The sequence below is a fragment of the Stigmatopora argus genome, chromosome 22 (genome assembly GCF_051989625.1).
Source record: "Stigmatopora argus isolate UIUO_Sarg chromosome 22, RoL_Sarg_1.0, whole genome shotgun sequence".
Classification (NCBI taxonomy): domain Eukaryota; kingdom Metazoa; phylum Chordata; class Actinopteri; order Syngnathiformes; family Syngnathidae; genus Stigmatopora; species Stigmatopora argus.
In genome coordinates this window covers 1,416,436-1,477,021 of record NC_135408.1, presented here as the reverse complement: position 1 = coordinate 1,477,021, position 60,586 = coordinate 1,416,436, and the positions used below count along the sequence as shown (strand labels likewise).

The 60,586-nt window shown below is 44.2% G+C and overlaps 2 protein-coding genes and 1 non-coding gene across 4 annotated transcripts; 2 read left to right on the top strand and 1 right to left on the bottom strand.

Moving 5' to 3' along the window:
* Positions 1 to 32,479: 32,479 nt before the first annotated feature.
* trnae-uuc (transfer RNA glutamic acid (anticodon UUC)) lies at positions 32,480 to 32,551 on the top strand. Its single transcript has one exon. It is a non-coding gene; the product is annotated as a tRNA-Glu (tRNA).
* A 9,376-nt stretch (positions 32,552 to 41,927) lies between these two features.
* LOC144067891 (microfibrillar-associated protein 3-like) lies at positions 41,928 to 44,326 on the bottom strand. 2 transcript variants are annotated; one of them, XM_077591952.1, is made up of 3 exons: positions 44,245 to 44,326; positions 43,462 to 43,686; positions 41,928 to 42,834 (listed from the first exon to the last, which is right to left on the bottom strand). In XM_077591952.1, exons 2-3 carry the CDS (start codon positions 43,667 to 43,669, stop codon positions 42,278 to 42,280), a joined length of 765 nt encoding a protein of 254 aa, XP_077448078.1. In that variant the 5' UTR covers positions 43,670 to 43,686; positions 44,245 to 44,326; the 3' UTR covers positions 41,928 to 42,277. The 2 variants fall into 2 exon arrangements, with proteins under 2 accessions (XP_077448078.1, XP_077448077.1); XM_077591951.1 differs by lacking the exon at positions 44,245 to 44,326 and adding an exon at positions 44,083 to 44,238.
* On the top strand, positions 44,295 to 60,074 carry fam114a2 (family with sequence similarity 114 member A2). The gene is made up of 13 exons (XM_077591947.1): positions 44,295 to 44,755; positions 45,218 to 45,434; positions 52,015 to 52,117; positions 52,200 to 52,369; positions 56,333 to 56,467; positions 56,541 to 56,702; positions 56,783 to 56,906; positions 56,993 to 57,078; positions 58,257 to 58,352; positions 58,907 to 59,031; positions 59,302 to 59,374; positions 59,433 to 59,486; positions 59,729 to 60,074. Exons 2-13 carry the CDS (start codon positions 45,258 to 45,260, stop codon positions 59,831 to 59,833), a joined length of 1,410 nt encoding a protein of 469 aa, XP_077448073.1. The 5' UTR covers positions 44,295 to 44,755; positions 45,218 to 45,257; the 3' UTR covers positions 59,834 to 60,074.
* Positions 60,075 to 60,586: the final 512 nt, after the last annotated feature.

Genomic DNA, 60,586 nt, shown 5'->3' with positions numbered 1-60,586 from the left:
ACACCCAGTGTTACCTGCTGTTTTTCACACATTGTTGTGAAGCCTCTGCCCAGACACAATGATCAAATTAGTGGCTATCACTTTGGTACGAAAACCTTTAAGTTAATTCTTATAGCACATAATTCATAACAAAACCTACATAGATGCACACAGGCAGACAGACAGACAAATCTTACATTATACATAACACCTTTGTCTCGTGTCCCTTTGGAGCGTGCTTAGTCACGGCTGTTTTATTGTGAAGGATAGTGCACTGCTCTTTCAACACTTTCCGCCTCCCAGTTAGGCTTGCCGCCTTCAGATAAAGTAGCGTGAGTAAGACAAGAATATATTTATGCTAGCCAAAGACAGTCACTCAATCAATCAGTAATTCCCTCCATCAAGTCAATAATGGACAGGCTTTCCTCATCCCGAACCCATGATTTCCTTTCAAAGCCTGCTTCCATAAATCCCAGAGCCCCCATGCCAGATTCATCCATAATTTATGCCAGTGGAGACGCAGAACCGATTGAATTATCACAAACAAAGAGGCCAGCAATAAAGCTTCTTTCTCGTCTGGTTGTCCAGAGGTCTGGATAAGCCAAAGTAACACATGTTGCACTTGTGCGGTCAATTGCAGTAGATTTGGCGACACAATGTGGAAAGGGCACAACCACAATTATTTGACGTCAAATGACGTGGGTTTTCTGTGGGTACTTTGATTTCCTAAATTTCCCCTAGGTACGAGTGAGAGAGTGAATGGTTGTCTGTCTCCTCGTGCCCTGCGATCGGCTGGCCACCGGTTCAGGGTGTCCCCCGCCTCTGGCCCGAAGTCAGCACCCCCCGCGACCCTCGTGAGGATAAAGCGGTACAGAAAATTAATAAATGAATGAATTCATAAATCCATGAGAGTATTTACATTCCACAAGTTTTCTGTAAAATCCCAAAAATTGGTAGAAGATTAAAAATTTTCACATTTTGAACCATTAATGGTTCCTCAGAACAAACAAACAAATCAAATGTAAGTGTCAATATTTTATTTCCATTTTATACATCAGGTCCTCATGCTCAAAGATGTTTTTGTTAGATTTAATATGCAACACATACGTGTATCTGATTGTATTTATACATCAAGTTTTTGAAGGGAGAAAGTCTCTTATTGCTCATGTGGATTGCTGTATCAAATATACATATGATATAGTTGGCTTCATAGGGTGAAGATGGAGAGAACATTTGAGGATTGTTTTACGGTATACAATGTCCAAAGTCCAACATTTTCCAGAAGTTTAATAGTGTTATGAATGAAATTTGCTCTAAATGAGGCAAACAGTTAAAACGTTTAAATTCTTCAAGGCATTCATCTATTCATTTACAGACTGTATAAGCATCTGACACCCACTCTTACAGTATAGTATGTTGAGTTGAAGCCTTCCATAATGGAAAAAAAGATGGCATTTTTTTTGGACGAGGCATTCAAGCGGGTGTGGGCAGTTTACGAGATTGGAAAACCCAATTTAAGCAGTGCCTGATTAGTTCCGCAACGACAGCTAGAATGGCACATGGTGAAAGTATTTATTTGGGGCAGGCTTCTGTTTTATTCCAGTGGAAATAGCTGGCAAATCCATTAATTGTGTCATGTTTTGTTGTGGTTTTGATGGTTAAGTGTGTTTCCTTGTGTGCCCTGTTCGCGTGATCGTGTGTGAATTTCATTTGCTGTGACTCAGGTGTTGTTATTGTGATCAACCTCTGACTGTCTATTTAAACCCCGTGTTTTGTGTGCATCGGCGTGTGAGTATCTTTCTGTCTTCAGTTATGTCGCCTTTTCATTCTGTGTGCTTGTCCGGTCTACTATGAACATTCACAAGGTCGAACACAAATAAAGCACACCGAGACAGATGAGTGAGATTTTGAAGCTTCTGCAGAAGGAGAGTACGGAGGTGGTGGGTCCGATGATTTTACTTCCACAGCCGATATTTTACTTAGGGCAAGATTTCATGACATACAAATTCTCTATGACAAGGGACATACAAATTCCCTATTACAAAGATGCATCGGGACAGTGACACCCTATTACAAAGATGCATGGTTTTGAAACCGATGGTTGTGATGTGGATGGAAGGTATCTATGACATGGGCATGACACGGATTGAAGGTGATGTCATAGATGTGAAACATTATTTGATTACTTTTCAAGATTACTTCACAGTGCTTCCCATTCAGTTTTGTACTTTGTTATTTTTTTTCCCAGTTTTATATTGGTAAGGGATTTTCTGTTGTTGATTTTTCCTTAAAACCTTAAGTTTGTGCACTAGCATTTCCCCTTTCGTTGCCTGCTCTCTGCTCTGGTCCGCAGCCAAGGCAAACATAACTCACACCAATGATGGATCCAGCGGGAAGCTCACGGATTACTTTTTTTCATTTTGTAAGGAGTAAACCCTGTTTGTGTCAGCCCATTTTGGACTCATTTCCCACAGACGCTTCCCCGGACAGTTGGTCGACAAACCCCTACTGGATTTCCCGTTTGGCCATTTACCGTGGTCCTCCACGTTGTGGTCTACAGGGAAATACAGATTGGGGTTGTTTCCAGCGCATCATGACGCTGAGGAGTATGGCGTTCAGGCCGTTGGCCAGGCCACGCTTTTCACCTGGAGGCGGCGGTGGGCGCTCCAGCGGTGGAGGAGGAGCGGGGAGATTGTCGACGTCCGAGTTCCCGAGCCGGCTCCCCGTTTTCCGTGCCGGATCCTGGCGGCCGCTCTCAAATGGCGGAACCTGCTAGCCGCTCTCAGGTGCCAGATCCCGCTAGCCGCTCCCAAGTGCCGAATCCTGCTAGCCGCTCTCAAGTGCCGGATCCCGCTAGCCGCTCTAAAGTGCTGGATCCCGCTAGCCGCTCTCAAGTGCTGGATCCCACTAGCCCGGAGGTGGGAAAACCGATCCTCGAGGGCCGCTGTGGCTGCAAGTTTTTGTTCCAACCGATTCAACACAAACAGTTTAACCAATGAGGTTTCTGCTGGAACAAGAAGCACCTGACTGTAATCCACTGATTGCACTTCTAAGATACCAGATTGGTGGTTTCCTCTTATAGTTTGGAACAAAAACCCACACCCACTGCGGCCTTTTCTGGAATTGTTTTCCCACCTCTGCACTAGCCGCTCTCAAGTGGCGGATCCCGCTAGTCGCTCTCAAGTGGTGGATCCCGCTAGCCACTCTCAAGTGGTGGATCCCTCTAGCCGCTGTCAAGTGCCAGTTCCTTCGTGCCGCTCTCAAATGCCGTCTCCTGATACTGGGTGCCACTCCTCTGCGCCTGTCCTGGCACCCCGCTCTTCTGTGCCCGTCCGGTCACTAGATGGCGACCCTGATGATGGAGACTTTGAACGACGGCCTGATGGACCAGCCCGTCATTTCCTCGTGGACCGGCTGGGATGACTGCCTGATTAAGGTTTTTTTTGTTGTTGTTTTTGGACATTCAGGGATTTTTTTGCTGTGGACAGTGCACTAGCCCCCCTTCGGGCTTCCTGCCGCCCTCCTTTTTCTTGGTGAAGACTAGTAGTTTTGTTTGGGATGTCTGGGATCCGTGCCTTACAGGGGTTACTGTGTTTCCTTGTGTGTCCTATTATCGACCTGATTGTCTAGGTGTTTCACCTGCTATGTCTTTTCTGGCTCTTTCCCTTGTGTAACCCACACTCCTGTGGTACTCCGGTACTCCCACATTCCAAAACATGCATGGTAGGCTGATTGGACACTCTAAATTGCCCCTAGGTGTTACGTACGGGGATGGAGGACCCCAAAGCAGGCGAGGGTGTGAGTCTGGTTAGTTCAAATATTTATTTCGATCGTCCACGAGGCGGGCGAGGACAAGAGGGGACGGTGCAGGCGGGTCGACGGCCGTAGCGGGAAGGTCGGTTGCCGTGGAGTCCGTGGCCCGCGAGCACAAGAGAGGACGGTGCAGGCGGGTCGATGGCCGTAGCGGGAAGGTCGGTTGCTTCCCGGTGGGAGTCCCTGATGAGGTCCCTGCAGAGGATGTGGCGGGCAGGAACCCAGCTGTGCTCCTCAGGACCGTACCCCTCCCAGTCCACAAGGCAGTGCAGGCCGCAACCCCGGCAGAGGACGTCCAAAAGCCGTTCCACCAGAAATGCCGGGCCCCCCTCGATCATCAGCGGAGGGGGTGGGGGAGGGTTGTGGGGTTAAAGAGTGCTCGTCGTGACCGGCTTGATCTGGGAAACGTGGAAGGTGGGGTGGATGCGGAGGGGCGGTGGGAGCTTGAGGGTGGACAGCCAAACCTCTTGATCCACGACGTAGGCTGGTGCGGGGGCATGACGGCGGTTGGCTTGCCCTTGGGCACGGTTGGAAGCAAGCTGAAGCGCAGCCCGGGCCTTCTCCCAGATACGGCCACATCTGGTCAGGTGTGCCTGGATGGAGGGCACGGCAATCTCCGCTTACAGGGAAGGGAATAAGGGGGTTGGTAGCCTAGGGAGCACTTGAAAGGGGACAGGTTGGAGGAGGCATTAGGGTGGGAGTTGTGGGCATATTCGATCCAGGGCAGATGTTCGCTCCGGGTGGTTGGGTCGGCATGGGTGGCGCAGCGAAACGCTGCCTCCAACTGCTGATTTTTGCGCTCACACTGACCATTTGACTGCGGATGATATCCCGAGGAGAGGCTTGCAGTGATCTTCAGGGCTGAACAGAAGGCAAACCAGACGTGCGAAGTGAACTGTGGACCCCAGTCGGAGACGATGTCGGCCAGAATTCCATGCAGGCGGAAAACATGCTGCGTGAGGAGGACGGCTGTCTCCAGGGCTGAGGGTAGGGTTAGGGTTGTTTGTCCCTCCTGACGTGCCGTCAGAGAGCAGCTGCAGTCAATCTGCTGATTGCTTCCTGTTTTGGTATTTAAATATCAATGAGTCATAGTACCATAATCGGATCGTTACTTCTGTTCATGCATGCGCGCAGCATGCTGCCGTTTTGCCGATGTTGTTTGAAGCTAACTGCCTCGATTCCCCTCCGGCTTCCCGCGGCTGGGTCCTAATAGATTCCCAATCGCGCCACGACGACACGGCAAGATTGTAACAGAACGATCCGACCATAATGGACCCAGCGGGAGGCCACCCACGCTCGCGCGGACGCTCTCGTCGACGCCAGCCACCCTTCTCGAAGCCCCGCGACCACATGGATTCAGCGAGAAGCCCCCCAAAGTCTTTTGGGGAGTTTATAATGGACATGCCTTTGTGTGGGCACCTCAGAGACGTTCTGGCAGCGGAGGAATCCCGACTAGGAGGTAGTTCTGAGCCTCCATCCACCTCTAAACCCACCCTCCACTCAACACGTCGCACTGGGCTGCCAGCACAGCTAAATAATACCAAGGTTCCGACACCCCCAGTTCATTGCCCCAGTTATTTGACTCCAGCGAGCGTTTTCCTCAATGGAGGGAGAATCCGCAGCCTCCATCGGCCCCGTTGGAACGCCAAATCTTTGTCGGTTGGGACTCTGACTTATCTGAAGGTGAGGACGACCGGGAGCTAATAGATTTGTATGCTGGAGATTCGGACTCGGACAGTGATTTTCTTAGCCGATTCGGACTCCGATACGCTCCACCGGAGGACGTTGACCAATACTCCTCCGATTACTCCGACCTGAATTACCCCGACCAGCATCTGCCATGTCGGCTGGCCATCTACAAGGGACCACCGCGTGGCGGCCGGCGAGGAGGCTCAGGTAGGAGTTTCGAACACCGCCCGTCTTGTTTTTTTGGGGAGGCGCAGCAGTGAGGTCTTTCACCTTGTCGGCTGGCCATCTCGGATGGGCCACCACGTGGCGGCCGGTGTGCTGAGTGCCCGGTTTCAGCCTGCCCAGTTCCTTGGTGCCCAGCTCTTGCCCGCCCAGGACGAGGGGGCCGGCGACGGCGGCGAGAGCGACTCTCCGGCGCCCCTGGACGAGGGGGCCGGCGACGGCGGCGAGAGCGACTCTCCGGCGCCCCTGGACGAGGGGGCCGGCAACGGCGGCAAGAGCGACTCTCTGGCGCCCCTGGACGAGGGGCCGGCGACGACGGCGAGAGCGACTCTCCGGCGCCCCTGGACGAGGGGGCCGGCAACGACGGCGAGAGCAACTCTCCGGTGCCCCTGGACGAGGGGGCCGGCCACGGCGAGAGCGACTCTCCGGCCCTCCCGGCCAAGGGGGCAGGCGGCCCCCGAGCAGCCAGGGTAAGGTGCCTGACGACCGTTCTAAGATTCTGGTGTCTGTTAAGGGCAGGGGGCTTGGCCAGCACTTAAAGGACCAGCAGGGAGGCCCGCCGGACCGGCTACTCCCATTCCTTTCCAAGGGCCGACGTGGACGCCCACCGGATAGGCCCCTCCTAAGCCTCGTCTCAGGCCGGCGCGGACGCCCGCCTGACCGCCCAACTCGACACCTCGTCACCGACCGGCGCGGACGCCCACCAGACCGACCACTCCCACGCCTCGTCACTGGCCGGCGCGGACGCCCGCCGGACCGGCCACTCCTACGACTCATCACTGGCCGGCGCGGACGCCCGCCGGAGCAGCCCCTCCCTCGTCTCTTCACGGGCTGGCGGGGACGCCCCCGGACGATGAGAATGGAGGTAACCCGCCCTCCCTCCCTGATTTTTGTTTTTCGCTTTTCATGGACATTCGGCATTAGGATGTCTAGAATCCGTCCGTTAGAGGAGAGGTACTGTCAGGAGTGGCCTGTTTGTCCCTCCTGACGTGCCGTCAGAGAGCAGCTACAGTCAATCTGCTGATTGCTTCCTGTTTTGGTATTTAAAGATCAATGAGTCATAGTACCATTGTTGGATCGTTACTTCTGTTCATGCATGCGCGCAGCATGCTGCCGTTTTGTTTCCAAGCCATAGTTGATTTGCAGATCCCTGTTGATTTATTAAAAGATGTGTTTTGAAACTAACTGCCTCGATTCCCCTCCGGCTTCCTGCGGCTGGGTCCTAATAGATTCCCAATCGCGCCACGATGACACGGCGCGATCGTAACAGGAATCTGGAGTGGAAGGAGGAGACCGGAGCTTGGCTTGGTGGAGGATTTGTTGCGTGCGCACACATGGCAGGCAGATACGAAAGATTGCGTATCTGCCCTTAATGTTGGCCACCAAAAGCGTTGGCGCAATACCGCCTGCGTGCGGGCAACCCCCGGGTGGCAGGTCAGGCGGGAGGTGTGGGCCCATTCTAGTACCCTGGACTGCATTGGGGTTGGAACATACAGGTAATTCTGCGTACCTCTTCTTGAGTCCGGCTCCAGCTCTTGGGCCCTCAATACCTCGGCCTCCAGCCGCGTCCTCATACTAGCCACCATGCAGGAGGGAGGTAGGATCGTTGGCGGCTTCTCCTCCAAGTCCGGGGACTGAAAAACGGGGGATAGCGCATCCGACTTCCCGTTCCTGGAACCCGGGATATAGTTCAGCGTGAAATGAAATCTACTGAAAAACATGGTCCACCGCCTGGCGAGGGTTTAGCCTCCCGGCCGACCTGAGGTATTCCAGGTTCTTGTGGTCCGTCAGAACTGTGAACGGCTGGCTAGCCCCTTCTAGGTGGTGTTGCCATTCCTCCAGGGCCATCTTCACCGCGAGCAGTTCCCTGTCTCCAATGCCGTAGTTGCGTTCAGCTGGGGACAGCCTACGGGAAAAGAAGGCGCAGGGGTGCAACTTCCCATCCGCCTGCTTGCGCTGGGAGAGGACAGCGCCGACCCCGACCCCCGAGGCGTCGACCTCCACCTGGAACTGCAATTCAGGGTCTGGGTGGGGCTGTATTGTGCTGTTACGTAAGCGGATGGAGGACCCCAAAGCAGGCGAGGGTGCGAGTCTGGTTAGTTCAAATATTTATTTCGATCGTCCGCGAGGCGGGAGAGCACAAGAGGGGACGGCGCAGGCGGGTTGATGGCCGTAGCGGGAAGGTCGGTTGCCGTGGAGTCCGTGTGGCGTGTACAGGTTCGAAGGCGCAGTCGTTGTCCGTGGTCCGTGATCTGTGGTCGTTGTCCGTGATCCGTGGTCGTTGTCCTTGGTCCGTGATCCGTGGTCGTTGTCCTTGGTCCGTGATCCGTGGTCATTGTCCATGGTCCGTGATCCGTGGTCATGGGGGAAGAGCGTGGTCGGAATCCTGGGTGTAAACAAGAGGTCGAGTATCAGTAAGACAGGCAAGGAAAAACGCAAGAGGGTACCTCACAGTATTCTGTTTAGACAATCCAGCAGCATGGTCATGTTACTGGTGGCCTGAAATACTCCTTGTAGGGTAATGACTCACACCTGGCAGCACTCGTGTCATTAGGGGATGGACCTGTGATTGGGTGACAGGCACAACCAGCCACCAGTCTAGTCTGGGGCCTGACACTAGGTTTGGGTGTGAGTGTGTATGGTTGTCCGTCTGTGCACTGCGATTGTTCTGGCCACCAATTCAGGGTGTCCCCCGCCTCTGGCCCAGAGTCAGCTGGGATAGGCTCCAGCACCAGCCGTGACACTAATGAGAATAAAGGGGTTCAGAAAACGAGATGAGATAAGATGTTTTGTGTGCGTCAGTGTGGGAGTATTTTTCTGTCTTTGGTTATTTCGCCTTTTCATCGTTGTGCGTCCCCCTGTCTGTGTGCTTCCCCTTCAGTTTGATACTTCGTAATTTTTTCCCAGTTTTATGTTTTTAAGGGTTTTTCTGTTGTTGTTCTTTCATTAAAACCCTAAGTTTGTGCACCAGCACTCCCCTTTTGTCGTCTGCTTCCTGCGCCTTCGGTCCCACTCTGTTCCGCAGCCGTGGTGATTTGTAACAAATTGATCTAGATGTGGTGCCAAAAATGTATTTAGGGTGAAATTTACTTTTGGTGACGCATCTACAGTATACACTCCTGCAATCATTATTTGGCAAACAAGATATAGTACAGTAGAGGTAACTATTTATCATAGCTTCTTCTGTTTGTGTTCATTATTAGAACAATTTGTTGAACCTATTAAACATTGGTGTCATAATTTTTGTGAACACGATCAGCTAACTATTGTACAGCTAGTGTCAAAGTGATAATAAGCTATCCATTTCACCTTCTCTGAAATATTGCCACATATAACTTCCAATCAATTCAGCTGTTGAATTCACCTAGTCTGAAATATTGCCACATATAACATCCAATCAATTCAGCTGTTGAAAGAGAACTACTTAACATCTTTATCGCTAACTTTTCACATATTCCAAAAGACAGTAGAAGGCAGGCCAACATCATTATTTAAGCCATTTACTAATGTCAAAGCTGGGTTGCCTCGACAATAATCTTCATACAGAGGAAGCAGCAAAACACGTGGTAGTTTTAACTCCCGGCCGAAGGAGGTTATCTGGAAGGGAGGCCTCATCTCGACCGCTCTCAAAATGGTCGCCGCTCGGTCCGCTTCCTTTGTTCTTGGCTAGCCCCCTTGGCTAGCCCCCACCCTTCCTAAGAAGGGGGCGAGCGGACGGACAGAGCCAGCGTCCACGTCGAGGTTCCCCAACCAGATACGCCGTCCGCTCGGTCGGTGATGGTATTTAATAGAAGTTAGGCGGAGACAAACTTTAGGCGGGAACACGAAAAGGGGTGTGTTATATACAAAGTGATGACAGGCCTTGACCTGTAGGTGTCAGTAAAAATTCTATTCTAGTGACTAAATTCATAAGAGTGCAGAAGGGTGCAAGATTAAATATAAGAATACAGTTCATATTTCACACCTAATTTATCTCAATCGTTGTGTTGACCAAATGGCATGGAAGCGTATGTTCTGTTGTAGTACATTTGAAGAACGCTAACGTTTTTGTGAAAAGCATGGAAAAGTAGTGTCAGGGTGAACATTTTGCATTAAACCGTCCTAAAATACAAACATGGCTGAAAAGAGTTTGGGATGAAAGTGTGTGTTTTAGAATTGAGCTGGGTGGCAATTCTCGTGTAATTCTGCTGGCTCTGTTCACAGTAGATAATGCAGACAAATGTGGCCAATTAATTGTTACCCCCACAACGAGGAAGAAACCTGCACATCTTCCTCGGAGTGGACGTCGTACAGAACATTTCCCTCCCTCGTCCGACTCATTATAAACTCAAATGCGACTTGAGTAGGAACTGTTAAAGAGGCTTTTATGAAAATCCTTTATAAAATACTAATGTATTTTAGGCTTAAACGCAACAAATCTGTTCTTTTTGGGCCAGGGGCCAAACACTGTGGAATCAACATAGAATATTGGATACTACAGCTTGGTTTAATATTTAATGTGGGTTATTGTAGAACTGTTCCCCATGAAATGTCAAGTAATTTCTGGACTCAGTACAATACATCCATTGCACTTCATGTATCACAGTATCAAAAACATTTTAAATGGTAGTTTTAAAGGCAGTTGTTACAGACACCAAAAAGCTTTTCAACAATTTCAAGGGAGCGAAACTAAAGGGAGCAGCACGAGTCTGCCTGAAAGCTAATAAAAAAAATTCAAATTATTTTCTCACACTTCTTTACTCTTATCTTATACTTGTTTTCGAACACATTGACAAGTGTCACCCAAACTAATTAAGCCCCGCTACTTTTGTTATTAAAAAAGACATCAAGATGAAAGTCTGCGATCGGCTGGCCACCGATTCAGTGTCCCCCGCCGCTGGGATAGGCTCCAGCACCCCCCACGACCCTAATGAGGATATAGCGGTTCAGAAAATGAGATGAGATGAGATTAAGATGAAAGTGTCCTACATATTTCAGAACTGCATTTTTTTCTTACTAGTTAGCATAGTAACATGGACATCCATGTTTTCCTTTGCGAAAAAGTCCAACACTAGCATTAATTTGCAACAGCCCTCCGGTAATTAGAATCACACTTAAATCTGTATTCAAATAAAATTTAAGTGTGAAAGCTTTATTGAGCAAAACATTTTCACACATAAAATGTGCATCTGAAATACCATAGTAATGTAAATGGATCCTTTTTCAAAAATCTTCCCCAAACTGTCTTCCAATTCTGGAATGGTTAATAAACCTGCATATATAACATCATTAGTCAACAGGTTTTGCGACAATAGTGTATTTATTACAGTTTATACGGAGTCAAAGGAAACAATGGCGGTGATCCGGCGTCCATTCCAATGGTGATAAAGCAGCCTGACGGCCGCTTCGTGGGAAAATTATGGGTGTAAGTGCCCTTTCGTAATGCTGGGAAAGGTCGAGGAGTGATAATTCACCAGAGGAATTACACTTTCACACGGCAAATCGGCCATGACTGGTGTAGTGAGTGGAAGCGGAATTTTCTTTATGGCTCCATGCTCATCCGACACTTGCTATCTAATCTTTTTTTCTCTCCTTGTTCTATATAGCTAATTTGTCAAGTGGAAGGACAAAAGCAGCAACCAGCCAGTCATGTTTGGAAGAAAATGGCATTCCGTCGTAAAAAGCAGTTCAAATGAGAAAAACGGTAAGGTTGCCTTTTATTTTGTGTTTAAATGACTAAATCTGGCAAGGTTGTGATTAAACAATCAACTCCACCATTGATGATTTATACATTTATTTTTTCCTTTTTTCCCAAGATGGCGGCATGTGTAAATGCCGCCGCAAAAGGCTCTCCTCACTTGTGCACTCTTTTCATGTGTTTTGTGTGTCTTGTCGCAAATTGTTCATCAAATCCAGACATTAATGTCAAATATAACTAATAAGCCGCCTCTGCGTTTAAGCCGTACCCTTAAAATTGCCTTAAATTCGTTGAATTTTATAATTTCTCTCATATAAGACGCCCCTTGATTTACAATTTATATATATATATGTGTGTATATATATATATATGTGTAAATAGATACATATATATATATATATATGTGTATATATATATATATATATATATATATATATATATATATATATATATATATATATATATATACACATATATATTTCCCTCTCCGCATCTTGTCAGGGTCGTGAGATTCTGGAGCGGACTACACCATACACTATTTGCCAGTCATAGGGCACACATATCGACAGACAACCATTCGCACTTAAAAATCACACCGTGACGGAGTGGGAATCGATCTCATCTAGCCTTTGATTGACATTATTGATTGTAAATATACGAGTACATATATACAGTATATAAATAATGAGAACTCATGGGTAAGGCATGCATTTATTCCAGTCACCGGCCAGCCTGAAGGAAAATTGAAGAGGGCAGCATCTTGTTTTGCGTCAAGTCGATTTCTATGATGGTTTATGCCACAGTATAACAGAGCCATGAGGTAAGCATCACTTCACAGTCACTTAAATTTACAGTCTATTTAAAAAGGATAGAAAAGCCTCATAATGTGCGCAGTAATGTAGATTGGTATATCTACATCTAATAGCGTGGACACTGTATGACCTTGGCCCCGAAAGCATAGCTGAAGTGAATCCATATTTCACGGCTGCTCCACTCATGTTACTTGTACACTTCTTTTCCCTTTTCTCCCTGTTGTCGGTCTATTTACTGGGTAAATAATGGTGTCGTGTCGACCGGCTTTTAAAATCATCACCGGGATTAGATTTCGACCCAAGATGCTTGCTGTTTTCAGCCGCGAGCAGGGTGCTTCCAATATTCCCAACGTGGAAATTGAAGCATTAAAATGCATGCACATCAATATGATAATACGTATGAAAGAAAAGCCCAGCGATAAAAGAGAAGATAAATAAGCTTGCAGTTTCTCTCTAGTTTTCATGTCAAAGCAGAACATTCAATTTTCTGTGTAATCTTCAGTAATGTATTGTGACATGTTTGGTTTGTTTATCCTGTGATTTTCGGGGTTAGACAGGGAGTCATCTTTTCTTAAGAGAGTATAGGCTGTTTAGGATAGAGCAGGGGTGTCAAAACTCTGGGTTGCTGTCTAGTTTTTATTGGCTTGTACCGAATGATTAAAATATCATGGAATATTATTTTTTGGTGTGTGTAATTTCCTTTTATCCCAGGATAATTTTGTTGCTTGTGGCCCTTAATGCATTCACTGCCATTAAATACATTAAATCCATTTCAACTGGGAAGGCTGGCATGGATTAATTTTTCATTGCCATTGACCGTACTTGAAGTTCAATCCAATTTGACTAGGGAGCTGCAGCGATCGAACGTAATCTGACCTTTTATTGAATGCCCCAAAATCACCTAAAAATCTGTGACACCGAGATAAGACAATTTGGACTATTAAGAGAAATATATCACAATTTCACAAGAATATGAAATGAGTTGTAATGTTTGTATAACGTTATACAAACTCCGCTGCAGATTGGAATGCACAGTTTCACGCGTTGTTTTCCCAACAATTCCAAAGTGCTGCGGATGGGTCACTAATGCCCCGGTGATGGGTGAGAAACATGTTGGCTCTTGTTGCCATGGCTACTCCTGACAGCTATCTTCAAACCTTTCACCACATTGTTTCCTTGATAGTATTCATTTATGTGGGATATAAAACAGAATCTCTAGTTATTAGTCATATTTTCAAACACAGTTTGCATGTGAGGAATGCTATATGCATTTGAAAGACATTAGATAAACTTTTTCGTCAGAGCACGCCTGTGTCATTCATATCTTTTGAATCAATGCATTTTTCTTGGTGAAGGTTGTAACTCTGATGGTGAAAAAAACAGGGCTCTCTTTGTCTCTCATTTTTGCCTCCACTTTACTTGTTTTAAGCTTTTTTTGCTCTCCCTGAGCCCATCTAGCTTCCAATTATCACTCATTTATTCTATAATCTCTCCATCCAGGCACAGCCGTGGTCCACTTCCATATGACCAAGGGCTGAGGTTGTGAGGGGCAAGGAGGGTGGGTTTTGGGCAGCAGCTGCCCCTTTACTACAATGCCAAACCAGGCTTGGTAAGGTACACACACACACGTATGCAGTGTAGGACAGTACAGCACATACCGGGCAAACGGTCAAGAGTTGACATAAAGAATGCTAAAAGAGCGAAATAACACAGGTCTAATCCGCATTGGGCTACCTTTAACATCACTTGTTTGCACACTTGTACAAGAGGGAGCAGCATTCACGCGTGCAATTCCCATGCTAATATGGAAGCTACAATTAAAAGAGGATCATCGTTGATTCTCAGAGATGGGGGTGGAATCTTTTCATTTTGACTAAAAGAAAATAAATGAATAAATAACTACAATAATACCTTGAGATACAATGTTGGGAGTAGCCTGCTATTGTTTTTCCCGACTCTCGTTTGTCCCTCCTGCCTTGCTGTTGTGTTCGCGCAGCTGCGCGTGATTCGAAATTAGTCGCTGATGTGTCTATTTAAATCCCACTGAGTTTAATGTCATTCGGATCGTCTGCCTAAATTCCCTTACCATGCATCCACATTACCTTGTTCCTCGATTCCACGTGTTTTCCCTAGTCCGGTTTGGTTTCATGTTTCGTTTCCCAAGTCCTTGTTATTTTGTAAGGTCCCTCCTAAGTTATTAAAGCTTTGGTTATGAGCACAATTTGCCTCGTCCTCACCTGCTTCCCCGCGATTGGGTCCTAATCCCTCCTACCTCGCCTCGACGTCTCCCATGGACGTAACAGAACTATCCGACCACATGGACCCAGCGGGAAGCCACCAACGCTCGCACCAACGCTCTCGCCATTCAGCTCATACTCCAACGATAACCCGCCCCATCGCTCACTCCATCACTCCTGGCTACTCGCACAACTAAGTGAAAATACCCGAATTATCTGGATTCGAACTCCAGCTATTCTTTTCCTCAATGGAGGGAGAATCCCCAGCCTCCATCGGCCCCGGTTGAACGCCTCAGCTATCTCTGTTTGGACTCAGATTTTTCTGATTGTGAGGATGACCGCAAGCTAATTGATTTGTGGGCTAGAGATTCGGACTGTGATTCCCTCAGCCGATTCGGACTTCGTTACATCCGGCTGGACCGCCAGTCGCACCCGTGCCGAAGCCACGCACAATATTCCCCATGCCGGCTGGACCGCCAGTCTTACCCGTGCCAAAGCCACATACAATATTCCACGCGCCGGCTGGACCGCCAGTCGCAGCTGTGCCGAAGCCATGCACAATATTCCCCATGCCGGCTGGACCGCCAGTCCCACCCGTGCCAAAACCACGCACTATATTCCCCGTGCCGGCTGGACCACCCGTACCGAAGCCACAAACCAGGTTTCCCATGCCGGCTGGCCCGCCTAGTTCCTGCCCGCCTAGTTCCTGCCCGCCTAGTTACTGCCCGCCTAGCTACTGCCTGCCTAGTTCCTGCCCACCTAGTTCCTGCCCGCCTAGTTCCTGCCTGCCTAGTTCCTGCCCGCCAAGTTCCTGCCCGCCAAGTTCCTGCTCGCCAAGTTCTTGCCTGCCTAGTTCCTGCCCGCCTAGCTACTGCCTGCCTAGTTCCTGCCCACCTAGTTCCTGCCCGCCAAGTTCCTGCCCGCTTAGTTCCTGCCCGCCAAGTTCCTGCTCGCCAAGTTCCTGCCCACCTAGTTCCTGCCCGCCAAGTTCCTGCCCGCCAAGTTCCTGCCCGCCAAGTTACTGCTCGCCAAGTTCCTGCCCGCCTAGTTCCTGCCCGCCCAGTTCCTGCCCGCCCAGTTCCTGCCTGCCCATAAGTGGCGGCAACTCTCCGGGCCCCCTGGACGAAGGGGTCAATGGCGGCAACTCTCCATGCCCCCTGGATGAGAGGGTTGGCGGTGGCGACTCTCCGGGGCCCCTGGATGAGGGGGTCAACGGCGGCAAACCTCCGGGCCCCCTGCATGAGGGGGTTGGCGGTGGCGACTCTCCAGGCCCCCTGGACGAGGTGATCGGCGGCGGCGACTCTCCGGGCCCCCTGGACAAGGGGGTTGGCGGCGGCGACTCTCCGGGCCCCCTGGAAGAGGAGGTCGGCGGCGGCGACTCTCGACAAGGGGGTCGGTGGCGGCGACTCTCCGGGCCCCCTGGACGAGAGGGTCGGCGACTCTCCGGGCCCCCTGGACGAGGGGGTCGGCGACTCTCCGGGCCCCCTGGACGAGGGGATCGTCGGCCCCCAGGGCAGCCAGGGTGAGGCACCCAATGACTTTTCTAAAATTCTAGTGTCTGTTAAAGGCAGGGTGCTTGGTCATCACTTAAAGGGCCAGCGGGGATGCCCGATCAGGAAGAAAACACAAGCTATCCCCTCCTGCTGAGAGAAAATTGGTCAGGAGGGTGAAGATTCAACCGAGAATCACCAAAAAGCAGATCTGCCAAGAATTAGAAGCTGCTGGAACACAGGTGTCAGTATATTTTTGACCCAGCAGATTTGATCACTTTTTTCTGTTCACCCATAATAAAGTCATAAAAGAACCAAACTTCATGAATGTTTTTTTGTGACAAAGAAGTATCTGTTCCAATCACTCTATCAGAGAAAAATCAGTTGTAGAAATAACTGGAAGCTCAAGAGAGCCATGACATTATGTTCTTCACAAGTGTATGTAAACTTTTGACCACAACTGTATATTTTACTTTGTGCAGTGCGGTCAAGCGGCGCGAGTGGTTAGCACGTCTGGGGTCCTGGGTTCAAATCCAGTTTGGTCCACCTGTGTGGAGTTTGCATGTTCTCCCTGGGCCTGCGTGGGTTTCATCCGGGTACTCCGGTTTCCAAAAACTTGCATGGGAGGCTGATTGGACACTCTAAATTCCCCCTAGGTATGAGTGTGTGCGTGGTTGTCTGTCTCCTCATGCCCTGCGATCGGCTGGACACCAATTCAGGATGTCCCCTGCCTCTGGTCCGAAAATGCTGGGATCGGCTCCAGCACCCCATGCGACCCTAATGAGGATAAAGCGGTTCAGAAAACTAATGTATGAATGACTATTACTTTGTGCAGCAGCAACAGTTGCGGGAGCTGTAGTCCTACTGTCTAATTCCATGGAATTTAGCGTACTTTCGGGTCAGGTCGTGTTTTTGCATATGTGTTGAGGCTATTTGCATACATGTAGTGGGCAGTTAGGGTTGTTGTTTTGGCTATTTCGTTTTTGCACTGTGTTTGGACTATGCAATTTGCCTGAAATCCCAATTTTAGAACATAACCGCCGCTTACACCCTCACCCTTGTTTGAAATCCTACTCTCGTTCTGAACCCCTCACTCAAAACCCTAACCTAGTTAGTGAAGTGTTCCATTTGTGCTTTTCTGAGATCTAACAACATAACTTCGTTGCACTCCAACTCATAACTTTGGATGAAGAAAAAGCAAAAGAAAAATAGCACACATGCATGTAAGAGATTAATACAAAGTCACAAATCAGCAGAAAAGGCAACGGGTACAAAGTACGACACACTCACGATGTAGGAAAGTTTTTTAAAGAAAAGAGAAAAGAAGCACTGGAGCTCAGCTGGCGCATTTGGGGGCGCATAACTCGTCATGCCGCATACTCCTAAATGTCAATGACATTCCTATTTTTAGCTCGATGCAGTTTTTTTCACCTGAAAATAATGAATTGCCATCAATGCTACTTTTTCCACCCGTGAACCTTATTTTTCTGCTTTCAAACAGTTGAGCTCAACTCGTTTGGCATCTTTCATCACAAATATAATGAGAAATATGCCCGCCTCCACGTATTTGAGAATCGGTTGAATTAAGTCAATTTGTCTTGATCAGTTCACCTGTATTTTTTACTCACACTTCCAGTTTTGCATTACTCATTGATGCATGACTTTATAATAAGATAATAGAACGATACTAATTTCATAAGTGCGGACACAAACAGCTAGACAGAATGTGCTTTATGCTGAAATATTTTACAAATTGCTAAAAAAAATGGTAAAGATGATATTCTAAGTCTTGTTTTATTTTGGTGAACAATGAAAATATAATTTCTCCTCATCTAACAATAAATCACCATTGTTTTTTTTTTCCAAAAGTTGTTTTTCAATTAGAAAAATCTACATTTTTTTATTTGAAATTAATGGCAAGATTGCATAAACAAAGTTTACAGATGTTCTTTTTCTTGAAGACTTTTCCAAATCTGCTTCTTCCTTTAGAATTTAAGAGTGATTCGCAGGAACTGCAGGAGTTTGGGTTTGTGTGTGTGTGTATATTGTAATGAAAAGAGATGACTGGAGACTCTCCTGTGGTTTGAGTCTGGCACCAACATACTAATTGGTCCCTTTTCCTTTTTTATCTACAGCTGTGTCTGTGAACACCATGAGAGAAACCTTCATCATGGCAGATTGGAAGAGAGGCAGAAATGAAGATGACGACGATGATGATGCTTTTAGGGAGAAAGACAGACAGACAGAAAGAATGTGTTCATGCGTGGGAGGGAAATTGACATGAGCTGCATAAGGCTTTCATTTGAATGCAAGATGAAGCTGTTTGCAATGTAAAGTTTTTGTTATTTATAGTAACTTTTTACAACTGAGATATAAAAGAAAATTCTTGTCAAATTATCATCATTATTTTAACACAGAACTTCACTCTCTGAACACTGGAGCTTGTTTCTCGTTAAATTTTAAATTCAAATGTGTGTATACATATTTATAAAAGTTGCGGTATATATATATATATATATATATATATATATACACACACACATATATACATATATATATATACGTATATATATATATATATATACACATATATATGTATATATATATATATATATATATATATATATATATATATATATATATATATATATATATATATATATATAATTGCATTTAATCCTTTAAATAACTTTTTGTCATGAAATTATTTTTCTATCTATTTTGGCACCCCTGTAGGAAGTACATTGTTTTTTCCCTGAAGGGTAAATTTCAAATACAACAATCATCTTAAATCAAAAGTTTAATTATTCTAGCACCCAAGTCAACAAATTACAGCAATCTCAGAACAACTCTAAAATTGCAAAATATTTTAATAAAAGGCACTCAAATGTGGAACACGATACCTGCACATTTAGATAATATTCAAACAAGACTACTTTTAAAATAAAATCTAAAACTAAACCATACAAATACATTTCTCCGAGTCGTTTACCTTTCTAGTATGGCTGTCGTTTTAAACGGTGGGGGGAAAAAACTTCTGTAACAAAATAACTTTACTTCAGTTGATCAAGAAAGGATATGTATTTCTTAGAAGAGAGCATATAAATAAAACAAAACAAAAATCCTTGGCCAGTGAGCCACATGCTGCTTCATCAAGGCCATATTATATGATTACACATAGCAGCTCATGCTGGTGAGTTTCCATTTACCATTCTTTGCACGTGTCACATGACTATGCTTTATTCCCTCATTTGCATATTGGCAATCCAAACTACTCCACCGAGTCTAATAAAACACAGATGGCGGGCGCAGTCGATAATTTCAATGAAAAAGCAGCAGAATTAGCTTCCTGTCTCACAGGTTATTGATTCTACCGAATATAGGAAAGGAGGATGATTTTCTTTTACAGGTAAAATGCTTTTCATATTAAACAATTACCCAATTAGAAATTAGACATTGGAAATCAATGTGTTGCCATACTACCGGTTGCATATTATCACACTTGATGGTACCATTACATTAAAAATAGTCATACCTCTACTTACGAATGCCTCTATGTACGAAATTTTCAAGTTAGAATTTTTTTTATATGCAAATGAGTGAGTCGAGATACAAAAAAGATCTAAGTTACAAAATCCCCCAAAATGTAAATGCATTTTCTTACCCGTTATTTTATTTTGAAAATATTGTTGCGGATGCATTGATTCTCACTTTAGAACATCACTACCCTCTACTGGGCTTTCATTTCATCGCTCTCATTCTATCTAATATAATGACAATAAAAGCATTCAATTCAATTCAATTCAATTGGCTGTCTCACAACAACCGCTATCCATGTTTCAAGATTCTCTTACATACCTGTCCACCTCGACTAAATGTTCCCCTTATTAATGATTGCAATTCCCCTTATTAAGCAATTAAAAACCATACAAATGCAACGCGGCACGTATTTTCACACACACACAGGGCAAAGGTAAAAGTCTAAAATGTACAAATTGGATGGCTTTCGGCCCTGGTAGAACAGGCTCTTGCCGCCATCTGGCAGACAAACACGGGTATTAGGTCTCCCAGAATAAAGGCCGCAGATGGAACTATTTCAGTGGTACAGGGCATATTTTCACATGCTTTATGTATTTTAAGTCATTAATAAATTATTTCCTTATAATTTTCACTCAGTTTTGTGTTTCCTCGCATCTTTCATAAAAAATTGGGACACCAATTTTAAAGGGTTTAGTTGGTAGTTGTGTGAGGACCATAGAACAAATTAGAGAATTTACATATAAAGTACAACTCTAGTTACGAAATTTTCAAGTTACGAAAAAAATTCTGGAACAAATTAATTTCGTATGTAGAGGTCTTTTGCCATAATGAGATTTAACCTGAACGTCTTAATCACAGGTGTCAAACTGATTACAGAAAGGCCCTAGTGGATACAGGTTTTCCTCCCATCTGAAACGGCGCAGACAACTAGGCCAATGAGGAGGTCTGCTGTAAGAAGCAGTCCCTGACTGCAATGACTTGATTACAGTTGTAAGAGAACATTTTCTTTTTTCTGAACCTCACGCAACCCGCGGGGGGTGCTGGAGGCGATCCCAGGTGACTTTCGAGAACGAGGCCAGGGACACCCTGATTTGTTGGCCTGCCGATCCTTGGGCACGAGGAGACAACCATTCACGCTCACACTCATACCTCGGGGGAATTTAGAGTGTTCAGCCAGCCTACCATGAATGTCCTTGGAATGTGGGAGGAAACCGTAGTACCACTAACCCGCCGTGCCACCTGTAAGACAACAGATTGGTGAACAGGTGTCGTCTTGGTGGGTTGGGAGGAAACCCTGCACCAACTTGGCCCTTTCTGGAATCGGTTTGACACCTATGCTCTACATCACTTGTTTTGAATGCATTAAAAACATAACATTAAAAATCTTTTATTGGTGGCCTAGCGGAAGGGTGGTTAGCGCGTCGGCCTCACAGTTCTAACGACACGCTAACCACTCGCTACACCGAACCGCGTGTGGATATAAATGGTATACAATAAATATTTCTTACCAACATGCAATACAATATTTATTTGTCATAAGCATATATTTATATATATATATATATATATATATATATATATATATATATATATATATATATTTTTTTTTTTTTTTATATATATATATATAGTTGTGGTCAAAAGTTTACATACACTTGTGAAGAACATAATGTCATGGCTCTCTTGAGTTTCCAGTTATTTCTACAACTCTGATTTTTCTCTGATAGAGTGATTGGAACAGATACTTATTTGTCACAAAAACATTCATGAAGTTTGGTTCTTTTATGACTTTATTACGGGTGAACCGAGGGGGTCGGCGTCGTTGTCGACGGCGACTCTCCGGGCCCCCTGGACGATGGGGTCGGCGGCGGCGACTCTCCGGGCCCCCAGAGCAGCCAGGGTAAGGTGCCCGACGACCGCCAAACTCCCGCCCGCCAAGCTCCAAGAATCCGTCCCTTAGAGGGCAGGTACTGTCAGGAGCAGCTCGTTTGTCCCTCCTGGCTTGCCGTTGGGTTCGAGCAGCTGCGAGTGATTCACAATTACTTCCTGATGTTTGTATTTAAACACCACAGAAGTGGTAGTCATTGTCAGATCATCCTGTGTGATACTGCATACATCGCTGCAAAGACACTGTTCTCCATGCTCAGGTTTTGTTTCGTTTTGGATGTACAAGTCCTTGTTATTTCGTAAGACTTCCTGAGTTATCAAAAGTTATTATCATGAGCACAGTTCGCCTCGTCCCCTCCTGCTTCCCTGCTACTGGGTCTAAGTCCCTCCGATCGCGCCACGACGTCTCAGCGCGATCGTAACAAAACCTTTATAAGCGCTATCATTCTTCCAAACATTTGTCCAATCTCCTGGCACTATTGTCCACTGCTTACAGCTGATCCTGCATGCATGACAGCGGAGGCACGTCTGGACAGCTCCAAAGACGTCTAGGACTAGCACAAAGAAACCAAGCCACGCGACAGATGGTGCCGAGTTGCAAAGGCCGCAGAACAACGAAGCAAAAAGCACAAAGTACAAAGCAAAGCAAAGTATATGGGGAAATGATTAGGAAATACCAAAATGCAATTTAAAAAAAGACAGAAAAGCAGCAAAAACATAAAACGAGCAAGAGCGGACGGAGCTACCGCTACCGGCTGCCACTTGAGCGGCGCCATCTTGTTTGCAGTAGGAAAAACGGATACAGACACACACAAAAAGACATTGTAGAGTTCGATAAAACTGGAACCACACACAGAAAGTCTTCCACAAGATGGGGAACTTCTGCAGACTGAGACCGAGTTTGAAAATATGCAGAGTCACTCTTCCAAGCTTATCCGAACAGTCTCTCAGTAGTCTGGAGCTGAAGAATCAACAGTAACAGAACGGTCAACCCCTCAACTCTATTTCTGGCCTGATAAGTGCCGACAGCTCTTCCATCTTATCGGGGAGAGATCTCACTTTCCCCATAATAATAGATGGAATGATTGGTCTGAAGCGTCGCTTCTTTTCCCGGCACTTATGTCCAGCTCTGGATTTTCAGCGGCATCGAGGTGTTGCTCCTTCTGCTGCATATTGTTCACAGCTAATCCCATGTGTATGAATGGCTGAATGGTTCCAAAAAAGAAGTAGCAGAAAGAAGCCAGGCTAACAGAAAAAAGAAAGTTGTTAAAACATTAATTATGAAGTACAAAGTAAAGTAAGAAGTATTAAGAAATATTCAAATGTAATAAAAAAAGATAGAAAGGCTGTAAAACACGAAGAACAAATTAGAGTGGACAGAGCTACTGCCTCCAGCTTCCGCCTGACGGCGCCATCTTGGAAAAAAACAAACACAAATTGAAAGACCAAAAATTTAACCCTTTAATTTAAAGCATTTTGCTTTTTCATTGATTGATGCAGCACTGGGCGAATGTGCTGCTTGATGTTTGATGAAAATGAATTCTAGCTTGCTCATAAATGAATTCCTTGAAGGACACTTTCAACATTTGTTTCCCTGCCAACGTGACTGCCTTGATGGTTAAAATTGATTCTAAGGACATAAAAGTGAAACTCCTTTCATAGAGGCAAGTTCTTTTTCCAGAGAATTGTTTACCTCGGGGAGGCAGCTAAAACTACAAAGCAGCAGGCAGGCCCGATTAAGCAGGTGATAATTCGATTGAGCAGCTGTTCTGCATGATGGCTTTCCACCCGCCAGTGACGGCAAAAAAATAAAATAAAATCACAAACAGCATACTCCTAGAAATGATGCGTTTTACTATATTTGCATTTTTGATGATCAATAAAATAGAGTTCCTGTTAAAATATGTGTTGGGAGATTTTTTATGTAAACATTTTTATTACATGCACTGTAATGGGGCTCCTTCCAGGTTTTACTCATGCTGGAGAATTTACCACTGTTTCCCTCCACTAGTAAGCCTTCTTAAAGATATTCTGAGGGCTTCCAAACACAACAAAAATAAGCATAAAAATATATGTGTAAAGCATCATTCACTTCTCACATGATTTCAAGCGTCCATGGATTTCCCAACTATATGTCAAATTCAACCAGCAAACAAACAGATTGTAATGGGACAGGGACATAAACCCTGTCCTAAACAAGAGAAACCGAGGTCATTTTTGATTCCGCGATACAAATTTGTACATAATAAATAAATAGAGCATCTATGAATACCGTCTATTTCGGACAATAACTCACACGCGAGTATAAGTTGCGCCAGCCAAACAAAGCACAATAAAGAGGAAAAAATTATATATAACTCACAATGGAGTATAAGTCACATGTTTTTATTCGATCAGAAATCAAGAAAAATCACATGTCAAAGTAACAAAGGTCAAATGGAGATCAACAGGCTAAATAGGCATCCATTAACAGCCTTTTATCAGGTAACTATAGCCTAAAAAATAGGTCGCAATGAGTATTATTCAAAGCGTCAGCCAAACATTGAAAAAGAGTGCGACTTGGGGAAATGTTTTGTAACGTTTGATTGCGTCATTTGCATTAATACTTTCCACCAGACCAAACGCAAACACACACACACACACATGCATCCCATCCCATTTTCATTGAGTTCTAAGTAAAAGTGTGGAAAAATGCTACAAAAAGTTTCCACAGCTGTCAAATTCCTGACACAGAGGTCTCCCATGTGCTTAAAACAGAAAAAAATTCAGCTTGTCACTTATTGCAGCGACTGAAACATGAAAAGTACATGTGGTCCGCACCTGCTATACTTTTTCTTCCACCTGCCATCCAGAAAAGCGTGAGGCCTGCTGTGCTGCTGCGCCAGTGTACCACCTCGCTCTCGTGATTAATGTTCAAATGATCTCCCCCCACGCGTCTGACGTGTGCCTGGAAGAGGAACAAACAGCGAGCTGTTGGAGAAAAAAAAATCCTGAAAAGTTGTCGATCTCCGAAGTCTTTTTGCCGCCTTGCCTGTGCTATCCATCACGTCACGTCTTTTTTTTTGCTTTCCTACGCGAAGGTTGTTTTTCTTTTGTTGCTGATGGGGAAAAAATTGTATGCTTTTGTAATTGAGAACGGAAGTGTGAGGTGATGCGTGTGATTGCACTCCGTAGTTATTGTATTTATTTATGTATTACTCAGACGAAAACACAGAGATAAACTGAACACAATCTAACAGCAACTCCTTTCGACATGGGAAATAGTTGAAGGCATTTAAAATGGCCCTAATTAGGAAACAGCTGCATCTCAATGAATTAAAATACGCCAAGCTTGGACAAATTGATTGATTTAATTTCATTGAAAAGTATGACTCATTGTCAGAAAAAACAGTGAAATACATATATTTTTTTCTCATCATGTTGGTGATTAAAGCTTCAAAATAAGAAAAACATACATACTCTTTGAAGAAACAATTTTTCATATCTCATATGCTTGCTCATATTTTTTGTCTTTTTTAAAAAGGTGTGGTAAAACAACATCTTATATACCCATATAGTGTTTTTGTTATACAGCGATATGTTAATATACCTAGGATGTTGGGGAGAAACATACCTTATGACATTTTGGAATATACACACATTTACAGAATAACAACACAAATAACTACAGTAATCCCTCGAATATCGCGGTTAATGTAGACCAGACAGCCGCGATAAACGAAAAATCGCGAAGTAGAATCGCCCCCATTAAAACTACCACAATACATGTTTTCGCGCCTATACAGAAATATAAATTCACAAGTACAATTATCAAAAAGTGCTATAAGTATGTCAAAAGACAGTAATGTATTAATATCTAAATATAATGTATATATAAAAATGTAAATACTTTAAATACTGTACTTACAGTGAAAATAGTTCCTCTCAGCTAGATATAAATCCCCAAAAACAGGTAAATGGGAGTTTTAAGCCAAATCCTTTGTCTTCTTGCGGCCGTGGGTCCATTGTCTGCGATATTCAGGGGATTACTGTACTCGCCTGACTAAACATGTCAGGTACCAAAACTACTTAAAAACACCATTGTCAGTTATAAACAAATCTGTCAAAACATAGGCTTGCGATCTGGGTGAAGCCTGGCATTCTCAGTTCGCTTGCTCTCCCAAAAATCTTGTGGCTGCTTATTGCGGGGCAGACCTCGCTCGCCGCCAAAGCCCCGCTCGACGACTTTGTCACGTGTTTGGCAGCTATTCGTAGCTTTCGGCACGCACTTTCTTTTTGTATGGTATATTTTCTTCTTTGGTGCCCAAAACCAACCATTTCAGCACAGAATAAGAAGCGGTTCCCTGACTTCCGCCATTTTTCGCCGCCATTTTCACCACAATTTTTCATCTGTCTTCGGGTTGTGTTTTTTTTTTTTAAATAGCGGAAAAAAATCCGCCGAGTCGATTCGCGAAATGTGAAGCCGTGATATTCGAGGGAAGACTGTACCTTGCAATCAACTCTCAAAGGGAAAAAAAATCCAAACGTATCATAGTTCAGACATGAATTTTGAGCACTGTGATATATTTTCCCTGATGAAAACTGATGGATCATATAAACATGTTAGAAATTTATGACAAATTATATTTGAAATGTTGTCATCCTTTTGTTCCGAGTTACCATCAAAAGCTCAGAGTTTAAAGAATTTGATTTTGTTGTTAATTATTTACTGCTTTGGACTTTAAAGGGTTAAAAAAATCTAAATTCAATGTCTTGTTGGATGCCCACTTTTAGGGGCAAATGGCACCTAAGCCTCATTAGAGAACGTGTGGCATGTGCAAAGAAAATAGCTTTTGGTTCAATAAGCTGTTTGAAGGGGTTTCCATTATGTTCATTCGTGTACTATTGTGTATTCTGCCATTTTTTCCATCTATAAAAGCTCGCGAATCAATCTGTTGAATTTTGTGCCAAATGAGAAAACACATTGAAAGCATTTGCAGACAACTGCGCCAAACCACTAAAACAAAATCCGGTGAGACAGATGACATGCTCCTTTTATCCTTGCCAGGATAAATTTGACAGGGGAGATATTTTCCTCAAATTCGAATCGTTCTACAAAAGCAGTGATTTTTTTTTACATCGGTGATTTCTTAAAAAATAAATTGTTACACAAAAAGGAGTTAGGTTACTAGACTCATCCTATACTATAATTTTACCTGACACCCAATTTTGTTGTGTCTGGATTAGAAAGACAATAATGGCTCTCTTTTTTTGTTCCTATTTCATTCATTCATTTTCCAAACCGCTTATCCCCACAAGAGTCGTGGGGGGTAATGGAGCCTGTTACGACTCCCCCTGGTGGTGAGAGGTACCAGGGAGTCGCAACTACCACAGCAGAAAAACCCGGTCAATGAGGAGCCCGACACACAAGGCAAGTAACATTAAATGATAATTTATTTACAACAAAGTCCATAGAAAACCTGGACTATGGGACAACATAGGGGAAGCAACAGATACTAAAGTGGCACCCTCAAATGAAAAAGGTAAAAAAACACCCTCCCAGACAGGTGTTCAAATGAACACCCCCAAAAATACACGAAATAAGGCCTAAGGGTGCCACTGACAGAACTGATGTAATAAAAGTCTAGACATGGGAATAAGCTACGTGTACAGGTGCAACAAACTATATGTATACCCCGGGTGTCTAAACTTATCTCAAGTCCCCCTGTGCAGCCCAAAATAATTAACTTTATCAACATAAATACTCAATATAACAATGAATAGCGTAATTACAAATCAGGTGAAGCTGGGGCAAACAAAACCTACTTATCTCTAGACAATGGGTGCTATCTAAAGAAAGTAAGGACTCCACTGCCTCAGCATCTACATCACAGGCAGTCGAGCCCAGAAATGAGAAATAAGAGGGTTTAAATAAGGGCAGGAAGTGGATCTTGATTGGAGGAGGGATGAGTGGGAAGTAGTCACAGCTGTGTTGGCCTGGGCAGGCTTTGCCACAGGGGTAGAGCCACAGCTCCAGGTACCTGCAGAAAAAAAACAAACACAAAACAACACAACCTACTACAGAATGTATACCCAGGCTGAGTGCCAGGGCACAAGGAGACGGAAAACAATTCACGCTCACACTCATAGCTAGCGGCAATTTAGTGTTCAACCAGCCTACCCTGCATGATTTTGGAATGTCGGAGGAAACCAGAGTCCCTAGAGAAAACCCACGCAAGCCCGTGAAGAACATGCAAACTCCACACAGGGAGGACCCACCCGGGTTCGAACCCTTGACACAGAACTGTGATGCCAATGCGTTAAACACTCCCTACTGGGCCGTCCCTCTTTTCTTTTCTATTCTTTTCAATTCCATATATATTCTATTCTATCACCAAGACAAGATCTCTTTATTTTATTTTTAAGGCTCCAAAAATATGTTTTAAATTAACATTTTAAAAGATACATTTACATAAAAACTACTGAAATATAGACCAAACTAGTCCAAACGAAAAAGAATGCATGATCGTCTTGTGATTTTATCAGTGATTTCTTAAAAATAAATGATTACATGAAATAACATAAAATAAAATAGACAAAGCATAACCATTCACGCTCACACTCATACCTAGGGGCAACTTCGACTGTCCAATCAGCCTTCCATGCATGTTTTTGGAATGTGGGATGAAACACGCAGGCCCGGGGAGAACATACAGGGCCCTAGAGCTGTGAGACCGACGTGCTAACCACTCTAGCTGCCGGGCCGCCCTGTAATGTCACCAACTACAGAAAAATTTACCTGCTGAAAATTGTTTCTGGATGCACCATCCACTTCTAAAAAGCACAAGTATAGTCTTTTTACAAGCCAAAAACAAATTATTAACAATTCTCAAATTAGTAGTATTTTACATATTATATTCTGAAATTTGTATATTATATAGACATTAAAGTTTGTATGTTTGTTTCTACTGTATACTCCCTGTACACGTACGACTGTACCCACCAGTCTAACTCCATCATCAAATTTTCCGATGACACCGCTGTGGTAGGACTCATCTCAGTGGGGAATGAGTCTGCCTACAGAGATGAGGTCAACGAACTGTCTTCGTGGTGTTTGGTGAACAATCTCACACTAATCACCACGAAAACTAAAGAAATAATCCTGGACTTTCGCAAACGCAGCACAGATCTGGCCCCACTCCTCATAAATGGAGTATAGGTAGACAGGGTCCAGTCCTTCAAATTCATGGGGTCCACGTCACGGACAAGCTCTCCTGGTCTACCAACACCACGGCAGTGGTGAAGAAGGCCCAGAAATGACTCCATTTCCTGAGGGTAGTAAGGAGGAACAACTTGGACACTAAGCTTCTGGTAACCTTCTATAGAGCCACTGTGGAGAGCATCCTGGCATACTGCATTACAGTGTGGTACGCTGGAAGCATGGCAGCAGACAGAAAAGCCATGCAGAGAGTGATCAACACCGCCCAGAAGATCATCGGCTCCTCTCTGCCCTCACTGGATGACATTGCCAGAATATATAAAAAAATATCTTAGATTGTGGAATATTTTAGAATTTACCTTGCCAGGATGTGATTTTTTATATTTTTATATTACTTATTTATGTTTTTTTTTACTGGGAAAACGCACTTTGTGGCATAGCACCACCAATTTCATTATACGCAGCTGTGTATGATGACAATAAAGGCTTTTGAAGTTTTTGAAGTTTGAAGTTCTAGTTGGGGAAATACGAGTCTCGTCAGTCATTCATCCATTGGGTAAATAAATTCATCAAAAATATAGTCGATGTACTGAAACTGCTTTACTGGCCAGTAGCCGTGACCCAAATATGACCGAATGTTACAGCTCATTCTGAGCCTTGGCAAACCTGAACATAGTGAGATTAACTCTCTGACAGTGAATTATGTAAATAGAAGGAGATCTGCAAGTCCATTTGCACTGAGGACTTGAATAGTAACACTTATTACATTGGTGTCATCCAATAGTTTTTTTCTCCCACCTGTGTTAGAAAACACAGAGTAGTAGGAGGAGGAAGAAGAGGAGGTAGGTGAAGGAATATTTCTGAGTTTCATTTCTGCATATATTTTATACATCCGAGCAGTCAATCAAACCGTCTGAGCAACTCGCCACTGTGCGCCTGGCCAAAAGAGCCAGGGCCAGGCATATCATTTGACCGTTCAACGGATGGAGGGAATATCAATGGCTGAATTTTTGTCACTTTGGCGATAAGGATGGAATGCATATGGTGGATTTGACAAAGATTTAGCAAGGGTGGGGTGGCTAAAGCAATATGGAGAGTCGCCAATGTTGTTACTGTGGACAATGACTCGAAAGTTGACACTTAAGACATTTTAGTTGTTGTAGAGCAAGTAGTAACTATTTTTATTCATTCCTTATGTTTTTGGGATGTGGGAGGAAACCAGACTACCCGGAGAAAACCCATGCAAGCCCGGAGGGAAACTTGCAAATTCCACACAGGAAGGTCTGAACCTGGGATTAAACCCTCAATCTCACAACTGTGAGGCCGACATGCTAACCACTCAGATACCGGGCCACCTAAGTGATTATTTTCTCATCTCATCTCATTTTCTGAACCGCTTTATCCTCATTGGGGTCGCAGGGTGTGCTGGAGCCAGTCCCAGCTCTCCGGGCCAGAGGCGGGGGACACCCTGAACCGGTGGCCAGCCGATCGCAGGGCAATCAGCCTACCATGCATGTTTTTGGAATGTGGGAGGAAACTGGAGTACCCGGAAGAAACCCACGCAAGTGGGAGGAGAACATGCAAACTCCACACAGATGGACATGACCTGGATTTGAACCCAGGACCCCAGAGCTGTGAGGCCAACGCGCTAACCACTCGCATCACCGGGCCGCTCCCTTATTTTTTCTTGTTTAAAGAAATACTTAAAATGTAGCATTTTTTACACGTTAGAAAGGGGAACATTAAAGAAAAATAAATTGACTTTGTTATGACCATGATAACCTCTTTTAAATTTCATAGTACGTATTTAACTCTTTGGTCACGATTGGTGGTAGACATCCTTTTCATTTAAACTGAGAGGAGTGGCTGTGAATGTTCAACAGAGGAATAGATGAGGAAAAAAACTGATTGTGTGTGTGAGGGGTATTTAGCATTCTTTTTTGGACTATGAAATATTAGAAAACCCTTTTACTCGTCCGGCAGCACAGATAACCACAAGACTCGAAGAAAAGAGGGCCATATTTTGGATCAGGCCAACAAATTTGGAGAGCACACAAACTCAAAGACGGGAGTGAGATACACAGCTGCTCAGCTAATCAAGGAAAATGTGATCAAACACCTTGCCTGTCGTCCTTTTGGCTCTTGTTCGCACCCTATTTCCTGTTGTCTTGACGACAGAAAAAAGAACAGAACAAACACAAGTTCATGTAAATGTCCCATCTCATCTCATTTTCTGAACCGCTTCTTCCTCATACCCTGGAGCTTATCCCAGCTGACTCTGGGCCAGAGGCAGGGGACACGCTGAATCAGTGGACAGCCGATAGCAGGGCCAAAGGAGACAGACAACCATTCAGGCTCACACTCATACCTAGGGGCAATTTAGAGTGTCCAATCAGCCTACAATGCATGTTTTTGGAAACCGGAGTACCCGGAGGAAACCCACGCAGGTCAAGGGAGAACATGCAAATTCCACACAGGTGGACAAACCAGGACCTCAGAGCCGTGAGGCCGACGCGCTAACGACTCGCTTCACTGGTCCGCTCATAAACTTACATAAACTGTTTTCTTTCTCTCTATACACAAAAACATACACACAAAACTATTTCCAATTCAATCAGTGTGTAGCTCACCTCTGTGACATCTAGAAAAATTAAAATCCTTCAAATCAGGCCTTCCTCTCTCAGACTTGCCTAGCCTGGTGTGATGAATGATCTCTGGGGCCGATCAATTCTATTTAGATAAGCTCGCCTCCGGAGACGACAGGTCTGGGAAAGAAAGGAGGATGGATTTTCTTTTCTTCATTTATTTATCTATTTATTTTGGAGTGAGTCAATACCAGTGAGGCTCAAGGTTATTATGGTTTTGGGGGCTCCTCTCTATCCAGGCTTTTAACTTACTGAACTGTACTATAAGCAGTGCTCTCTCTCTCTCTCTCTCTCTCTCTCTCTCTCTCTCTCTCTCTCTCTCTCTCTCTCTCTCTCTCTCCCTCTCTCCCTCTCTCTCTCTCCTCTCTCTCTCTCTCTCTCTCTCTCTCTCTCTCTCTCTCTCTCTCTCTCTCTCTCTCTCTCTCTCTCTCTCTCTCTCCTCTGCTGCACTTCGCATTGTACTGAATAATGTCTCTTTTTAGTATTCAACATCATAACTCTGTTAGTAGATAGCAAATTAAAACGAATAAAAATGTTCATTTCAGTGGGAAAAGTTGATTTGAGATACGAGTAAATCGACATACGAGCTCGGTCCCGGAACGCATTTAGCTTATATCTCAAGGTATTACTGTATGGCTGGTTTGAAATCAAATACTATTGGGTTTTAACTTAGGAAACTGCTGAGATAGAGATTCTAAAGATATGACACTTCACTTTGAACCATAAAAACAAGATACTTTAGATATATCAGGGAAAGTTTTACAACTGCCAGAACACAGCTCAATTGTTTATGCTACAGACAACCAGGGGCCACAGACTGTTTTTCACACCTCCCTGTGAAGACTCTACCCAAATACAATGATCACATAGTGGCAGGCACTATGCTTCAGTAAACAAATTCGAATATGGCTCAAACCTTTAAGTTAATTTTTATAACTAATATTTCAGAAGATATCTTTAAAAACTCTTGCACACACGTAAAAGCATGTGATTAAAAAGAAACACCTTAATTCGAATCTGTAATGGGCAAAAATGATTGTGAAAAATAGATTTCCATTTGAATACTAATGCCTGTCCTAAATTGCATTCGACTTCAGGATCAAATCAGTTATTGATTAAAAAGAATCACTCACCCTATTATTTTCTCCCCTAATTAAAAGCCCAGGACAGACAAAAACCAAAAAATAAATAAAGTCTTCACATTTCTTTGCGCTCGCCAAGTCCCTTTTAACATACGTATTGAGTATTTTTTTGTGTTTATATACAAAAGCTCTGTGGCTAGCACTCATGTCCCATATGGTCTAGCGGTTAGGATTCCTGGTTTTCACCCAGGCGGCCCGGGTTCGACTCCCGGTATGGGAACATTAATTTTTCCTCCGACATGAACTACTCTAGTTTTTAAGTGTACGTACAGTACTTTACTCTCTGAAACCCACTCCCATGACAAATATACGCATAACGATTATAATTAGAACTATCTATGGTCTTGTGTTTTAACCTCAAAATACCCCTTAAAAATGCAGTTTTATAGAGCTAATTAAATGGTTAATTTTCTCTTTGCATGGGGTAACCCAAAAAACGGCTTGAAATAAAGGATACAATACAATGAATGGAAATTACGGGAAAGTAGATGGGCAAACCAAAATGATACAAAGTGCTACAGCTCCCCTTTGTGGTCTATTTTTGCTTTGATTTATGTGGTTTTTTTTTTTGATTTGATTTTTTATTTTTTTATTTGATTTTTTTAATCTATTACAGTATTTTCTCGCATAAGTGTTGCACCCTGCCTTTTCGCTAGCAACACAGGGAGAAATAATCACAATAGTGATTCGTTGTTGCTTATATACACATGTATATAAGCACACATACATACATAAATATAGATGTACATGCATGCATACGGTAGGTCTTAACACAGCCATTTTTTTGTTAAAGAGCCTGACAGCTGATGGGAGAAAGGATCTGCGGAAGCGCTTCTTCCTGCAATGAGGGTGCAGCAGTCTATTGCTGAAAGAGCTTCGGAGAGACTCCACCGACTCATGCAGGGGGTGGGAGGTGCTGTCCATGATGGACATCATCCTGGTCAGCATCCTCCGCTCTTCCACTTCCTCCACAGAGTCCAAAGGACAGCCCAGAACAGAGCTGGCCCTCCTGACCAGCTTATTCAGCCTGTTCCTGTCCCTCTCTGTGCTCCCGCATCCCAAACAGAGCACTGCATAAAACACTGTAGATGCCACCACAGTGTCGTAGAAAGTCCTCAGCAGTGTCCTTCACACTCCAAAGGACCGTAGACTCCTCAGTAGGTAGAGGCGGCTTTGGCCCCTTTTGTACAGGGCATCTATGTTTGTGGAACAGTCTTCTTCTAGTCATCTTCTGATTGTACTGGTCCGGAAGCAGGGCCCTTCACTTCAAGTCTCTGATCAGCTGGCAGTGGCCTGTGCTCAGACTCCATCCCTTGCGCATCTCTCTCAATTAGCACCTGGAGGTGCTCGTAGTGAAAGTCATATTTGTCACCACTGTCTTCGTCTGACTCTTGAAGATGAGATACCGGCTGCTGTTTATTTCTCTGCATACTGAAGAACAATGTTCCCTCTAAGCTGCGCGCGTGCGCAATTGCGCACTACTCTCGTCTTCTCTGCGCAGCAGCAATCATATGGCGCGCAGTAAAAAAAAAAATCGGATTTTTTTAATTTTTTTTATTTGTATTTTTTATTTTTTTTATTTTTACCCCTTTCCCCATGATGGCGCCGTTTAAGCGGCAGCCAGTGGCAGTAGCTCTGTCCACTTATGTTTTTCGTGTTTTACAGCATTTCATTTACATGAAAAATTAGAGGGAACATTGACATGCACCTGCTTGTGGCAGGTGTGATACTGGTGTGCCCATAGCGAGCAATGATGATGTCGTGACCGGATGATTCGCCTAAAGACGTTTCGCCGACGGACGTTTGACAGACGGACAGGTCGCCGAATGAACGTTCGTTCAAACAGCGTTTAATGATTAAATAGAAATACTAGTATTTGTATTTAATCATTAAACGCTGTTTTCAGCTGGATTTGACCGAATTTGAGAGCATTTTGAGCCGTTTGGCGAATGGACGTATATAGACGTTTTTTTGCCTCCATCGCGATATCATCACGACATTTTACCGACGAATTCACTCCCCTGGGCTCGGTTCTAATGTCCAAAGAGCTCCAGTATTTGTATTTAATCATTAAATGCTGTTTTAGGATGGATTTGACCCGATTGCTGTCATTTTACGGCTCGGTTCTGCTACATCTGCCCGCCCAAGAGTGCTTATTCCCGGACTGCCATGCCCGCCCAAGAGTGCTTATTCCCGGGCTGCCATTGATGGTAGACTAACATTGATTTTTACTATTATTTGGACAACACCGGCGGCGGGCCGGATTACAAATCCTAACGGGCCGTATATGGCCCGCGGGCCGAGGTTGAAAAACTTGTACACACACGATCCGGGGGCGGGGCGAGCGCGCAAATCCCGTTTCAGCGAAACCTCCGTTCGGCCGAATGAACGTTCGGCGGAACGTCCATTCGGCGACCTGCCCGTCTGTCAAACGTCCGTCGGCGAAACGTCTTTAGGCGAATCATCCGAGTACCGATGATGTCGCTCACACTGGTACTCAGTGCGCTCAGGGAGGTTGACTTTCTGCTCAGACCAACGAAAAATTAGAGGGAACATTGCTGAAGAATATGACATATTTTACTCCATTTTATTGTAGCAGTTTCATTTTGATATAGTACCACAGTAGGATTAAAACTTTTGCTCTCAACTCAATCACAATGAACAAAAGGTCTTTTGTTTGAGTTTCTGCTTTAAGGTGTGGTCCAGGTGATAAGTGGTCCCAGGTGATAAGTGCTCCAGATGAAATCAGGGACAAAGGGATCCCCGCGGAAGGGCGATGGTCCAGATGATACCAGACACAAAGGAATTCCTGCGGAGAGGGCGACCATGCCAGATGTGGATTCAAGGAAAAGCAGATTCTAGGAGAGGACACCCCCGCAGAACGTCGTGGGACAGTCCACATATCATTAAACTCGGCGAATGAATATTTATCTGTGTTATACTATAATTGGGCAAACGTGGGTTTGGACTTTAGTCTCTTTCATCCTCCACTGAAGCACGGCGACGCTCAGCTGGTTTTATATTTGGGAAAGGGACCCGGAGCTCTGTAAGGATCAATATCAGGAATAAATCATCTGTGGAGTAACGCGCATACCCTGGTCTCTTCCTTCGATGCTGAACACGCACAACTTGTTAGACGGGATCAGACTGAGTTAAGGAATTATGGTTAGGTGCTAAAACTATACGTCTAACAATACTTTTTGTCAACTTTTCCTTCTTCTGGTGTTGCCTCAACGGGTAAATGGTCACAGGGCATCAGTAGATTTCTGTGCAGAACTCTGGAACGCCCTTTACCTTTTTCTGGCCTGACTTCATAAATTGGTAGATCAGATCCCATTCGCCTCACCACTGTGTGAACTGTATCTTCCCAGAAGTCACAGAGTTTTCCAGGTCCTCCTCTTGGTGTCAGATTTTTTTTTATCAGGATGCGCTCTCCTGGTTGAAGCACGGAGCTCCTCACTTTTGTGTCATAGTGCTGGTTTTTACCTCATTCTGCAGCTTTCCGTGCACTCTTGGTGGCAATGGTGTACGCCTCCTCCATCCCCCGTCTCCATTTCTCCACATAGTCCTGCTGACCATTTGTATCGGACTTGTTGCACAGTCCAAAGAGCATGTCCACTGGAAGCCTTGGCGATTTCCCGAACAGTAGGTAAAATGGTGAATAACCTGTCACATCACAACGGGTACAGTTATATGCATGCACAAGCTTGTTCAAAGACTCCTTCCAATTTGATTTCTTTATCGCAGTCAGTGTTCTGAGCATCTGTAGCAATAGGACAACAGGACTGTAGCAAGTCCTGTTCATTCGTTCCACCTGACCATTACCCATCGGGTGATAATGTGTTGTCCTGGATCCAGCCATGCCACTGAGTCTCTTCAACTGTGCGAACAACTGATTTTCGAATTCTCTTCCCTGATCATGGTGGATGCGTCAGGGGAACCCAAACTTCAAGGCAAAGTCATTGAAGATAAGGTTTGCAGCAGCCTTTCCTGACTTGGAGGTGGTGGCATATGCTTGGACATAACGTGTAGTGATCGACAATGACGAGGATATATTCATATCCGCCTTTGCATCGATGAAGATGAAGAAAGTCAATACAGCTCAAAGGGCTGTGTTGTCACAATATTTGTCAATGGCGCTATCTGTTCATGGCATGATTTTTTAGTTTTAGACAAGGGCAGGTCTTAGTCACATAATGTGATTTGGTGATTCTTAATGATCCCATTTACTTTGATTTGCTTTGTACTTTGTGCTTTTGCTTTGATGTTCTGTCTAATCACCCTCTGCTACTGTCACAATGAAATTTCCCGAATACGGGATGAATAAAGTTATCCAATCCAATCCAATCCAATCAGACTGCATATACGGCCAGACGAAACGATCACGCACAAGGGATACTGTGCGGTCGATACCCTGGTGCCCCATGTTATTATGCAACACTTTCATTACTGTTCCTCGATATTGTTCTGGTAGGACTAACTGTTTACGGGTTGTGGTGTTTCTGTACAGAATACCGTCACTGTCTGTTATCAGTTTGTCCCACTGCCTGAGCAAACATTTTGTCTTTGGGCTGAGCGACTTCAACTCCTCAGCTGATGGCTTACAACCTGACCGTTTATAGTTCAACACAGGGTAAATGAACAGGTCAGATTGTTGTGCTTTCCTTACCTCTTCTTTTGGTATGGAGTTGATTGACGCAGCAGCTGTCTCATCTGCATCTGACACTGAACAACACATCTGTAAGGAAGGCAGAGTCAAAGGGGACATTTCCTCATTCATGGTTGACACTCGTCCCGCAGGGGCAACCACTAGCCGTTTAAAGGGGCTTCTCTTAGTGGTCTGACACCTCGAATTTTACATCCAGCTTGGAAATGTTCTCCACTCCCACACCGATAAGTTTGTGCACTGCACATCTCACCCTCCCTGCTGACAAGCAAAACACCTCCTTGGGACATAAGCAGGGCGGCTAGTTTTCCAGTGGGGTGTTAGGGGCTGGCTGTAGTAATTTTGTTGTGCAGAAAGTGGCTGGGGGTCCCTAACTGGTCTTCTAACTGAGGGTGGGAGGTAGGACTGAGACTGAAACATAAGCTGCTGTAGTGTCTCTTTGATCTGAGCTATTTCTGCACTGAGATCTTTAAGAGAAGCAACACTTGTCTTAAGTTCAGTCAACTCCGCTAGTACCTCAGGGGACACTTTTGGTTTTTCTTCTACAGGGCAATTGGTAGGTCGTAAGTCTTCTGACTGTACCTTGCTAACATGTGTCGCTGCCTGTAGGGTACTAAACTTCTTTTTATTTCTCCTTTCCGTTTCAATAGCACAGGCTACATTTAACCGCTCTAGCAAAAGCTCAGCTGAAGTCTTACGGTCTGGCAAGAAAGGCTGCATATCTACCCTAACACTGTCACTCTGGAAACCAGTGAGTATCGTGTGCAGGCACATACGCTGGACTAAACTTGGGTCGTACTGGAGTCCTGATTCTGATTCTCGAAATGCAAACAGTACCTTCTGCCTAAGACCCAAGACTCACATTAAGAAACTTTGAGAAGTCTCTTTGATATGCTGCACTTCTGAAGCTAACTGCTTATAGAGGTCGGTAGCACTCCTCTCCTGAAAATGAGCGCGTAGGATGCATTTGAGTGTGGGAAGAGTGAGGTTAGGTTTTTCTTCCAAGTAGTTACATAACTGCAAACTGGGGGAGATAGCCCTGATAACAGCATCAATGATCTCCATATCTAGGTAACCCCTATTCAGTCCATTTTCAATTTGATGAACAAGGCTGGAGAATGTCATCTTATCCCTCTGGCCTGGTTCACCTATTTGGCCAGCAATTTTGAACTCCTTGCACCAGTATGAGCTTGGCTGGGGAGACACCCCCCCCCCCTGAGGGTCCGCAACATCTGGTAGCTGGGGCAAAGTTATTGGAGTCTCTCCCAATTTTGATCCTTGTTTTTGGTTTGCATCCCCTTTGACTTCATACTTCATATCTGATATTTTATCTTTCAGTTCCAACAATTCAGACATGCCTTCATCCTCTAGTTCTTCTTTCTAGGTACTTCATAATGAGTCACTAATGTTATACGCAATTTCCGTTTAACACTTCCTAATATGCTGACAAAATCACATATTTCCAGTAGGTTATTTTCCATCAGGTTGTTCAATGTTCCTACCACCTCTTCGTGCAACTGTTCCATTTTGTTGACAATGTAGGTGTTGGAATTATTGTAAATAAGTTATCCTGATTCTGGTATGACTGTCGAAATGCTTGCTAATAGAATTAGGAGTGTCTTGAGCCCTGGGAAAGTTTCACCTTATTCAACAAAGAGGAACTACCCCAGGGGTCCGGCGCCTGTTTGAACCATTGTGTGAAGATTGCGGGAGATCGGGAAAGAGACTGTAAAGGTGTTACCTTGAAGGAGCATATGGTCATAATCAAAGAACCTTTTGTAGCTGAGAGATATTCCTCTCTTTCCTTTGATCAGCTTGAAACTTCCTGTAACTTGGACACTCCCAAAACACAATAAGAGACTTGGTGAGAGGAGACATCTTCAGAGTGTGTCGGAGGATTGAGACGCGAGCAGTCCCCGACCCTCTCACTGCAAATAAAGTTGACTCAATTCTCTGTGATTTCCTTCTTTCAGATTGGTGATACAAATGTCTGGTGTTTAAACCTAACAGTAGGAGTTCTGTTGACTGTACATGAGTAAACTCTGAACTGGCATGTCTTTACTGTCCCTCTGATGATCTTGGATTGGCCTCAGATGACAAGTGTTCAACCGCCAACTTCCAGTTCTAATGAAACAGCAACAACTCTCCTCACTGCCATCTGCCTGGTTTGTAGTGTTTGGGGGGATTTAGCTGGCTCATAATTCAGTGAGCAGGTCAGCGGTGCCTCCAAATGTTGCACCCTGCATTTTCGCTTGAAACACAGGGAGAAATAATCACAATAGTGGTTCGTTGTTGCTTCCTCAATCCAACTTTAATGATATCTTTATCAACACAAAGACCCATAATATACAATTACACCCATATATATATATATATATATATATATATATATATATATATATATATATATATATATATATATATATATATATATATATATATATATATATTAGCAACACATTAGAACCCAAAACAAAATGTACAATTACACCTGTTCAATATACGGTCATAACTTGTTTTATCTTTTTTTTTTACAACTTCAAGAAGTCCTTCTCAACTATTCAACAGGCTAAACAATGAAATATCAATAACATAAATTCCTTGCTATGACTGTCATCGACACTCTACAGGGTAATGGCGACCGAAGGTAGCGTACTGAATATTACATACATGTGCATGACCCAGGACTCGGACATTCACGCTCGCATTTCAAAAGTAAATAAACAATACTAAACATTATCTTCTCTCTCACACGCTAAACAGTGTATATTGCAAACCACAAACTCAACCGGCCTCTACAACAACCAGCATACCTTGAAACACAGGGAGAAATAATCACAATAGTGATTCGTTGTTGCTTCCTCAATCCAACTTTAATGATATGAAGAAGATCTCCCGTGCTGGGGTCAAGGTACCAATAATTGAATACCGATATACATCTAATCCAAACTAGTGGTGTGGGCATCAAGGCATCAATAATCGAATATCGATATACATCCAATCCAAACTAGTTGCACATCCCAAACATGCGATCGTTAATAAATTAAACACTTTAGCATGTCACATAAGCCATTTTTGTATATAAAAAATGTCTAGTTGGTTCCTTCAAAAGGAATAACATCAAAACTAAAATACGTGAAACAATAAAAAAATAGGTAAATTTGTATGGGCACTGTTCTTAAAGCAGCACATCCTGTATATAACAGCAAAATGTTGTCACATTTAGCGCCAAACAATGCTTAAAATGTGAATGTGGAAAAAATATGTTTTTGTACATTTACAACAATATTTAGGAAATTAAATATGTATTTCTAAACAATACATGTTAGACTTAAATGTTTAATCCACAATCCAAAAGTCAAAATGTTGATACTAAATCTAAATTATAAATATTACATCCATATCTAAAAGTGGAGAGGCTATGTCACTACACCAGCCAACATTAATACACCCGCCGGGTCCCAGTCATCATAAAAAGACAACACGGAATGTGTGAAGAAAAGGTGGCTCAGTCGTACTTAGTGGATGGCCATTTGGAAGCAGTTGTGTAGATATTCATACAACTGTCACTGGCATGGAGCGGTTCAAGGATCCTCAAGGCTACTTCACCATCTGGAAAACCGACTGAATTCGAGTGATTGATTCAGGTAATAATTAGAATTTCTCGCAGTACGTAACTCTGAACACGGCATTACAAATAACCGTTACTTTGTTGAGTGCATGCGATTTGTAGAACCATAATACGACAAGTGTTTAGGGTACTGTTTGTATGTAAACTGGGGCGAACAGTGTGAATGGGTTTACAACCTTTTTTGATTCAAGAGAATTGGCTAGCATGCTCGGTCAACAGATCAAGGATTTGGTTAATTGTCAGAAAAGTCAAGCACGTCCACGCAACTCAGAAGAGCCATCCGTGAATCTGTGTCGGTGTGACAGAGATTGTGGGAATTTCCCCAAGCTTCCATTTAAAGCATGTTGTGGTACAGTCTCACTGAGTTGAGCTGCTTTTTTTCGACGCACATGAGATCTGCTCATGGAGTGATAAAAAATTGCGGCCCAATCACACGCCTCTCCACACCAGAAAAGACCGTTTTCTGCTGAAAGAGGATTCTGTTTGTGCTGTCTTCTGGGCAAAAGGGACGCCCCTTCTGGTTTGATTCAGGCAATTGGTTCAGGTCAGATGGATTATTTAAAGCTGGCGTTCCCGTGTCACACATTTGTGGGTTCCTTATGCAAATAGATTACCAAAACACGCGCAATAAAAACCTCGCCCAAGCAGGTGGCACCGGCAAAGCCGGGCCCATCTGCTTGTATTTTTAAATAATGAACATGGATCATTAATGGTGAAGGATCACAGTAGCACTTATTTTCATAAATACATATTTAAGATGCTAATTATTAAGATAAAAAATTCTAAACTACATTTTAAACATGGTTTGGTACTACATTTGACAATATGTTGCTGTTAATTTCTGCACGTGCTGCTGTATAAAATTTGCAGGTGCTGAATTGTATATATTTCCCTTGCAAAATGAATTAAAATAATTGCAATTAGGCGGCCTGGTGGAACGAGTGGTTAGTGCGTCGGCCTCAGCTCCGGGGTCCTAGGTTCTAATCCAGGTCGGTCCACCTGTGTGGAGTTTGCATGTTCTCCCCTGGGCTGCGTGGGTTTCCTCCCACATTCCAAAAACATCCATGGTAGGCTGATTGGACACTAAATTGCCCCTAGGTATGCGTGTGAGTGTCCAAGGTTGTCCGTCTCCTCATGCCCTGCGATCAGCTGGCTATCGATTCAGGGTGTCCCCTGCCTCTGGCCCGGAGTCAGCTGGGATAGGCTCCAGCACCCCCCGAGAATCTAATGAGGATAAAGAGGTTCAGAAAATGAGATGAGATGAGATAATTGCAATTAAGGTTGTACAGGCTTCTTACGGATTCTCGAGATACTGGAATATTTTTTATTGTTTTTATGTATTTTACTCTTTTTTTCACTCATTTTCATTTTGTGTGTTTGTTTGTCATCCTTGATATGTCTTTAGATATGAAACTCCTACGGACCTATGGAGTTTCTGAAAAAAAAAATGACAGACAAAAATCCCACAACTGGGAAGTGCTACTGTACTGTAGTTAAAAATTCTAGTTGCTGAGATGGATTCATGCCTTTTTAAGATGGTTTAAGGTATGAGTATCTTACATTACAATTGTGGTCATAGCTCACGGAACTTGTGAGTGAAGACACCAAGGCCAGTTCAACAAAGTCCATTGATAAGGACCTATCGATTGTCACACCTGCGCGTGAGTTTCCTGGTCTTCTGGTTGCTCCCGTGCCCCGCCGCCGGCCGCCTCCCTCCCGCTCACCGTAGGCAGGACATCATCTGGCCCCTCTCCGCCGGTGCGACAGTTGAGTAAAAGCGGGGGCAACGGGACACTGCGAGCCAGCTCCTCCATGTGCCGGGCGAACTCCTTGGTCTTGTACTGCGTCACCTTGGCCAGCTCTAACGTCTTGGCCGAAGTGATGATGGGGATGTGGCGGGCGATCTCCAGGGCACGCTGGAGCTTCTCGATGCCTTCGGTGCGGAAGAACTCGTTGACGGCCCACTCCGTCTTCTTCAGGTGGCCGCGGACCATGCCCAGCAGGGCCAAGTTGAGGACTAAGGTCACAGAGAAGGTCACCAGACAGACGCCCACGTAGTACACCCCAAGGCCGCTGTAGGTGTAGGCCACGCGCACAGTGACGCTGTAGTTGCCACTCTCTGAAACACATTTGTAGCGACCACGGTCCTCAAAGGAGACAGTGGTAATGTTGAGTTCGCCTGTTTCCTTGATGATCCACTTTCCACCTGCAAGGACATAGACAGACAATTTTTAATTTTTAATCTTGTTAAATCCATTCAGTTCAACTGCTTCGGCATGTAGAATGGTGAATCTGAATTTGTTAAAATGCTAACACTGTTTTAACCACAAGGAATACTCCCATCTGTGGTAGTTTATAAAATCATTCATTAAATCATTGACTTTTTTGTTCCATTTATCCTCACAAGGGCATAAAATAGTGAAAAACATTCACGTGTATGTATTATTTATAGAATACATTTTAATAGTCGTCGCCTCGAGGTGTAGAGGTTCACTCACTGACTTCGGTGCTGGCAGGCGCGGGCTCAATTTCTGCTGGGGGCGGTATGATTGTGAGTACGTACGTATGTTCGTTTGTCTCACTGTGTGCCCTACGGCTGACTGGTCACCAGTCTAGGGTGTAGTCTTCCTTTCACCCAAAATTTGCTGAGTTAGGCTCCAGCAACCCCCACAACACTTTCGAGGATGCATGGTATGGTAGATAAATGAATAAAATAATTTTAATAGTCTTCACCTCATCTCTACTACTACTATCGACAGTCATGGTCTTATCCTTTTTGGAGAGTTTTGGCTTTGGACAGTGTGATCTTGAGGGTATCAGTCGTTCTACCTACTTGGATCCCCGAACAGGAGTCGTCCACCGGGGCCGTACCATCTGACGTCACTGCGGACCCCCGTCACGTTACACTCGATCAGGGTAGTGGTTCCCTCCTTAAGCACTACAGCACCAGATATGGTTTCCACATCCGTTCGGTTCTCGGCACAGTTTACCGCACAGATCCAAAGTAGCAGCAGCATAGAGATCGTCATAGCGGCTACCATGTTGATGATGGGCAGACCTGCAAAAACAGTATATAAAAAACAGTTCTACAGTAGTCAATACATATCAGCCATTACAGTTACATGTGCAGTGGAAACTCCTGAATTAATTCCTTCGTTGGCATTGATGGTGAAAGAGGCCCAATCTATTTGAAATATGAGGGCTGCGGTTGAATGGGAACGTTTCATTGCCACTGACGTCGCCAGACGTCCAATTCATTATGACTGGCAGGGACAGGCCTCACTTCCCAGTCATAATGGATTGGACGTCTACAACTATCAATGGCAGAAAATGTTTAACTTCAAACTATCCACATTTGAAAACAAACATGAAGTGGAAGAACGTTAAAATGTTGTAAAAGTTTTGTTTTTTTCACACCTGCACACAAATAAATTGCTAACAAAGCATGTCTTACTTGGGTCCAGGTGGACGAGCAATATTGGAATCCTCTACCGACATAAACTATTTCGAATGTTAAAATCTAACTATCAATTATGTTAATGTACAAAGTCACCCAGTCTTTCACATATATAATCCCTGTTGTCAAAGTCGAATCTGCGTGAAGTTAAATAATCACCTTTCGATTCGGCTGTATCGTTTACTTCCGCATTAAGTTAGTAGGTGGTGTGGTAGGTGTGGCATGACCTGAGGGAAAATGTTTGCCTTTTTTATTATACGCCAGTTAGTACTTATATTTATTATTTATTTTTCAAATATACGACTTGTATTAATGAAGCTCAAATCTAGATGACAACATTTGGTTTTGTATTTACAATCTACGTACAGTTCGGTCTTATTTTGTAGCATTTAACCGGAACTTATTGTCCGAAGCCATGCCTGTATGAGGAGACGCGATTGTGACGTGGCTGGCAAAGCTCACTCGATAACAAAAAGATGAGCAACATTAAGTACTTTTCTATTCTTAATGGCTTCGAACTCTAAGATCAATGATACGTGATCGAATCCTAAAGTTACACCTTGAATGTATTCATGTTGTTGTTGCTGTTGTGTAAGGGGGAAACTGCACGTTGGCTAGTTTATTTGCTAGCATACACACTTTGACAGCTGGAAAGGAATAAAGCGACGAGGTGAGTTGTTTACAAAAATGATGGGCTCAGAAAAAACTAACCTTGTATAAAAATGCAGTAACGTTGACAAGTTTGTTTTTTCTGGTAATATTGGCTTTTTACTGTAAAGTTCTTGCTATGTATCCAGTGGAAAGTTGGTTAAATGAATGCAAAATAAATAAATAATTTAAAAAAATAACCAAATACTCTTAAGTAATCGTTGATGAATTCACGCAGCTAAATAATAATATTTCAATAGTTTAAATCAGATAAGGTTCAACTCACGCGTATGTATACACCGCTGTTTATTTTATGACTCTAAGAGGGATTTAAAATTTAATGGGATTTTAAACCTGACTGTGAAATACAAAACCCAACTTGAAACACCACCTATCTTAAAATCCTAACCTTGGAGTGAATTCCAACTTCTGCTCCACCCTGTTTATTAAATGCCTCTCTAAAACTCATTTAGACACTTTTCAGCTTTTCAGAAGTCAGAACACCCGGCATGTGAGAATCGAATATGTCGAACTGCGAAGACAACGTGTCCGAGGTCCAAGATGCCATGACGCCTGACGGCGCCTTGGCAAGCTCGCTTGATGTGTCGACAGATGTGGCACCCACAAGGAAAGCCCGGAGGAGGGCGGAGGCCCAACCCCGACTGGGAGACACATCTAAAGTAGACGAGCACCCAGAAGAGGTATTTGGCAATCATACAGAATAAAAGGCTTTATTCACAAAACATTAGGCCAAAGTAAATACTGGTTTTACATTTTTTTATTTTTAATCTTATTTTTAACTTCAGCCATGTAAAGTAGTACCATATTGCCCCGATTATAAAATGATGTTTTTTGGATTGCAATAACACTAAAAAAGTGGGGGTCGTCTTATTTTAGAGATCATACTCATTCCCAACGCTAGATGGCGCTAGATTTCTTTAAAGTGAATATTGAACTTACTGTATTTTCACGACTATTTGGCGCACCGCATTTAAAGGCACAGTGTCAGTAACGAGTGCTATTTCTGTATTTGACACACACACAGGACGCACCACTTTTAAAGGCGCAGCCAGGCATGGCAAAACATACACCAGCTTAAACATACCGACACTGGCTAAAAACATGTTTTTAAAAAGGCAATGGAAGCAAAACTGAGTTCGGTTGTACTTTATTTAGCCATTTTACAATGTACTCATCACCCACAAATCCATCAAAGTCCCCATTTTCTGTGTCCGAATTGAACAATTGTCCAAATGAGTCATCAAAAATGCCAGGTTCCCTCTCTTCATTCTCAGAGTCACTGTCATTGCCATGTGGCTCTACAGAAATGATGCCGGCTTTGGCAAAAGCTCGAACTACCGTGCAAGCAGACACGTTCGTCCAGGCGGCCACAATCCATTCGCAAATCGTAGCGTAACTAGCCCGGCGCTGCCTGCCACCCTTCGTAAAGCTGTGTTCGCCAGCTATCATCCACTGTTGCATGCCGCTCGCAACTTTGCTTTGAAAGCCCGGTTGATGCCGATGTCCAGCGGTTGGAGTTCTTTTGTCAAGCCTCCGGGAATGACGGCAAGCTCTGAGTTCATTTTTGTGACTTGGTTTTTCACTGCTGATGTGAGATGAGCACGCATGGAGTCGCAAATCAAAAGTGACGGCGAGTCATGAAAAAAGCCATCCGGTCGCTTGACATACACCTCACGTAGCCATTCTCTCATTTTCTCCTCATCCATCCAGCCCTTTGGGTTTGCCTTCACGAAGACGCCGGCTGAAAACTTTTCTTTTGGCAGCGTCTTTCGCTTAAAAAAAACACCATAGGTGGTAGCTTCTGCCCATTAGCATGGCAACCGAGAACGACAGTAAAAGCCGACTTCTCGTGCCCCATTGTTCGTATCGCTACCGTGCTGGTGCCCTTCTTCTCCATAGTGTGGTTCACCGGATGTCGAAAGTCAGCGGTACCTCGTCCATGTTCGTTATGTGGTTAGGCTGTATAAGTTTGTCAGTAATCTTCTTGGTGCAGTAGGTGCGCAAAACGGCTAGTTTTTCAATGTAGTCCGCTGGAAGTTGCTGCACCACGGTTGTCCTCGCTCTAATGCAGGGGTCCCCAAACTTTTTCCTGTGAGGGCCACATAACTTTTCCCTTCTCTGATGGGGGGCCGGTGTCAGTTTGTAACAGAAAAAGTGTGACGATCGTAGGGGAGCTTAATTTTTTTTTATTGTTTTCCAGAAAGCCACACAACCAAATAACCCTTTCGAGGTTCTTTACAGAAAAAAAAGTCAGGAAACATATAATAACACTATTAATGAAATAAATAATAACTAAATAACCCTCTCTGAGTTTGTCACAGAAAAAACAGGAAATAAATAACACTATTTATGAAATAAATAATAACTAAATAACTCTCTCTGGGTTCTTCATAGAAAAAAAAGCCATGGAACATTAACTTTCTGTTGTGCCATGCACAATCTTCTCCCTTTGCTCTGAAGTTTATGCACGACACCACAACCGTCATTACAGAATCCCACGTCAACATTTTGCAGCACAGTGCTTGCTGGTGAATTTGGCAGTGGACTCGTAGCGGGGCGGTGAGACCCCTTTTTTCCAACTCCCGGTTCATGCGTCCCATTATTAGACCGCAAGTTTCGGCCACCATGCTAGGAGCCCCGTCAGTCGTGATGCTAGCTAGCTTTGACCAAACCAGGTCCAACTTCTCCATGGTTTGGCACACTTTGTCAAAAATATCCTCTCCCGTTGTAGTCCCTTTGAGACTTTGGAGGGCTGCCAGATCCTCGCATATCTCAAAGTTTGCGCTAACTCCACGAATAAAAATGAGCAGTTGCGCTGTGTCTTGCACATCCGTGCTTTCATCCAGTGCTAATGAAAAAAAGTCAAATTATTTCGTCTTCTGCTGCAGCTGGGCATATACATTACTCCCGATTTCTTCAACGCGTCTGGTCATTGTACTCACCGACAGACTTACAGCATTAAATGCATCTTTCTTCTCGGGACACACCTCCTCCGCGACAGTGTCCATACATTTCTTAACAAACTCTCCGTCAGTGAAAGGCTTACCGCTGCTTGCTATCAATTTAGCAACCCAAAAGCTGGCCCGAACGGATGCCTGGTTCTGCTGAGATAGTAGTCCACTTTTTCGCTTTGAGAGTTTGTCTGCTCGTATTTGGCCTTGCAAGCTATCGCACTTGTCTTTGTGACGGGATTCATAGTGTCGGCAAAGATTGTATTCTTTGAATACCGCCACCGTCTCTTGACAAATGAGACAAACAGCCTTTTCTTTGCATTGAACAAAAAAATAATCGTTTGTCCACTCCAGGTTAAATACCCTGCATTCTGAATCAATTTTTCTCTCACCTAACTCTTTCGCCATTGTTCCGTTCTCAAACAGGTTGCAGTTTTTATATGCTTGAATAGTCCGCGATGGTCCCAGGGCTCCGCCCTCACCTGCGATCGTCCAGATGTCTCGGTAACACTGCTCGTGCATGCAACGGTGGACGTGCCCGCCTGCATCAAAGGGAAACACTCTCCCCGCGCGTGTCACCAAAGAAGCAATGCGAAGCCCCGCTTCACTGGGATGATTTGTGGGCTCAGCAGGGGTGCAATGAACCAAACACAAGATTAAAACGTCCCAGTCTTCAAGGCCAAATAGGAAAAAAAATCTGATAATGTCTCTGGTATTGTTCAGAGGGCCGGTCCAAATGTGCCGGCGGGCTGCATAAAATAAAAAAAAAAAATTAAAAAAAAAAAAAAAAAAAAAAAAAAAACTCCGATAGCGTCTCTGGTATTGTTCAGAGGGCCGGTCCAAATGTGCCGGCGGGCCGTATCCGGCCCGCGGGCCGTAGTTTGGTGACCCCTGCTCTAATGGATAGATGGTGCTGTTTCATAAAGACCAAGACCAAGAATCCACCGCTCCAGTTGATCTTTCAAGCCGGGGCACCTGCCTTGTTCCCACGGAAACTCAGCTTCCTCTTATTGACTTGGCGAAGCTCGTTCTCCAGCTTTCTCCATTTACGAACCATAGATTCGTTTATGTTGAATTCCCTCGCAGCTGCTCTGTTCCCATGTTCCACTGCATGATTGATGGCTTGAAGCTTGAACTGAGCTTCGTAAGCGTGCCTTTGTATTATTCATTATTCGTTTTGCAATAAAGCACATGACCACACTAGTATATGTAGGGGCGTGGCTTTAGCGTCTTCTCACACACATCCCCTCCGCAAGCCTTACCTCACCAATGTCTGCCTTTAGCGTCTGACCCCTCTCACGTCTGCCTTCTCTATATATAAGAAGCGTGTCGGCAAGAAATGCTCAGTCAGGCTTTAAAGCTTACACACGGCGCTCCGCATTATAAGGCGCCGTCTATTTTGGAGAAAATTTAAGACTTTTTAGTGCGCCTTATAGTCGTGAAAATACGGTAACTCCCTAGGCCAAAGCAAACCACTGTCACGAAGAAGCAAAATAAAAAGAGCGGTAGCATGAAGACGAAAAATACAAAATAACGGTAAGAAAGAAAAGAGAGGAAAAGAAAGGAAGAGATAAATGGAGAGAAGTGGGTCGAAGATCGGCCAGGTTAACCGACAGCTGAGAAGTATGATTCAAACTTCCAGATGATGGCGATAAATGAAGCAGTCTTCAAACAATTGCAAAGCGGCTGTGAAATATGGTGTCACAGAGTGTAATATACGGAGATAGAGAGCTAAAAAAGATCGCCTAAAAATGCTCTCAGTCAGAGAAAAGCTTTCCGTGGTCCTCAGAGCGGTCGCTTCCAAGAGCTCAACAGAAGGGTGTTCGCGTACGTGGACGAGAAATGAAAGGCTATCAGCAGAGCTGTCATTCAGCTCAAAGCTGTGGAAATAGCCAAAGAGTTAAACATACCCACCGCTGACTTCAAAGCAAGCCTCGGCTGGTGTAAAAGAATGATGCGGCGTAACGTACTAATGCTGCGACGCAGAGCAAGTCTAGCCTAGCAACTGCCCTCTGACTTTGGAGGGAAGCTGTTGTCTTTTCAGCGCTACGTGATCATCTTGAGAAAAAAGCACTTATCCACTGGATCAGATTGGCAATGCTAGTCAGACTCCTGTTTTTAGTGACATCCCAACACCTGTCACTGTACACAAGAAAGGTGAGATATCTGTTATTTTAAAATCCATTGGAAATGAGAAGAGGCATGTTACCATCGCAGACGGAACCAAACTCTCTCCGTATATGATTTTAACACGTAGGATAGTACCTAAGGAGGCGATGCCAGCGGGCAATATTTTACATGCCCAGGAAAAGGGCTGGATGGAAACCGAGCTTGTCGTGGACTGGCTCAAGGTTGTGTGGGGCAGACGGCTTGGGGGACTCAGAAAAAAAGGAACATGCTGATTTTGCATGCATTTTTTTGGGACACTTGTCAGATCCAGTCAAAAACAAGTGAAGGCAATGAATGGCAACTTGTTGATCATTCTGGGGAGAATGACAAATCAGCTGCATGTGTTGGATGTTGTGGTCAACAAACCATTCAAAGACAATCTGCGAAAGAAATACACAGTGGCTCCTGTCTGGTGATCACGCGCTCACACCGACTGGAGCGGGGGTGGGCAAACCGGTCCTCGAGGGACGCTGTGGGTGCAGGTTTTTGTTCCAACTGATCCAGCACAGATGCTTTGACCACTGAGATTTCTGCAGAAAACAAGAAGCACATGACTGCAATCCACTGATTGCACTTGTAGGACACCAGATTAGTGAAAAGGTGTCCTCTTTTTATGGGTTGGAATGAAAACCCGCACCCATTGTGGCGGCCCTTTGTGGAATAGTTTGCCCACCCATGGACTGGAAAGAGTCAGGTGCCTCCAGTACGTTTGCTCTGTGAGTGGATCCTCCAATCATGGGATGCAATTTCCTCAAAGAGCATCACCCACGGGTTTAAAAAATGCTGCATATCAAATGCCCTGGATGTCGGTGACGATTACGTACTATGGGAGGAGCCAAAGGGTGGGAGTGAGGACAGTGACACTGAGCACTGCAAAGAAGACGATGTTTGTGAGGAGTATTGTTCTGACATGACAGATCTCAACGACTCTGAAGTTTAAATCAGTTTGCATAATTTTATTGCAATGTTTTTCCGTATTCAGATTTGTTTCAAGTCTATTTAATACATTGTTATAATTTGTTTCAGATGTAATGTTATTATTTTCTGGATAAAAATTAAATTTGGTGTTCAAAAAGTATTTTTGCAAACTTAAAAAAGAAGGGGTTGTCATATAATCGGGGTCGTCTTATATTCGGACCAATAGGGTAATCAATCCCTTATTTCCAAATGTAAAGAAAATAGTAATGTTCTTAATAAGGCAGCCCGGTGCCGCAAGTGGTTAGCGCGTCAGCCTCACAGCTCTGGGGTCCTGTGTTCAAATCCAGGTTCCACCCGTGTGGAATTTGCATGTTCTCGCTGGGCCTGCGTGGGTTTTTTCCGCTTACTCAGATTTCCTCCCACATTCCAAAAACATCCATGCTATGCTGATTGGACACTCTAAATTGCCCCTAGGTATGGTGTGAGTGTGCACGGTTGTCCATCTCCTTGTGCCCTGCGTTCGGCTGGCCACCAATACAAGGTATCCCCCGCTTCTGGCCCGGAGTCAGCTGGGATAGACTCCAGCGCCCCCCACGACCCTAATGGGGAAAAAGCAGTTCAGAAAATGAGATGAGGAGATGTGCTTATTAAATGTTTTGAAAACAAGGGTGCTAGAGAAAACTACAGGCTGAAATCTGTGATCAAGCACATGCTCTCAACTGGGTAAAATACAGCAACAATATTTGCACAATTAATTACAATTATTCAGCCCTAATACAATAAAACATTGGTATAAACTGGCAGTTGCTACATAACATCAATATGATTAGTTAACAAATGACCGAGGAGTAGGACTTCAAAGTAGGTGTCCACAAGAATAACAAATCTACCTGAGTGGCAATTTGACAGCCTGTAGTTAAAAAAAAAATACAAAGTGCTTGTTCTCATTAACCAAAGACTAAGGATAATAAATAATGATAACGTCTAATTGAAATAAATACCTCTATTGCATTGTCCAAAAAAAGAAATAATTCTATATGTAATCCTTTGGTAAGAATATTTTTGGGTTATAATATAAATTAAACATTCTCAGATGGAAAAAAAAAATCTGAAACTTTTTTTTGTTCAGTGTCCACCCAAAATATTCACAAAAGTTTAAAAGATAGCAATCCAGAGTCTGGCTTTTCTCCAGTTGACTACATGCCTTTGCTCCTTCTTTTAGTCGCCACCAACTCAGTGTCCAGTTGCCCAAAGAGGTTGGGGTTACTGGGGCGGCTGGGGTAAATCTATCCTCTCCACGGCCACCACCACTGTGACAACTGTGGGTAAGTACATGTCTGAAAATCCACTCTCCACCTAAGATGACCTTTCATCTTCATTATTTTCACCACCATATTGGTTTTTCAGGCCAGGGGCTCACTCAAGTCATCGAGAAAGCCGAGACGTCGCTAGGCATCCCGGGCCCCAGCGTGCTCTTTACCTCGGTGGAAGACGAGGGCGGGTGTGGTGAGGTGGAACAAGTGGCGGGAGGCGCTATGGGGATGCTCACATCGCTCACCAGCGTGGTTCAAAATACTGTATGTCAGCTACCAAAGGGAACACACACCTCATTTCTCATGTGACTACAATTATATACTATTATTTTTAGTCATTAACTTGGCTTTAACAGCGTCGAATCCAGTTTAATCAATGGTAGTCAAGCATTATTATTATCATAGCTAAATGCTTCCCTCTGGAGACTTACTGTTTACTATTGACCAGCGCCATCTAGTTTTAACGCTGAAAAGTGCCACAAAATGTATAGGTTGAATTTAAGTTTCTTTTGTAGTTTACATTCAGCCATATTTTCAACATGCTGCGAGCCAATAAAAATTGAGCAGCGGGCCGGAGTCGGGCCACGTGCTGTATGTAGTATGGTCCCACTGAGCGAAATGCTGAATATGGACACTCATCATAGATATTTGGTGACAGTCTCCCCAGCGTGTGCGTGGTCGGCTCCGTGACCTCCTCCCGGTGGGGAGTGCCCAGAACACCTTCCGAGGGAGGCATCTAGGGGACATCCTGATCAGATGCCCGAGCCAAGTCATCTGGGTCCTCTCGATCCGGAGGAGGGACTCTACCCCGAGCCCCTCCTGGATGATAGAGCTTCTCACCTTATCTCTAAGGGAGAGTCCGGACATCCTGCGGAGGAAACTTATATCAACCGTTTGTATCCGGGATCTTGTTCTTTCGGTCACGACCCACAGCTCATGACCATAGATGAGGGTGGGAACGTAGATCGACTGGTAAACAGAGAGCCTCGCCTTTGGGCTCAGCTCCCTCTTCACTATGACAGACTGATGCAGAGTCCGCAACACTGCAGACGCTGCACGGATGCACCTTTCGATCTCCCGCTCCATTCTTCCCTCACTCGTGAACAAGACCCCAAGATACTTAAACTCCTTCACCCAGAGAGTGACATGCCACCTTTTTCCGACTGAGGACCATGGTTTCAGATTTGGAGGTGCTGATTCTCATCCACACCGCTTCACATTCAGTTGCGAATCATCCCAGCGAGAGTTGGAGATCACGGCCTGGTGAAGCCAAAAGAACCCCATCATCTGCTTAAAGCAGGGAGGCAATATTGAGGCCACCAAACCGGACCCACTCAACACCATGGCTGTACCTAGATATTCTGTCCATTAAAGTAATGAACAGAATTAGTGACATAGGGCAGCCCTGGCGGAGTCCAATCCCCACTGGAAACAGATCTGACTTACTGCCAGCTACCTGACCAGACTCTGACACCGGTCATAAAGGGACCGGACCCCGCGTAGCAGGGGTTCCGGAATCCCATAGTCCCGCAGTACCCCGGTTGACAGCTCTTCCCCTCTCTTTACCCGATTGTCCAAGACATGTGGCCGCAGGTCCGATGACACGACCACAAAGTCGATAATCGAACTGCGCCCCAGGGTGTCTTGGTGCCAAGTGCACATTTGGACACCCTTATGCTTGAACATGGTGTTCATTACTGTCAATTAGAGGTGAGACCCGGGCCTGAAATTTCAATCATTATTTCGGGTTCGGGTCGGTCTTCTCTCTCGCTGGAAAAAAAAAAGTACAGTCATACTTCTACTTACAAATGCCTCTAGGTACGAACGTTTCAGGTTTTTATATACAAATGAATGACTCGATCTACGAAAAATAAGTTACGAAATCCCCCAAAAAGTAAATGCATTTCCTTATCCATTATTTTATTTTGAATTTCCCTTATTAAGCGATTAAAAACTGTACAAATGCAACGTGGGACATATTTTCACTCACTCTCACACACACACACACACACACACACACACACACACACACACACACACACAGTGCACACGTAAATGTCTAAAATGTACTACTAAGTGGACAGCTTTCGGCACTGGTAGGACGGGCTCTTGATATCTTTCTTCTCCCGGGTTGGCTCTATTTGCCCCACCTTCACTTTCAGATGCAACCTATCGAGGGTTATTTGCTTTTGTCTTCACTTCGAAATATTCCCAAAATGATGCACACAAATGTCCCCACAATAGAATAACGCACAACCACTTGCCAATGAGTAGTATATACGCCATTTGCACTGACTAACTGGAAAAAAAACACTGAAAAGATGCAACGCTCTGCCCAGTGCTCGTAGAGACATTACACGAGGGAGTTGCGACCAGAGAGACAGTACCCATGATGTTCTTATGAGCAGCCTCTCGCGTCCGCTGTACGCTCGTATATCAAAATTTGTCTCGTATCTCAAGATAAATATTTGCCCGAAATTTTACCCGTATCTCAAATTGCTCGTATGTTGGGGCACTCGTATGTTGAGGTATGACTGTACTAAAAATATGTGTGGTCTCGCTCTTTTTTTTTTAAAATAAATAAATGTTTATAAAAATGTATACTAAAACGATGTGTGGATCCTAAACTAAGGAATACTTTTTATAAAATAAATAATTTGGAATTTTGGATCAAACAGAGAAGACGCTGTAATGTTATTTCAATTGGAGGGGAGCCGCAGAGCCATAGCATCCTCAACGCGCGTCTCAGGAACGCCGCAAGAAGTTATGGATAAGCTAAACGTACCGGTACCGGTAATTTTGGAAAAGATTCAAATTGTTTGTTGAATATGCTAAAGAAACCTGCGTTGGCTTCGCTGAATGTAGTCAATGTTGCGCTTTGCTCTCATATGAGAGCAAAAAGACTGGCACCTCGATGCTTAGCAGGCATTCAAACAGTATATTATCATATAAAACATGTAAATGTTTATACAGTCTTGCTTAACTTAGATTTCATTGCAAAAGACAGGCTTTAATCTGTTATCATAAATCACCCGACTCAGGTCGGCAGACCCGAATCCTCACAAATAATAAATGAAATTTCGGGTTTGGTTTGGGCTCGGGTCGGGTTTCTAATCCGTCGGGCCGTGTCGGGTCGGGCTGGAATTTTTAGGGCTGATCTTAGCTGTACTTTCAATCCACGACGAGCTAAGAAGTTCCACAATAGAACACCACTCGGGTTCCGATCAGGGGGGGCATTCTTCCCATTCACTCCCCTCCAGGTCTCACTGTCATTGCCCCTTGAGGCATTGATGTCCCCCAGCAGAAAGATGGAGTCCCGCGAAGGAGCACTCCCTAGCACCACTTCCAAGGACTCCAAAAACGGTGGGTACTCTGAACTGCTCTTTGCTGCATATGCACAACAGTCAGGTCCCGTCCCCCCACCCGAAGACGGAGGGATGCTACCCTCCCGTCTACCGGGACAAACAACCAACATACAGGCACCGGGCCGGGGGCAATAAGTATGGCCTCACCTGCTCGGCACCTCTCACCGTGAGCGACTCCAGAGTAGAAGTGTCCAACCCCCCCTCGAGAGGAGTGATACCAAAACCCAAGCTGTGCGTAGAGGTGTGCCCGCACATGGATCCGAAATTTCTCATCCTTACGCACCAGGTCAAGCTCTTTCCCGACCAGAGAGGTGACATTCTACGTCCCAAGAGCCAGTTTCTGCAGCCGGGGTTTGGACCGCCAAAGATCCCTCCTTTGGCTGCCGCCCAACTGTCGACGCACCCAACCTCTTTGGCCCCTCTCACAGGTGGTCAGCCCATGTGAAGGGTAACCCACGTCGTGTCTTCGGGCTGTGCCAGGCCAGAACCCATGGCGCTCGCCATCATGCCCCTCCTCCAGGCCTGGCTCCAGAGTGGGGCCCCGGTGACCCATGTCAGGGCGAGGGAATCATAAGAGGTCTTCTGAGCCATTCTTTGTCTGGTCCCTCACTTCAGACCAGTTTGCCATGGGTGACCCTACCAGGGGCACAAGGCCCCAGACAACATAGCTCCAAGGATAACTGGGACACACAAACCCCACCACCAAAATACGGGGGGCAAATTTGTTTTCTTTTCTTATTAGTATTACTATTATTTTTAACTTTTTCGGAACAAATGACTTAACTCTGTAAAGCACTAAGCTGTGGCCAATACGTGGCAATACTTCCGTTTTGGCGTTAACGGTGCGATCCCATGCTTGCAGGGAAAGACGGTAATCAGCGGTGGCTTGGATGCTCTGGAGTTCATCGGGAAGAAGACAATGGACGTGATTGCCGAGGGTGACCCTGGCTTCAAGAAAACCAAAGGCCTCATGATCACAAACTCCACTCTCTCTCAGGTTAACACATTAAGTTACGAAGGAAGACCAATGAAAGTCCATAGGCCAAGGTTTTTTTCTCTCTCATCATCAGGTATTAAGGGAGGCCAAAGAGCGAGAGCAGCTTCAAACAGAAGTGTCATTGGACTCATTGGAGAAGAAGACAGTGGCTCACTACGGGGTGCTCTTCGACCAGTACCAGGGCTTGGCCCACCTTGAGGCTCTGGAGATGCTCTCTCGGGAGAGCAAGTCCAAAGTAAGTTGGGCAGGATGCTATTTTTTAATTTTTATTTTTTATTTTTAAATAAGGATATTTTGCATTTTTTCCACTGACAGGTAAAGTCCGTGTTGATGACACTCTCAGGAGATGAGTTAGGTAAGCTCCGAGGAGAGCTGGAGCTCATCAAGGATGCCTTCTCTAATATGGAGTTTGATGACGAGGATGTAGACGAAAAGAGAGGTACAAAGTCAATTAGTGCATTCCAAGTTCAAAATGTATTTCCTGTCCAGCGGTTGTCAACACAGGTAGTTTTGTGTCATTTCCAGACCAAGATGGATCTGACTTTGAAAGTGAGCTCAACCAGACCTTGGAGGGTCTAGCTGTCTCCACTACAGCCGAAAAACTCAGCAAGGTACACAAGATATATGCATGCACCCGTGGCCGGATGATTCGCTGAAAGACGTTTCGCCGACGGACGTTTGACAGAGGGACAGGTCACCGAATGGACGTTCCACCGAACGGTCAATCGGCCGAACGCCCGAACGGAGCTTCCGCCGAGCGGAAGTATCACCGGCGCGCTCGCCCCGCCCCCGGATCGTGTGTACAAGTTTTTCAACCTCGGCCCGCGGGCCATTTACGGCCGTTACAGATAACATTCATTTAGGAATAACAAGGGCATGTACTGCTGCCCCCCACAATAATAAGGGCATGTACTGCCCCCCGCTGGGCATATTTCTAAATACAAGTACACGGCATATAATGACCGCACTCGTGTTAATTTCATCCTAAAACAGCATTTAATGATCAAATACAAATACTGGAGCTCTTTGGACATTAGAACCAAGCCCAGGGAAGTGAATTCCTCGGTAAAATGTCGCGATAAGGCAAAAAAACGTCTATGTATATACGACCATTAGCCAAACGGCTCAAAATGCGTTTAATGATTAAATACAAATACTAGTATTTGTATTTAATCATTAAACGCTGTTTTCGGCTGGATTTGACCGAATTTGGGGGACATTTTGAGCCATTTGGCGAATGGCTCTGTTCTTAAAATGGCCGACAAGCGACGACGTCGAGCTCCGAGGAATTCACTTCCCTGGGCTCGGTTCTAATGTCCAAAGAGCTCCAGTATTTGTATTTGATCATTAAATGCTGTTTTAGGATGAAATTAACATGAGTGCTGTCATTATATGCCGTGTACTTGTATTTAGAAATATGCCCAGCGGGGGGCAGTACATGCCCTTATTATTGTGGGGGGCAGGCAGTACATGCCCTTGTTATTCCTAAATGAATGTTATCTGTAACGGCCGTAAATGGCCCGCGGGCCGAGGTTGAAAAACTTGTACACACACGATCCGGGGGCGGGGCGAGCGCGCCGGCGAAACTTCCGCTCGGCGGAAGCTCCGTTCGGCCGTTCGGCGTTCGGCCGTTCGGCGTTCGGCCGATTGACCGTTCGGTGGAACGTCCATTCGGCGACCTGTCCCTCCGTCAAACGTCCGTCGGCGAAACGTCTTTCAGCGAATCATCCGAGCACCCATGCACCTCATTTGTCTGTTTTCAATCAAATGCTACTTTACACCCTGACAGGCTTGTAGAGGAGCATGCAGTGTGACTGTGTATCTGAACAAGTCTTCGCAGGACATTAAGGAAGGTGAAGACGAGAGGACCAAACTCACTGTGGAGGTATGGACACACAGAATGAGACGGCACCATCTTGTGGAGTATGTTCTAGCAACTGTTTTACTGCACTGTTATAGTCAACAAGTTATTAATTATGAAACAACTTTTATTGAAATAGAAACCAAGATGTGGCTCCCCTACATTACCTTTAACCTCCTAGGACCTAAGGTCCACACATGTGGGCATCATATTTTTGGTAGTCACAAGACTACAATGTTAAATTTTGGACTACAAAGGCCTGGTGTCCACTTATGATGTGGACATCATTTTTCTCAGAGACTACATCATGTAAAAAGATAATTCTTTGTTTTTATATGCATCAGGTCCCAATTAGTCTAAATGTCAAAGAGAAAATAAAAATGCATGCCTTGCAAGAGTCTGGGTCTTGGGAGGTTAAGTGAACAAATTTCAATTAATCCTTATTGCACCAGCTTTTAACTGGCCATTAACACATGCTTGTCACTGTGTGCTATGTTTAAGCATTTTTCGTGTAATTAGCACTTGATGTCATTTGATTTTCTGCTCCAAAGTTACTTTTATTAATTTGCTTTCCTTAGGAGGTGAACAACGCCGCTATCAGGAGTCTGGCTGAGCTGACTGCACGCTCCATTGAACTTTTCCACAAGCTGGGTGAGACCCTGCTCCTCTCCAATGGCGAAGTTGAAGCAAAAGTCCTATCACAGTAAGAAATTATTCATGGTTTATTTGAAACCAATCTTTGCTTAGCGTTGCTCACGTGCTTTTTTAGTGTGGGGGTTGTCTAAAATTGTGGTATGCTCCTCCCAACTACTACATGACAATATGCCAAAGTGTCATTGTGTTCGCTGTGGCAATAACAATAAAAAAAAATCCAAGAATAAATATCTTTGTCCTTAATTTTTTATAAAATGTTTTTGTGTACTGTGAAAATATGAATAAAATCCTGTCCTTCCTTTTCCATTGCCAACCACAGGCTGACAGTTGTGCTGTGTAAAGAAGTCTCGTTGCTTTCCAAACATTTTACCTCCTGTTTAACAGAAGCCGGGGTGAGTAAGATCAAATAATCTAACAAAATGTAAAGATTATCTGAGTTTTTTTTTCCAGTCAAATGAGAAGGGAGAATTCCTCAACCCGGTCATAACAGGAGTCTTCCTTGAGGTTTGTATCTGAATTTTGGAGGCAGGCCTCCAGGCTACTTTAGTAATTTAGTACAGTAAGCACTGATCTGAAAGTTTAGGAGAGCATAAGCTCATTCAAATCAAAAGGTAATGATCATTTATTTATTTCATTTTCACTATGCTAATGTTAAAAACGCCCTCATGGAGAACAGTCTGAAGTTTAGCTTTAAAAGACAAGCCACGTATCCGAAGCACTAAACAATAGTTCTGTTTTACTCGCAGGCGTCCAACAGTGCGTCCTACATCCAGGATGCCTTCCTGCTCCTGATGCCCATCGTGGAGATATCCCACATCCAGAGAAGAGCCAGCATACACCAGGACACCTGAATAAGAGGCCCTCCCTCTGCTTTTTTTTTTAAAAACGTCGTCAGTGTTTTTAATTGTATTAATTCCACTGTCCACTCTGCAGAAAAGGAAAAACTACCACTTATCCTCATTAAGAATTGTTATTGCAGGTTGTGACCAGTACAAAAGCTTCCCTTTGAATACTATCAAACCTCAGGTGTTCATAAATGTTGAAATGTGTGTCGGACAGTTTAAAATAAAATTTAAAAAAATACTGGCATAACATGTGTAAACTCTCATTCCACCACTGGAATAAAATATGACTGCTTGTCATACAAAAGTAAAAGCAAAAATATAAATGTACAAAAGTGTTTACCTACAAATGTAAAATATTTTATGATCAATGTATATTTATATAATTACACACGTATCATTTCTTTCATATCACTTTAGGTCTATTAATATAATTTATATCGTGTATCATATAAACATAGAAATGCAAGCATGTGATATTCAATTCGTAATTAATGGCAGCATGATGACCCTGACAACGATGGGTGGTGTTGAAAAAGAGTGAATGTATTCACCATAGGTGAAACCTACATTAACATAAATGGGTCAGCCGATCAATATATTTGTCATACAATGTGGCATGATAAAAAAAATATGGATATGTTTATTTTATATGTAATACGGGAAATTATTTAATATATTACTACACACATTTGCACCAGGAAGACATTAAATAAGGGATTTTGTTACAGTAAATACACAAAACAAAGTAGGGTATACGTA

What these genes read in the sequence shown, in the direction of transcription:
- fam114a2 (XM_077591947.1), top strand. Translation starts at nt 45,258, where the DNA reads ATGTCGAACTGCGAAGACAACGTGTCCGAGGTCCAAGATGCCATGACG. An exon ending in CAGCCGAAAAACTCAGCAAG is followed by an intron (nt 57,079 to 58,256) that starts GTACACAAGATA and finishes ACACCCTGACAG; the next exon opens with GCTTGTAGAGGAGCATGCAG. An exon ending in GAAGCAAAAGTCCTATCACA is followed by an intron (nt 59,032 to 59,301) that starts GTAAGAAATTAT and finishes TGCCAACCACAG; the next exon opens with GCTGACAGTTGTGCTGTGTA.
- LOC144067891 (XM_077591952.1), bottom strand. Translation starts at nt 43,669, where the DNA reads ATGGTAGCCGCTATGACGATCTCTATGCTGCTGCTACTTTGGATCTGT. An exon ending in ACTCCTGTTCGGGGATCCAA is followed by an intron (nt 42,835 to 43,461) that starts GTAGGTAGAACG and finishes ATGTCCTTGCAG; the next exon opens with GTGGAAAGTGGATCATCAAG.